Raw genomic sequence first — 72,089 nt, 5'->3', positions numbered from 1 at the left:
ATGCTTAAGATCATTCTTATTGATTATATTAATGGTAATGCTATTGATTATGCTAGATATCATTCTTCTATTATGATTAGTAATCATGCAAATAGTTATGCTATAGAATATTCTAATAATTATGCTATTGGCCATGGTAATAATGATACGGTTATTGGTTTAAGTCTGGATATTGCTTATGATATAAAATAGACTAATATCGAATAAATTTTAGATAATGATGTCGGTAATATTGATTATTTATGTCTGGCATAAGTTTAGAGTATGACTACGTTATTGATGGTGATTGTGGTGATATTGGTGATGATATGGAAAATGACATTGATAATGACATTTATGAAGAGATTGTTGAATATCCATACCGATTTGAGTCTAAATATATATATATATATATATATATATATATATATATATATATATATATATATATATTATACTATAATGAGATGAGTATTATGCTATGATATTATTGGGGTGTGAGATTGATAATAGCGATTTGGCTAAGGTTAAAAATAAGGAAATGGTCATAATGTGGTATGAAAGGATCCTAGGAATGGTGCCTAGTTGATAAATGATAATTAGTTGATAAATGATGCCTAGTTGATAAATGATGCTTATTTGATAAATGATGCCTAGTTGATAAATGGTAATTAGTTAAAAAATGATGACTAATGGATAGCCAATGGTTATAGAATGGCATGGCATGGAAGAATTATAGTTATATCATGAGAGTTGGTAAATGACGGCGGTGGTTATACTTTCTCGTTTGTACCTTTCAAGATTATGGGGCCTTATGATGGGTTATTTATTTTTTCACACTAATTAGCACATGGGGATCATTTCTATAGTCATGATTGCATATGTTGATGCCTAATGTTATGTGTTATTTTTTATTTACTTATTTATGTACAACGATGTTGGTGTTGATTCAAGTTCGTCTCTACCTTGACTTAGTTATGTTATCTTGCATTTTATCATACTTATATCATGATTTAGCTAAGTCGATCGATGATACCTACTGATTACTCATTGTTTTGGTATTTATACTACACTTCTATGCCTTTTTAGTGCAGATCTGAGTACTAGTTTTTGTCATTGATTGTGTTTTGTATTGATTTTTGGAGATAGGGTGAGCTTTTAGAGTCAGAGTCGCCCATTTCCTTTTATGCTACTTATGTCTAGTCTTTAGTTTCAAGGCAGAATGTATTGACTATTTTAGTACTTGGATTGTATTTATTGTTGCTCTTGTACTGGATCTACCAGGTCGTAGGATGGTATCTATATGTTGACTATCTTATAAACTATTTCTAGGCAGATCCCATTGACAGGAACCTAAAGTTTCAGCCATCTTTCACTTTGATACCTAAATTAGACGGTATTCATTTTTGGAACCTCAACTAACGTTCAACTATATCATTTGGGCACCTTTTGCACAGCTGGCATGGTGCATGTATTACACTTCCCTGAAGGCGCGTGAAAGATATTTTTGGCTGGTGTGGCATTCAAATTGACCCACGTGCAATGTATAAACTAACCCCAATCAATTTATATCTTCTTCTTCATTTTTATCCACCATTTGTACCAATTTTAAACTTATTTAATGGTGAAAATTATTAGGAGAGATTTAAAAATGAGATACACATTTAGGAATTTGTCTTCTCTCATACGAATCAGGTTTACAAATAATATTCAATTTAACTGGGTGAATAATAACTAAATTGAATCTAAAATAAATATTTAACTAGTCATATAATTTATAAAATGGATTTAACTAGTAATATAATTTATAAAATTGAATCTAAATTGAATAATAACTAGTCATATAATTTATAAAAATTCACTCATATAAATAAAATTAATATCTAAAAAATTTTAACCCAACTAATTAAAAAAAAAAAGAATTATAGTTACCCCACCCCCAAATCTATCTTCTCCAGCCCACCCCTACCCCCAAATCTATCTCTCCAGCTCACCCACCCACCCTCACCCCCCGCTCGCTTCCCACCCTCAATCGTCTTCTCTAATGCCCACTACCTTATCACCTCCTCTTCAAGATAGCTTATTTAGTCGAGCTTTGAATTTCAAATACCATGGAGAAACATCATATCCAGCCTAAAAGACCACGTTAGTGGAATAGAGTATTGACAAATAAAGACATCTTAGCTTCCTCTGTGACAAATAATAATAAGGATTGACAATCAAATGAAAATTCCACCCATGGTGCTCTCCAAATTTCAGTAGACAATCATGAAAAGTGAAAATAAGAAATAAAAAAATTGATTTAGTTGGATTTTATTTTAATCCACCGCATTACATCGAAAAATATTGAGGGGGGGCTGCTACAGCAGGGATTTAGGGCCAAGGGTTGGTGGGTAAGAGAAAGGGGGGGGGGGGAGAAGACAATTTAGGGGTGAGGGTGGCGGCAGATAATTTGGGGGTGGGTTGGTTGAGAAAGATGATATGGGGTAGGGTGGGGTGGTTGAGGAAGATGATATGATGAAGGGTGGGGTGGTTGAGGAATATGATATAGGGTAGGGGGTTATTAATATTTTTTTATTTAAATTAATTATATAAAAATTATTTTGATAAAAATGACAAAAATGTCCTCTTATAATTGGTCCCTTTATATGTCATATCGTGTGTAATACACACGCAACATATATATTTGTTGATGGTGAAAAAAGTTTTAAAGTGACATATCAAAATGCTAGTTGAGGTGCCAAAAAAGAATACTGTCTACTTTAGGTGCCAAAGTTGATCGCTGAAACTTTAGGTGCCTATCGATGGGTTTCACCCTATTTCTATTACCTTGCTTAGTCTTGTGTTGGATTTCCTAATTGAACCCTTTGGGGAATTTTCACCAAGTTAACCCATTGTGTTCAACTTCGGGTTACGGTTTGGCTTACCTACTGGCGGGATAGAGTAGGTGCCTTCGCGATTCCCAAATTGAGTCGTGATAGCTAGCCTCACAGTCTAACACTATTAGGATCGCAAAAATGAAGAATGTTAATAGTAGTATACTCACAACTTTAATCCATGGTAACACAAACAGCAGGATCATCTAACACTAGAATTGCAAATACTAAAGAAGGAAAACCTATAAGATGTACTTAGACCATGAGTACACACCAAAAAATAACCTACCATAAGTTATGTTGAAATAATTAAACAATAACATAACTAGGCCCACACAAGCTTAGAAGGTGCAAAACAAAAGACAAAACCTAATTGTCTCTACAACCACGATATATACAAATATCATACATAACCAAACTAGCCCTCATAAGCACAACAGGAACAAAACAAAATCTATCACAAAAAAAAAAATCAACACCTCTGTACGAGCAAAATAAGTCTATGATTGTAATTTTATACTCTAAAAAAATTGGATCAAAATCAGTCCACAAGGCCTTCTTACAAAATTTTTAAAATTGAACCCGCAATTTTGTTTCTTGTAAGACAAGGATCATATGCTCAAAATTTGAACATAAATAGATCCCAAATTGAAGCTCAACCAGTTTAGAAAGTCCAAGAAAACATAAATCCGAACTACAAATTTAATGGATATTTAAGATGAAAATTAATGAGGAAGCTAAGGGAAAATGATGAGTGAAAGTATATCCCCCACAATTGAACTAAATTAGTTGATTTCCCATACTTTTTAGCTTTGGTATCAACAACGGAGGTTTAGTTCAAGGAAATGAAGTTTAAAATCGGAGAAGACAAGCTTATAAATAATGCCACCAAAGACAGAAAAAGCCAACAAGGTCACAAAAGCAGCTACCACAAAAGCAGACAAGGGTCACAAAAGCCAACAAAGTTTGAAAAAGTGGATACTGCAAAAAGATAACAATGATCGTAAAAGTGATTACAGGAAAAGCCAACAATGGCAAAAAAAGAAGTGCACTAGGTGTTGGTTCCTGCACCAGAAAATTGTCTATGTCCAAAATACTCTGAATGCATCCTTAAGATACGTTATCCATTAAAAACAAACACACTCAATAGAATCGATCAAATTCCCATGGATATCGTTTAGATGAAATGTTGCCCCCTCACCCATTCTTTCTATTTGAGCCAAATTCCACCCAGTAGCCCAAAATGAGCTCGAATGCCTAGGATTTGAACTAAAGGTTTTCCTAGTCTAAAATGAATGTTTTTACTATAGAGATTTTTGTATAAGGCCGTTTACTAAAAGTTTTAGCCAGAGACAAATTCTCAACTTCAAAAGCTCCAAAAATAGGAAAATTGGCATCGAAGTCAAGTTAACTGCCCAGGAACCGAATCGTCGGTCCCAGCAAGTCATAAATAACTTGGGACAGATAAATGAAATATATAAACATAGAAAATACATAAAATAAAGGAAATGACCTGGAGGGTCATTACAACAAAGTATATATATATTTTTAATAATTATATATACATAATATATTATTTATATGAATTATTTTAAATATTTTATATATGTTTTCATCAATTTATTATAATTTAAATATTTTATAATAGATATATCTCATAATATTGTTTTATGTAATAATCTCTTGACTTGTTTTTTTTCTTTTTGAAAGAAATGTTGTCTCTTTTCTTCCCTTTTGAATGAATCATTTCACTTATTTTTATGTATAATTAGTAGCCGAACCAAACCGAACTCAAATCAATGGCCAACAAACTAATAAATATATATTATACTAGATGATTATTGCCCGTGCTTAGAACAGGACCAACATGATAAATTAATTTCAACAAAGTCTTGCTGACAATATTTTATGAAAAAAATCTATTGAACGCCCTACTCCGAATTTAGAGCATAAGGTATAACACTTTATGAATTTATTAAAACAATAAGAAATAGGATGAACATAACTACTACAACTAAAGTGCATGAAACATGGTTTAATTTGTAAGAGCCCTCTAAAAAATATATTTGATTCACAATGTGTACATTTCCATTCTACCTAGATTTCCAATTTGTTTTCTTTTGACGAAAGTAGAGAAACTAAATTGAAAATTAAGGTCATTGGTGTATTGCAACGTTAGACCTAGCTATTTGTCTTTTCTGTACACCTGCATAATTTGAATTTGGCCTTCCATTCAACCTCATCTTATCTTTTAGCATAACCAAATTCACTAATCAAGGAGAAGTGACTTTATTACTAAAAATTTATTTCAGTAGCTGCAAATCAATCTCTACGAAAAGGGTACTTTCCATGTTGTACATACCATGAGACAACAATGAAATCAAAATAAAAACAATATTTATTTACAATAAATATGGATAGAAGAGAGAATTAATTAACTTTTCACAGTATGTCACATATTAGCTTAAGTTAATGAAAAGGTACAAACAGAGCAATTTACTGGAGCTTTACTTTACTAGGATTAATAATCAATATTTGCCCAAGCCACAACTATGACCAAATTTCACTCATCTGATTGCGTAATTCCAGTTATAAAAAACTCAGAATTTCATAATTATATATAAGGTTTCATTTGAAATGAGTTCATAATCTGAAACACTCATATACTCTTTGGTATTCGCCTCATTCAGTGGCGGATTCATGATTTCCATTAAGGGGGTTCCTAAAGTAAAACTACATTGCATAGATTTTGAACTTGGAAGCTCTGGGTGAATTTGAACCCCCTAAACCACTAATCTAACATCTAATCTTGTGTTCATGAGATTCAGAATCTACATATATCAAATATACATACGATATGAGAAGATAAAAGAAAACAACTTCACCAATTTAAATATATGAATTATAATAGTAAATTATCAATCTACGACACAGATGGAGCATCAAAGTTGAAGAGTCCACACAACTTAAATTCTCAATTAGTAATCACTTAAAAAAAGCAAAGGAAAGGAAAAAACTCAATCAATATTTCCTTTTTCCTATAACTCATAAATTAGTCAAAGCAATACAACTGCAATAAGAGGAAGAGAACTCAATAGATCACTATTTTGAATAATAGTATGTATTTAATTTTAGAAAAATCAAGTAGAAGAAGATACAGGAAGTGCAAGTTATAAGAATTAAATAATTATCTAGTTATTCAAACGTGACACCATAATTAGATAGTTATTACAGAGAAAGTCATTGTGCCCAAAAAAACATAAGCACAATTTGTAAAAAGTGACAAATATGCACATAAAAAAATTAAAGGGAATTAACCACCAAAGAATCGGGAATAAAGCAAGACGTTGAGGTTCACAATAAATCAGTACAAAGTATTGCACAATGAACCTAATATTTTGATTTGCCTCTATGAGATTTATTATCTAGGTTTTTCACTCTCCCTGAGTTCCTCTTATAGATAATCAACCTTAAAACACTTTTCTTCTTTATTAGAATTTGTTTGTATGGACTTATAGTTTACTATTTATAACGTGAAATTTCTAACTTATGTCTTGTTGAGTTATTTTTTGGCTATTTTGACTTAAAAATAAGTTCTTAAAAGCTTTTTTCTTAAGTTCTTAAAAATTATTTTAACTTAAAAACACTTAAAATAAGCTAATTTAAATTGGTTATTAGAATCCTTTCATTTGTTGGGCTATATATTTGTATTTTCTCCAGAAAAACTGTTTCCTTATCGTAGTTATGTCACAAAGCTTCTATTATTGGGGTCTTCTTCCTTTGCAAGAACAAATACTTATCAAATAAAATAATTAAGAGGATTAAACTAAAATTGAGTATTTTTTTAAGAACAAAACTTTCCCAACACTTTGAGCTCCCAAATAATCTTGCTTCGAAAAAATTGATCATATAAAATTATAGAAATAAATTATGACCAAAATATATATACATATACATATACATATACATATACATATACATATACAGTATCTGAAGAATTTTTTGATGGCAGTTACCCAAAGAACAAAAAAATTCACATCAGCCATGAATTGGAGAGATTTAAGCAAAAAAATAAAAGAAAATCATTCCTGAAATTGAAACACCCGACATAAAAGATGAAGAGAACTGAATTTTATGAAACATCGCAGTGAAAGTTAGGCTAAAATTAAAATAAAATATTGATTTAAAATTAAAAAGACTTGAAACAATCCCTAATAGAAAAAAGATTTAGTAGAATTGAAGACTTGAAGGAGTGATGTTTCTCATTCTTGGAACATAACAGATGAATGAATTGATGAATTGATCCTTCCAAAATAATAAGGATGAGATGACACATGGACTGAGCTATGTGAAATTATATTTTTAGCCTTGGTCGTCCTCCTAGTTGCTTTTCTATATAGTAGAAGTAGTAAAAAATTATCAAAAAAATAATAATTTATTGAAAGAATTCTTAATTATATATTCATGTAGAGTAAAACATCTCGTACCCCCCTTAACTATAACCAAATTTACTACGACACACTCTAACTTCACGGGGGTCCTATTACCCCTGCCCCCCCCCCCCCAAACTAAGTTTTAGCGTATTTTTGTCAACCTTCTTAGTTGACGTGACACCTTTTGTTAATTTTTTTTACTAACATGGTACCTTTGGCATGGGCCCCATTCTATATAATAAAGATGCCACATCAGCATAAAAAGGTGATCAAAATATGCTAAAATTGAGTTTGGGGGGGGGGGGGGGGTAATGAGATCTATGTGCAGTTAGAGTGTATCATAACAACTTTGATCATAGTTCGAGGGGGAGAAGGGGTTGTGCTGGATGCTTATTTCATTTATGTATAATGTAACATTGAATTTTTAATGAATTAGAAAATATATCAAACTAAGTTTGATCATAGATGAAGAAGTATACTCCTACATGTACAAAATGATCTTATATTTTTCAAAATTTTATTTCATATTATTTTCAAGTAGTGCATTAAAGATGGAGGCCTTTCATATACAATTCAAGACTATTTTAACATTTTATTAAAAAAAAATAACTTGTAACAAAATTTATATTTTTTTGATCAAATAATTTCCAACCAAATGCAATAATTGAAATTTAAAACTTGTTAAAATGATATTAATTTGAAATAGTATAATCAACATTAAATTGTAGATTATCTTAAAAATTTTCTTTTGGGTTATATGTCTAAGGTAAGAAGTGAGAAGTGAGAAGTAGTGCATTTTAAAGTTGAAAGAAAAGATTGAATTAGAATTGAGGCCCACAAAAAGAGATAAATTTTGAATTATAAATTTATATTGTGAAATTACTATAATACCCTTGGTTGTCCTCCAACTCACTCTTCTATATAAATCTAGAAAGCATGGGCCCAACATAAAAAGTATATATGTTTACTTCAAATGATGAAACTAAAGAATAAAATTCAGGCAATTTCTTTACATGCATTGAAAAATGGTGGATGTTTCTAGAAATATTTTGGCGAAGAGAGGATTTTTTTTTAAGTGAGTTTAATGAATGCTGAAAAGATGATTTTACCCTTGGTCGTCCTTGAACTCATCTTTTTATATACAAAAATAATTTGATCTTTCATTCAACATCCATGATATTCAGCCACTACAACAACACAATATACAAGTATAGTCACACAAAGTAGGATCTGGGAGTATAGAGTGTGCGCAGACCTTACATCAACCTACGATATGAGATAGAGTTATTTTCGATCAATTCTGGCTCAAGACAAAATGGTCTGGAATGAAATTCAGCCATTAAAATAGAAAATTTGAAGAGAATTAAAATCAAATTTGGGCAAAAACATTTACACACTTAGGGGTCGTTTGATTGGAAAACAAGTAATGATGAAATTAGTTATGTTGGGATTAGTTATACTTGGATTAGTTATACTTGAATTAGTTGTCCTTGGATTAGTTATCCTGTTATTATTTTTTAGTGGTTGTTTGGTTTATGGTACTAAAAATAATATACGTTGTATTTTGTCTAAGAATAAATAGATTGTTTGCAAAATACTTTTCATTTTATTCAGCTTAATTATTTTATTTCATATTAAACCATATAAAAGAAAGAGAAAATGCTCTATTTCACCCTTGAACTATACCCAAAATGGTTGAGATACACCTCAACTTAAAGGGGGTCCTATTACCCCCCATGAACTAATTAAAAGTGTAATTTTGACACTATTAATGCTTATGTGGTACATACGTGGCACAACACACTAAAGGGTCCACGTAGGCACATGTGTGTCCCATGTATGTGCCATGTAGGCACTAAGGGTATCAAAATTATAATTTTAATTAGTTTAGGGGGGTAATAGGAGCCCTGTTAACTTGAGGTGTGTCTCAGCCATTTTGGGTATAGTTCAAGGGTGAAATAGGGTATTTTCTCTAAAAGGAATTGAATGTTACTATTTTTTTAATTAACTTTAGTAGTTTATTTTTCCTAAAAATACATGTTAAGAAATTTATGTTGATATTTCTTAAACATGTATGAAGTTTTAATATTTCATGTTAAATTACTTATTTTATCCTAAATTCTATAAAATGTTGTTAATCCCATTTTTGGTTAAAAATATTCATCATCAAAATATTTGAAAAAGAATTACTCTCATTTTTTTATTATTTAGTATCATTATTATTTGAAGAGTTAATGTAACGCCCCAAATCTGGTACCCGAAATACTACACGGTGCTCATGACCCTGAAGGACTACAAGCTAACCCATGATTGATATCTGTACCTGAACACTGCATAATATACGTATATAAATGCAGAAACATAAGTTGTAAGGCCATAAGGTTCAAATCTGAAACATAAAATATGATAAAACAATGATTAAAATAGGGTATAGAAATACCCAAAAGTGAAATAAACTGTCTGAATATACTATAGTCGGAAAACCTTTAAACTGTCTGAATAAGGAGTTGATGGGACATGTCCCCAACTAACTCCAACTACTGAAATGAACTAAGTACTGAAATAATAAAGTAATGATCATGTCCTCGGGGGATAAGGACTCACTGCTAACTCTGACTGCAGGATACTGGAATGCTACTTATGCTCTGGAGCTCGTGCTTCTAAACCTATGGCGTAAAGTAAAACACCATAGCGCAAATGCGTCAGTACAATTGAATGTACTGGTATGCATGTGAGGTAGGCTGAATACAAGGGTTCATATGCATGAACAATACTAAATAACTGAATAACATAAATGTGAGAATACATGCATGAATAAGTAACTGTAACTGAGACCATACTGACACAGGGTATTGAGTTTTAAGTACTGATTTACTTATATCTGGGTTTACTGATACTGATTCCTGAGTCTACTGAATACTGGGGAACTGATGGTATATTAATGATAAAGGAATGATTGTTTCTAACAGTTTTAATTATGAACAACTGGTCTGATTAACTGTATCTGACAGTCCTGAAACTGATTACTGGTAACATGAGTTACTGATAACTGACCTAACTGATATAATTGAGATAAGTGGTATACCTAATATAACTAATACTGAGATATTGTATCTGACAGTCTATGTTCTGATGGAACTACCTGAGTTTCATACTATTCTGAGTTGGTTGTATCTGACAGTCCTAAATTTTATAGAACAATTTGAGTTCTATTACTGAGACTGAATGACTATATCTAATAGTCCTGATTTTGTAACTGAAACTATGGAAGTAGTTATCTAACCGATATGCCCCAAATAATCGCAATATAGCTGAGTTGGAGTCCAATTTGTAACCCCAATTAGAAGGGTGTCAATACCGCGCCACTAGTAAGGACAATCTGTGAGTAACCCTCATATAACAGGTAACTCTAGTGAGAACGGTGGGAACCCTCATATTACAAGTTAATCCACCTCATCTACCCTCATATAACAGGCTATGATGTCTCAACCTACGTTGGCTACGTAGTTCAGGAACACAAGGATTACTTCTAAGAATCACACCCTCATATAACAAGTGAGTTCCCATCCTTAGGTTCGCTCGGTACTAATTTCTACCCCCAATCTGAATAGACACTGAACATAATTAACTAAACTGGACTAGACTGATTTCATAGAGTTTAATTGACTGATGGAATACTACTGAGATTTCTGAATTTACTGAGATTTCCTAAGTCACATGACTGGCTGAGTTCTATGGATCATGGCTTGACTGAGGATATCATGAAACATGCACTGGATCTAGGTACAAAGCTATATTTTATGGGTACTAGTACCCCCAGGGACTCGATAGAAGGAAATAGACAAAGCATGACTTTCTTGAATACATGGCCAACATCAACAATTCATACTATGACGGTAGGGGATATTTCATGAAGCACATGGTCATCATAATCTTGTATATAGCTTAGAATGCACATGATTATGTCTTAACTTCATCATTTTAATATCATGATTATATCATCACACAATTGCATTACACAACAACCCTCATGGAAATAATTTTTAAATAAAGGGAAACACATACATTCATAACTTGGGTCACAGTCTAACTATCAAGCATAATTTATATTCTCCTAGGCATTTTATCAAACACTTAGGTTGCATGATTTAAGGCTTAGGCATGAGCATGAATTTAATACAACCTTACTTCGCAATTCAACCCAATTTCATGATTTCAGTCTACATATTAGCGTAATTTCATAAAGACTTAATAAAGGTTCCATCTTGGAATTCATACAACAACAACACATGAACATAATTTAATTTATAGAATAAATATCACAATTCATAATTGAAAAACTTAACTCTTGGGCTTCATGGACTAAAAGAGTCCATGAATGAACACTATGCATACCTTAGATGGAAGATTCTTGATGATTCACAGAGAAATTTGCTTGACCTTGGATCCCCAATTGAAAACCCTAATGTGTTCTTAAGAGGATTTTGAGAGAAAAGGGTGTATTTTGGTGTAAATGAGGCTTAATCCCCTGTTTAAGCCTAATATAGGGTTGGGAAAATTACCCCTTTTCCCTTAATAACGCAGATATTTAATGACTAAGTAACTGGGCACTGACGCTATAAGTGACGCGGCGTGTTGAGGGCTGCGACGCTATACCCGATGCGGCACGCCGTGAACGCGTTGAGCGTTAGTTATTTTGGCTCTGGTAGTCTGCACAACTGGTGACCAATGCGATTGGTGACGCGGCGTGCCAAGATCCCATTGGTCCATTATTTTGGACTTCCAATCTTAATCTAAATAAGTTTTCCAGAAAATCCAAAACTTTTTTGAGAATACCTATTGACCTTCCTAATCATGAATCAATGAAAAATAAGAACCATTAATAGACATTAAGGTGGAGAAATAAATTTGCCAACTTTTGAAGGCCAAAATTAAGATAAGTCTTGAATGTAGCTAAAATTTTCTAAGTCTAGGACCCCCTTGACATGCTTAAAGAAATGTATTGAGGTTTAGAATTTTATAGGGTCTTACAATATCTCTACCTTGAGAACATTCATTCTCGAATGAGACTGACTGAGAGAGAAGAAATGATAGAATGGAACACATACTGAGCATGAATGATTGGAACATGATTTTTTGGCTGACATGACTGATAACTGAATATATTATACTGAGCATGCTTATCTAATACATGTGTAACTGATTTGTGAATGCATGACTGAGTGTTCACATAAGCTAGGTTTTCTTATGATGAGAATGCATACCTGCTATAAAAATACGTAACTGACATGATGCATGACTGATTATGCAGTGGTACTTAGTACCAAGTTTATAACGGAATTCTGAGCATGAAACTGAATACCAAGTTGGTAGTGAAACTGAACATGTAAACTGGGTAAGCTTAAGGAAAGTTTTTATCTTGGACTGAGTCTGAATTAGCAGAGAGAAGGTAAGGATACTGGGTATGCATGTCTGCTTCTGCTTCCCAAGTAGCTCCCTCAATGGACAAATTCCGCCAAAGAACTTTGACTAGAGGGACTTCTTTGTTCCTTAGTCTGTGAATCTGGTAGTCTAGGATTTCGACTGTGATTTTTCTCATGAGAGAGACTATTCTGAATATCTATGCTCTAAATAGGGACTATAACTATTGGGTCACTTATACATTTCTTGAGCAAAGAGATATGGAAAACTGGATAAACTAAGGCTAGATCTTAAGACAACTCATGCTTATGAGCTATCTTGCTGTAACGATTGAGAATTTTTAAAGGGACCGACATATAAGGGACTGAGATTTCCCTTCTTGTCGAACAGCTTCACTTCCTTCAGGGGAGAGATCTTGTGATACACATAGTCACCAATATTAAATATGCATAAATAGGAATATGAGAACATAACTGAGTATGTAATGGATGACATAAACTGAGTCTGGAACGTGAGGCATGAACTAAATACTATGAACTGAATATCATGAACTGAATTGAGCCTCTAAATACATGGCTCATGGCTGAGATTGGAACTTGAGGGTTAACTTATGAGTATCCCTACTCCAAACTGGATTCATTGCGTGAAGAGAGAATGGGATGCTCATGTTATGAAAGTTCGGGGGATTATAGTGTATCTCCCCCTTGGGACACTATGTCCCTCAAAGAATACTGACTTGGATGAGCTGTTAGGGAAGCTGAAGCGATGCACAAAAAACCTATGAACTAAGTCTTAACTGGAGAACTGGGATCTGAAACTAAAATATGATACATAAACTGAGCTGAGCTTGCGTCTATCTAGTTGGTTCACCTTAGAATAATTATATCCATGAGACTTTAGATAGTACGTCTAGATGGAAGGGACAGGAACCCAAACCATGTGAACTTGTCTGTCTGACTACTAAACTGAATTACTGGTTTTACAGACTAACTCATGCTGAAAGATTATAGTCGACTGGAGCCTTTTCTCTAACACTCTTTATTTAGAGTTCTAGTGGCTTTAGGTTGCAAAGAAATCTCGACCTTATCTAAATACGATAGTTGAATGAGAAAATCATTACATGGCTAAAGTTCGGTAAGATGAGTTGAGGCCTACGAACACCATTTAAGATGAAATAACTAAGCCTCTCACACTGCAACTAAGATTACCTAAAAGATTCACATGGGTGCTGAACATGAGTGCATAAATGTACTACTCATCTAATTAACTAGATAACTGATAGCTGAATACTGGGCGTGTAAGACTGAACTGTACTTGGCCTGAATAGCTAGACTAAGACTATAGAGTATTATACATAGATGTTAATGGTTGACTTGGTCCATGAGGTAACTGAGCATGAATTTCGTGAAAGCTATATTAATTGTGGATATAAGCCAAGTGTACGACATGATTTGGAAAATATTTCATAGACTGAGGTACTGAAATACTAATAACTGAGTATCTGACAACTGTAGGCTATAGTCAAGCAAGCTTGGAACTGAACTGAGTTTCTGATCTGATTACTGAACTGAAGCTAAAACTAGGATTCATACTAGAACTAAATGCCAGGTTCTGATAACTGAACATTGATAACTGTGGTTTAGACTGATACTGAATTACTTAATTTTGAGACTGAACACTGATTTCTGAGTACTGAAAGCTAAAACTATAACTGAGATGGCAACTGAGTTTTGATAGTTACGCAATGAAGACTGACATAAGTCGAGGATCTAAAAGTGTACTCTCACTCGATACTTTTCCAACTTCTAATTATAACTTCTTGCTAACCCTTTACTTGTACACTTAACATGACATTCAAGCCTATCTTCATTACTACACCCTTGGGTAACATAAGCATTCAACAATCTTCTCTTAACATAAAATATTTACTATCTTCCTTCTAAGCAACTACTCATCACTATACTGTTTTCACAAAGAGAGCTTACTGAAGGGTTAAATCAGGAGGACCTGAAGTATGAATAGATACTAACTGAAATTGACACATGGTTGAGGCCTGAGGAATAAAATATCAATGGCTTAGATTTACCCAAAAGGTCTTAACTGAGGATATAGTGGATACATGACATATCCTAGATTTAACTAATTAGTAGAAGTGTATCATAAGTCATGGAATTTGAGTATACTGTAAAGCGTGACATATGTACATGAGTCATGAGCTATATAATCGGAGTTTGGAGTTTTCTGTATTCATGGGTCATGACTTGGATTGCTAGGGGGAGTAAAACCAAACTCCTTATGCTGGGAAGTATAATCGTACATAATTTCATGGAAAATATATGAATATAAGATAGGTTTATGGAATGGAGATGTAAAACATGTGAAGGCATCATGCTGACTGAAGTACAAAACTTTACACTAAGATAAGGATGGGTCAAAAATTGTCTTTCCCTTACTTTTTTCCTATACATGCCAGCACTACTGCTAGAATCTGAAGGCCTGACTCTTTCTGAGCTTTCATAACCGAACAGTGCCTGTATATCTGTCGGGCTATGATAGACTGACCCACTTGGGTGGAGACTAAGAAAGGTCCTGTTAACACTTGATCTGACCTCAATATTGACAGTGATCGCTTTAGAATGACTTTCCTAATTTTTTCGGGTCTGAAAAACATGGAATCTGTTTGGGCATTGCCTACTGATGGAGCTGGAGAAGGCACCCTGCTGATTTAGGCAACCGGACTGAGCAGAAGAATGATTATACTGTCTTCAAGGACCAGGCCTAGGACAGTATCGGACTTTCTGACCTGACTCACCATATCTGAAACACACATCGATGTCGGCTCTACATATCCCCTTATGATACTTACCACAAGTCTGACAAAAGGGATGGATTTGGGCACTACTAATACTACCCTGAGGTTTAGGACCGGCGTCCTATCTCTGAATTTAGGGACTGGAGTACTGCCAAGAAAGGAAGTGGAACTGAAAACTTTGGGCAGAACTGAAAGCGGTTACCACCCTCTGACTTAGGCTGGTTGAAATTGAGGCTACCTATTCTAGATCTCTTATTTTCTCTATTTCTTTCTTTCTTACTACGCTTTCCCACCTCCATCTGTTGGGCGCAAATCATGTGCCTGGGTGGGACAATGGTCTACTAATTTCTCTGAGATACTACTGAATAGGATATAGTAAGAGAGTCAATTCTGAATTATCCCTGAAAGACATGCTCATCCAAGGAATCTGCTTGGACGGGTGAAAGTACCGACTGGTCCTCAATCCTTCTTTCATTAGTCCTTTTGGGAGACATGTTATGTATTGAAAGGAAGGAGCAAATTAGATTGAGAATTCAACTTGAGCTAATGCTCACTCGCACGACATGAATACTGAAAGAAGGGAAACTGTACCCAAAACATATCATAGCCCCCTGCACATAAGTATGGTGCACAGCACACCCATGTACAAGACTCTACTAGACGCGGTTTTTTAGACTTCCTAGGACACTATTGAACCTTAGGCTCTGATACCAAGTTTGTAATGCCCCGAATCTGGTACCCAAAATTCTACATGGTGCTTATGACCCCAAAGGACCACAAGCTAATCCATGACTAATATCTGTACCTGAACACTGCATAATATATGTATATAAATGCGGAAACATAAGCTGTAAGGCCATAAGGTTCAAATATAAAACATAGAATCTGATAAAACAATGTTTAAAATAAGGTATAGAAATACCCAAAATTGAAATAAACTATCTAAATATAGTATAGTTTGAAAGCCTCTAAACTGTCTGAATAAGGAGTTGATGGGACATGTCCCCAACTAATTCCAACTATTGAAATGAACTAAGTACTGGAATGATAACGTAATAATCATGTCCTCAGAGGATGAGGACTCACTGCTAACTCTGACTGCTGGATACTGGAATGCTACTTATGCTCTAAAGCTCGTGCTTCTGAACCTATGGAGTAAAGTAAAACACCATAGCGCAAATGTATTAGTACGATTGAATGTACTGGTATGCATATGAGGTAGGCTGAAAGCAAGGGTTCATATGCATAAACAATACTAAATGACTATATAACATGAACGTGAGAATACATGCATGAACAAGTAACTGTAACTGAGACCATACTGAAACTGGGTACTGAGTTTTGAGTACTAATTTATTAACATCTGGGTTTACTGATACTGATAACTGAGTCTATTGAATACTGGGGAACTGATGATATATTACTGATAGAGGAATGATTATTCCTAACAGTTTTGATTATGAAGAACTAGTCTGATTTACTATATCTGATAGTCCTAAAATTGATTACTAGTAACATGAGTTACTGATAACTGGCATAACTAATGAAACTGAGATAAATCGTATAACTGATATAACTGATACTGAGCGACTGTATCTGATAGTCTATGTTCTAATGAAACTATCTGAGTTTCATACTGTTCTGAGTTGACTGTATCTGACAGTCCTGAATTTTGTAGAACTATCTAAGTTTTATTACTGAAACTGAATGGTTGTATCTAACAGTTCTGATTCTAGAAGTGAAACTATTAGAAGTAGTTATCTAACCGACATGCCCCAAAAAATTACAATATAACTGAGATGGGGTCCAATCTGTAACCCTAATAGACAGGGTATCAATACCGCATCATTGGTAAGGAGAATCTGTGAGTAACCCTCATATAACAGGTAACTCTAGTAAGAACGATGGGAACCCTTATATTACAAGTTAATCTACCTCATCTACCCTCATATAACAGGCTATGATGTCTCAACCTACGCTGACTACATAGTCTTGGAATACAAAGATTGCTTCTAAGAATCACACCCTCATATAACAGGTGAGTTCCTATATTTAGGTTCGCTCGTGCTAATTCCTACCCCCATCTGAATACCCACTAACATAATTAACTGAACTGGACTAGACTGATTTCATGGAGTTCCATTGACTGACGGAATACTACTGAGATTTCTGAATTTACTAAGATTTCCTGAGTCACAAGACTGACTGAGTTCTATGGATCATGGCTTGACTAATGATATCGTGAAACATAACACTGGCTCTAGGTACACATCTATATTTTTCGGGTACAAATACCCCCAGGACTCGATAGAAGGAAATTGACAAAGCATGACTTTCTTGAATACATGGCCAACATCAATAATTCATACTACGACAGTAGGGGATATTTTATGAAGCACATGGTTATCATAATCTTGTATATAGCTTATAATGCATATGATCATGTCTTAGCTTTATTATTTTAATATCATGATTATATCATCACGCAATTGCATTACATAAAAATCCTCATGGAAATCATTTTAAACATAGGGGAACACATACATTCATAACTTGGGTCACAGTCTAACTATCAAGCATAATTTCTATTCTCCTAGGCATTTTATCAAACACTAAAGTTGCATGATTTAAGGCTTAGGCATGAGCATGAATTTAATACAACCTTACTTCGTAATTCAACCTAATTTCATGATTTCAGTCCATATATTAGCATAATTTCATAAAGATATAATAAAGGTTCCATCTTGGAATTCATACAACAACAACACATGAACATAATTCAATTTATAGAATGAATATCACAATTCAGAATTTAAAACTTGATTCTTGGGCTTCATAGACGAAAGGAGTCCATGAATGAACACTATGCATACCTTAGATGAAAGATTCTTGATGATTCATATAGAAATTTGCTTGAACTTGGATCCCCAATTGAAAACCCTAATGTGTTCTTGAGAAGATTTTGAGAGAAAAGGGTGTATTTTGGTGTAAATAAGGCTTAATCCTGTGTTTAAGCCTTATATAAGGTTGGGAAAATTATCTTTTTGCCCCTAAAAATGCGGACTTTTAATGACTAAATAATTGGGCACCGACGCTATGAGTGATGCGACGTGTCGAGGGCTGCGATGCTATACCCAATGCGGCGTTTCGTAAATGCATTGAGCCTCAGTTGTTTGGCTCTGGCAGTCTGCACAACTGGTGACCAACGCGATTGGCGACGCAGCGCGCCAAGATCACATTGATCCACTGTTTTGGACTTCCAATCTTGATCTAAATGAGTTTTCTAAAAAATTCAAAACTTGTCCAAGAACACCTATTGACCTTCCTGATCATGAATCAATAAAAAATATGGACCATTAAAGGACATTAAGGTGGCGAAATAAAATTGCCGACTTTTGACGGCCAAAATTAAGCTAAGTCTGGAATGTAGCTAAAATTTTCTAAGTCTAGAACCCCCTTGACACGCTTAAAGGACTGTATTAAGCTTTAGAATTTTACGGGGTCTTACAGTTAAATTCTATTTTTTAAAAAAAATTATTTTTTCAAATATTTTTAGTTATATATAAAAATAAATTTTAATTTAATAACTAAGCATGTACTAAGTTAGAAAGAGAATGTCAAGATACTTTAATTACTTGTTCATGATAAATTTGTTTGGGAAATAAAATTTTGAAGTAAAATTAATAAATATTTCTATAAAATAGAAAGACAATAAACCCTTGGATCAATTTTGAATTTGATTGTACAAATAGTTTTTATGGTGTCACTATCCTTATTCATGGCTCGTCACTTTTGTAGCATAGTAAGTTCAAATAATTTTTCAAATTTATCACAATGAATGAAAATTTGTAGAGTAATTAAAATTTAAATTACAGATAAAATTGACAAAAAAAAATAATGTGAAGACTACCAAAATGCCAAATTCTCTCTTGTATATAGTAATGATTGTGTGGCACTAAAAGAAAGTTAAAGATTTTTTTGTTTTGGAAATTGGTGGATGTTTCTAGAAATATTTGGGAGAAGAGAGGATATTTTTGAAGTTGGTTTAATGAATGCTTAAAAGATGATTTTACCCTTGGTCGTCCTTGAATTAATCTTTCTTGGAATAGTAGGGGTCAATTTGAGAAAAACTAATGTCTTAATATTTCAAGGGACTCATAAGAAAATTAACTAATAGAGAAGATTACACAATATAATAACCTAGATAAAAATATAATGTGTTATAATGTATGCATTAAGATGTATAGCGGTATACAAATAACATATTTGTAAGGTATTTTTATTTTATATTAAGAAGCTTGAAAAAAAGAATGAAGAAAGAGATATTTTCAAGTTAAAGACATTTTGCCCTTGATAATGAGTATAATTACAAGTTTGCCCTTGGTCTTCCTCAACTTTCCTTTATACATAGTAGAAACTAGATGATGTATCACGTGCTATTCACAGGCCCAATATTTTTCTCTAATAAAATTTCATGATTTATTGTCAATTAAACATCTTATAAACCTTTCAAAATGAAAAAAAATATAAATATGTTTTTTGTGTTATGACAAAAAAGAGACAGATTTTTATATGTTATTTTTATTATGTTTATTTATTTTTGAGATCTTAGTAATATCTCAAAATTCTCAATCACTTTGTAATAATACTTATCAAATTTGACACTTTACATGATAATTCATAGTGTATTAAGTTTTTTAACTTGATTTATAGTATTATTATACAGGTTTTAAACTTTTTATTTTATATTTTAAACGGTTGTACACTACCAAATTTTAAAATTGATCAAATTGTCCTAAAAATATTATTTGTAACATGATTTATTATTAAATTCAAATATATAACTATACTCCTTTAGTATTTTCAGTTGTTTTAAACAATTTAGTTCCTTTGTAATAGAAATTATTTATCTTTCATACTTTTATATTGTTTTGTTTCTTTGTTTTTGAAAGAATTCTTAATTATATATTCATATATTTTGAATTATATAACATTGAATTTTTAGTGGATCAGAAATAGTATCAAACTAAGTTTGATCATAGATGAAGTAGTATAATCCTACATAATGATACTTCTCATGCTAACATATATGAAATGACTATATGCTTTTAAAAATCTTCTTTCAAATTATTTTCAAGTAGTGCATTAAAGAGGGAGGTCTTTTCACATGCAATTTGAGAGTATTTTAACATTTTATTACCATAAAAGTATTTGGAACAAAAGTTTATAATCGTTTTGATTGAATAATTGCCAACCAAATGTAGTAATTGAAATTCAAAACTTGTTAAAATGATTTTAATTTGAAATATTATAATAAACATTAAATTGTTCATTCCATCAGTCTGTCACTTTTCATTTGAATTTTGAAAACACTTTTGTTTACACATGTTTTCATTTGTTTATTAGATAGTTAAGTTAATCATATAAAATATTTTATTTTCTTAATTATACATATTAACCTCAAATTTATCAGGATATTTCATTTAGATTCTCAAATTATAAGTTTTATCTGATTAACTTAACTATCTAATGGATGATGAGAACACGCACAATTTTTTTAATTAATTGTTTGATTGAAAAAAGACTTATAATTTGAGAATCTAAATGAAATACCCTGATAAATTTAAGGGCTTAATTATGTATTAATTTTAAAATTTAAAGGACATTTAATATCTTATACAATTTTTAATTTAAGATCATAAAATTTCATTTTATATTTCATGTTTAATCTAGTTAAAATGCTAAATTAAAATTGAGGAATTTTTTTCTGGTGAAGATTCTTAGGGATCATTTGATAGGAGGTTTAGGGCGGGATATCTCATGGATACGTGATAAATTTATATTATCAATCAAACATGATATAAATCTAATATCAAATTTAGTCTTGGTATAACCTATGTGATTTTATCAATCATTAGGTTATTTTATACCACCTTACATATGATATAATCGTTTAGAAATTAAGATTGTAATTTCAAAATAATTTAGTCTACATACTAAATAACCCCTTAATCTACTTTAATTGAAAGTAGCAAAACAAAATAAAAAGAGAATAAAATGAAATTGAATGTTAAGGGTAGGTATTTTAATAAATATGGTTGCAAGGAGGAGGGCCCATATTTTCACAATTGTGCAGGGATTTTGATGGTGATGTGATGTGAGTAGTAAATGACACATCAGTAATTATATAAAAGTAAGCTGGGTTTTTTATCATTTGGTTATTCTTGATGCATAATGTGCATCCATTTTAATCTGAAACTTTTGATTTTGGATGAAATTGTCCTTGGTCGTCCTCCTAGTGGCTTTTCTATATAGTAGAAACTAGATTATGTATCCCGTGCTATGCATGGGCCCAACATTTTTTTTTGTTTAATAATATTTTATGTAAACCATTTTAAAATTAAAAAATATATAAATATGCTTTTTGTATTATGACAAAAATGAGACAGATTTTCATATATTATTTTTCTTTTTCATTATGTATGTTTATTTTTAATTTTTTTGAGATCTTAGTAATATCTTTGAATTCTTAATCACTTTATAATAATACTTATAAAATTTGACACTTGACATGATAATTTACAGTATATTAATTTTTTAACCCTATTTATATTATTATTATTATATAAATTTTAAAATTTTATTTTATTTTTAAAAATTTTTTAGACCACTATATTTAAAAATTGATCAAATTTTCTTTAAAATATTATTTGTAACATAATTTCTTATTAAATTTAAAATATATAGCTATAATTTTTAGTATTTTCATTTGTTTTAAAAATCTTCGTTCCTATATATATAATAGAAATTATTTATCATTCATACGTTTCTCTAATTTCGTTTCTTTGTTTATTGAAAGAATTCTTAATTATACATTCATGTATTTTGAATTTATGTAACATTGAATTTTTAGTGAATCAGAAAAAAACATGTTTGATCATAGATATAGTATACTCCTACATAATGATATTTCTCATGCTACATATATGAAATGACTATATGATTTTTAAAAATTTTTTTCAAATTATTTTCATGTAGTGTATTAAAGAGGGAGGTCTTTTCATATAGAATTTGAGAGTATTTTAACATTTTATTACCAAAAAATAACTCAAAACAAACATTTATAATCCCTTTGATTGAATAATTGTCAATTAAATGCAACAATTGAAATTCAAAACTTGTTAAAATGATTTTAATTTGAAATAGTATAATAAACATTAAATTGTAAACTATTTTGAGAATTTTCTTTTGGGTTATATAGTTAAGGTGGGAAGTGAGAAATAATGCATTTTAAAAAGGAGAGATAAGATTGAATGGAAAATGGGACCCACAAAAAGAGATGAATTTTGGATGATGAATTTGTATGTATTTTGAATTTATGTAACATTGAATATTTAGTGAATCAGAAAAAACATCAAACTAAATTTGATCACAAGTGTAGCATACTTCTACATAATGATATTTCTCATGCTATATGAAATGACTATATGCTTTTCAAAATTTTCTTTCAATTTATTTTCAAGTAGTGTATTAAAGCAGGAGGTCTTTTCACATACAATTTGAGAGTATTTTAACATTTTATTGCCAAAAAAATAACTTGAAACAAACATTTATAATCCCTTTGATTGAATAATTGTCAATTAAATGCAACAATTGAAATTCAAAACTTGTTAAAATGATTGTAATTTGAAATAGTATAATAAACATTAAATTGTAGACTATTTTGAGAATTTTGTTTTGGATTATATAGTTAAGGTGGAAAGTGAGAAATAATGCATTTTAAAGAATAGAGATAAGATTGAATGAAAAATGGGACCCACAAAAAGAGATGAATTTTGGATGATGAATTTCTATGTATTTTGAATTTATGTAACATTGAATATTTAGTGAATCTGAAAAAGCATCAAACTAAATTTGATCATAAATGTAGTATACTTCTACATAATGATTCTTCTCATGCTATACGAAATGACTATATGCTTTTCAAAATTTTCTTTTGAATTATTTTCAAGTAGTGTATTAAAGTGGGAGGTCATTTCATATATAATTTGAGAATATTTTAATATTTTATTATCAAAAATCAACTCGAAATAAAATTTTATAACCTTTTTGATTGAATAATTGCCAACGAAATGCAACAATTAAAATTCAAAACTTGTTAAAATGATGTTACTTTAAACTAATATAATAAATAATAAATTATAGATTATTTTGAGAATTTTCTTTTGGGCTATACAGCTAAGGTGAGAAGTGAGAATTGTGCATTTTAAAGAAGAGAGAAAAGATTGAATAGAAAATGGGGCCCACAAAAAGTGATGGGCTTTGAATGATAAATTTGTATTGTCAAATGATTATAATGTCCTTGGTCATTCCATAACTCACTCTTCTATATAAAAATAAAATAAATGCATAATAAATAATAACTAAATATATAATTTAATTTGATTTTAATAATATAAAAATTAATTATAATGATTTAATTTTGATTTTGATCAATAATCAATCCAAACTGATCCGTAAACACCCACAACTCGTCTCGCTTTCTTACCAATACTTTTACTATTCATTTTTCTATGGGGAAAGGAGAAAAATAACACCTAAAATTAAAATAATTTCACAAAACTAGCACCTAAATCTAAAAACCCAGTAAATAGCCATTAAGGGATGAGTATATCACAATTCGACCCTTCCGTTTTATATACAGGGCCTATTTTTTAGTGTTAATGGGTCCATATTTTTTTGCCTTCTTTTTTCTGTTCTTTGTTTGCTTTGAGATAGTGAGAGGAAACTGACAATTCTTTCCACTCTATGGATTGGAGGAAATTATTGTCATCCAAGATTTTGACTTTTCAGTACTCAACTTACTGACAATTAAATTTCAATTAAAGTACTCCAACTTCGTAATTTTGAGAAAATATTACGAGTCCATCTATCATATTTATATATAATAATTATAGAGTTTCTATACATATACATATTCTATATACTAATAATTATAGCATTTTTATACACATTTTTACAATTTTTAACTACAATTATATTTGGATACATATTTTATACGACTTTATATAGTTTTTATATGCATTCTAAAAAATGTATCAATCTAATATAAAAGAGTATCAATTGAGTATATAGACACTGCAAGTATATCAATGTAGTATAAAAGTGCATTAATGTTGTATAAAAAAAATATTAATTGGGTGTAGGGACTGCATGTGCTTGCATAAAATTTTCTTTCTCTTTTTTAAAAAGTGTATCAATATAGTATAAAAGTGTATCAATATGGTATAAAAGTGTATCAATTGAGTATAGAGACTGCATATGCCCAATTGAGCCAATGGCTAAAAAGTGGTATTACTTTAGCCGACTGGCGAAGCATGTCCACCTTTTCAAATGTGGACTATATTTTTTTTAAAATAGCCCTCGCATGTCCTTTCCCCCTTTTTTTTATCCCTTCTAGGACCTCCCAACCCTTTTTACTTCCTTATTAACTCAATCTCATAATTTCAAAATTAGAGGCCGAGGCTACTCACCCTCCGAACAGCCCATGATGTCCGCTATTTCCTTTTTTAATTTACAACAGAATTTAAAAATAATTTCGTACATCATTACACTCTCTTCTCACATTTGATTATTAATGAAGGCCATTAACATATAGGCCTAAATTCGGTCTCATCCGAGCTAACTGCGGCCTATTTGTTAAACTTAATAACTTCAATGCACATCAACTTCAATAGTTCGTTATTCATGCCAAACTAACTTTTAGAACTCAGTTAAAATCTGAATCAAAATATTGACTTTAGAACCGGTTCAATGCTTTAATAAATGAAGTTGCCGTTGCAAATTTAAATGCTCACCAGCAACATCAAGCCACTAAATCACTTAACATAATTCTTCTTTTGTGTCATTTCTACTTGTCATATTTCTTTTTTTGTGTGTCCCAATACATATACTTTAACCAACATTCTAAGATATACTTCTTTCGTCCCAAATTACCCTATCCAAATTGAGATGACACATTGATTAAAAAAAAAAAATTAATAACATGACTAGTTTACCATAGTTCCCCTATTAAATGATGTTTACATTTTAATTTGAAGAAAATGTAATTAATGCAAAGGGTAAAACATGGAAAAATTTTTTTGTCTCTTCTTGATTAATGAAAAATAAAAAATAAAATGAGAAATCAAATTAGAAAATTTAGAATGGAGGGAGTAGCTGTTTCTTCACATTGATATATGAGAATAATTACAACCTTTATTACTTTTTTCATAAAGTTTTTGAATACCTCAGTTTTTGATTTATGAATTATGTGTTTGTGTGGTACCGCGTGTCTCGAGCCGGGGGTCTATCGGAAACAGGCTTTCTACTTCTTCAGAGGTAGAGGTATGGACTGCGTACATCCTACCCCCCCAGACCCCACCAAGTGGGAATACACTGAGTTTGTTGTTGTTGTTGTTGTAATTGAATTTAACTTGAATTAATCAAAGTGAAGGAAACCAGAAAGGAGTAACATTTTTGGCAAGGAATTTGACATGAAAATTGAATGTATGTATCAACTATTGCTCTTAGGTTTATTCTATATTTAGAACTCTTAGTTTGCTGCCGTTTATTCTTGAATCCCCCACTCTTAGCTAGCTCTAGGTTTCATTCTCCCTGTACTTGTCTAAATTATATTGTGTGATCTTTTTGTCCACAATTCTCAAAAGATTGTTGTGTATTGAATAAAAATATATTTCCTCTAGTTTATACTAATCAACTTGTTGAGATTTTTTTTTTCATAGTAAATGAATTTTGTAAATTTCAAGAGAATTATTGAGACATCATATTTACCTTTCATTCAAATAACGTTCATAATCACTTTACATTTTTTAGATGGATAATTTGGGAAAAATAAAAAGATGAAAGGACAAAAATAACACCTAAAACTAAAATAATTCTACAAAACTAGCACCTAAATTTAAAAACCAACTAAATAGCCACTAAGGGATGGGCGCACGTGAGATTTTCATATTCCACATATTCCCCTCAATTCCAAAGTGCTATCATCCAACCCGACGAATCCAACTACACTTCCAGTAGCAATTATTGAAGCACAAACGGCGTGTAGAGCAATTATTATTGAAAAAAAAAAAAAAGGAAAATAGAGCAGACGTTTTGATTTGTACTTACTAGTTACTACCATTATATATAAAGAACGTTTGTAAGTTGACGCGCTTCGAATTTTATTAGTTGTTATGATAAAAATTACGTAATTCCTTCTCAATTTTTTTCCAGATTATTTTGCATTCACCAACATTATTAAAATAACATACTATTTGTTTTGTTTAGTTTTACTTATTTATACTATAAAATACAATACTATATACTTTTAATATAATACAATTGTTAAAGATATATATTTATATATAATAATGATACGGTTTTTATATATATACATATTTTATATAATAATTATAGAATTTTTATACTCATTTTATATAATTTTTAACTACAATTATTATTTAGATACATATTTTATACGATTTTATCTAGTTTCTACATGCATTCTAAAAATTTATCAATCTAATATAAGAGAGTATCAATTGAGTATTTGGACACTGCAAGTGTATCAATGTAGTATAAAAGTGTATTTATGTGGTATAAAAAAGTATCAATTGGGTATAGGGACTGCAGGTGTTTGTATAGAATTTTCCTTCTCTTTTTTTAAAAAGTGTATGAATATAGTATAAAAGTGTATCAATTTGGATAAAAGTATATCAATTGAGTATAGAGACTGCATCTGACCAATTGAGTCAAATGACTAAAAAAAAGGAATTAGTTTAACCGACTGGACAATCCATGTCCACCTTTTCAAATGTAAGCCATTTTTCAAAAAAAAAAAGGACAACCCATGTCCTTTTCCCTAATAAAAAAAAGGAACTTCCTCCGTTCCATATTAGCTGGTCATCCTACAAAAAATAATTGTCCAATATTAGTAGGTTACCTTAAAGAATCAAGAAAGTTGTTCACACTTGTTTTTAAAGTATCCAAGTAGGTTTTTAAAAGATGAACTAGTAAAATTACATTTTTATTGATGATGTCGGTGAATAAGTAAAATTACTTTTTCTATTTATGATTTTTTTAATCATCATGTAAAATGGAACTTGCCCAATTAATATGGGCGGAGGAATTAGTAGTGAAAAACAACTGCTGATTTATTCCCTTGAATTATTTTCCTAAAGGATGTGTGTTGCCCCAATAATTCATTTAATATATTATGGACTAGAAGATATAGGTAATAACTTGAGAAGAAAGCCGGTAATATTTCTATTCTAAAATGGGATATTCTGTAAATTTGCATAGGTAAAAATACTTCGAGTGATGAAATCTAATTGGTTTTAAAAAAATTTCTTGTGGAAATTAATGACCAAAACAGAATGCTCGCCAAATATTTTTATACTAGAAAAATATAATAAAAAATAGACTTCAATGAAAATTTCAAAGAAAACAAAAATGAAAACTTCAAAGAAAATCAGATATGTTTTCTTTTGTAGATTTTCTTTCTTTCGCGAATAAAAAGAAAGTTATTTATAAACACAACTATTTTTATTTTATTTTCAACTTTCTCAAATAAGAACCTATCAAAAATAAAATACTAATTTATAAGTCCAAAATTAAGATTAAACTTTAAAAAACGTTTAAAGTAGTTTAAAACTCAGATATAGTAAAAAATTCAGTGCTGACCAAACAAAATTTGATCCATCTAGTTTGACACTATCACAGTGATTCTTTCAGAGAAGAGAGAAATAATTCTATAATTAATGATGGTTAATACATCGCAGTAGTATAAATTAAGACCTTTCCATGCACAAGGTTATAAAGACCAGAGAGTTGAAGAAAAAAAATGATCATTTCAAATTGTAGGGGTAAATTGTAGGGATACCTATGGATTTATTTTTATTTGTACGTGGATATTTCTTAACTTCTCTAAATATTTTTATTTTATTCATGTTCATATCTTGGGGGTGATTAAATGGTATTTGATTAAATGTTTTACTGTAGTATTCTTTAGTTTTTTCTCTTAGTCTTTGTAATTCTTTTATATTATTTTTGAGGTATTCTAAATATTCTATATCTTTTGTTCTAAAATATTCGATTAAATTTTCTTTCATAAGCATTTCTTCTAATCTTATTTCTTCCATATCTTGTCTCCAATATTTTAAATACTCATAGTTTATCATTTTATTCTAAAGTAGTTGCTTGTTTACTAAGTTTCGTATAATATTCTATTCTAATTGTACTATAATTTATATCTGAATTAAGGTTATTAATGCTATTAATTATCTCTCTTTCTTCTTCTCTTAATGAGTTTTTTTATGTTATATAAACTATTATCTGTACTTTTTTCTAAATTTTCTAAGATTTTTTTATCCATATTAATTTTTCTTTTAGATTTTTCATTATTTTTTTGAGTCGATTTCTATAATTAATTTCTTTATATAGGTCACTTTAGTTTTCTCTAATTTTTCTAATATATTCTAACATTTTAGTTTGAATAATATCCATCTGGGTAATTATCTAGGTATAGTTGTTCTATCCAATTTATAATTTCAATTTCATAGTCTAATATTTTTTATAATATTATTCTCTTAATATCTACAATTTCTATATTTCTAAGTATATACAAGACTAACATTTTAAGATTATCTGTCATTTAAAATTGGTTAAATACTTTATTATAATATTTTTTAGTTATTTTTTTAATCTTATTAATTCCTCTATATTTTCCTTAAGAAATTGTATATATTTTATATCTTTAGTTCTCATATATTCTTCTAAATTTATTTTCATTAGTTTTTCTATTAATTGTATATTTTTCATATCCATTTTTCAAAATTCTAAATATATGTAATTTATCATAGTTGATGTGTGTGTTTGGTATGTAAGTATTTATAAGAGTAGTTAGATAGCTGTGGTATATAATTAATTCTACTCATAAAATATCTATGAAATATTTTTTCCAATATGATTTTTTTTATATCTACTATTTCTATATCCTTAAGTACATATAAAACAAGTATTTTAAATTTATCTACCATTTCGTCAGATAAATAAGTATTCATTTTTCATATGATGCTTTTTCAAAATATTCCCTTCAATCATATACATAACAAAATATAATTTAGATTACTATATACTAGATTATTCTTAAATAATATATTTTTCGGTCACTATTAGCATGGTAATCTAGATACTTTTCCTTTAAACAACACCTCTACTCTGGCTACTCCCCTATCACGGCTTTCTTGCCTCACCGGTTTCACCTTTAGGATGACATAGTTCTTAAAAATTTTTCTCCTTTTCCACTTTGCTAATAAACTTCTTAACATGTTATTTTTCGAATAATTCTACTGTAAAGCAACTAACATGAACTTATTTTATCATATCATGATCGTTAGGAATTTATGAATTTAGCTCCCAAGAGGCAAGATGAAAAATGAACAAAATGGGCCAAAAAGAGCGAAAAAACTATTTTTATAGCAAAATAATCTGCTATGCACCACATTTTTCATCCTTTTAAGTCCAACCCGAACTTCAACATGGTGTCCAGAATTTGTTCGGAGTATAATATATGTAAACAAACTATGCAACCACACTAAATTTGATGCTTTGGATGCATTGGTAAAGTCGTATTTTGAAAAAAATATTCTTTTCACAAAGTTAACCCCCGAAACTCGAAATTACAATTTTCCAAATCGAGGGTCGAAATGAGATTTAAAAGCCGTAAAATCACACCAAATATGTTACCACCCTAAAATTGAAGTTTTAGATCTGCTGGTGAAGTCAGATTTTCCATTTGAGATCATTTTGATCAAATGGGGGTCCACACCCATATATCTAATTTTCCAACTTTCCAATCAATAGGTCGAAATGAGCTCGGGTGCACTGGAACCCGAACCAAAGGTCTATATAGCCTAAAATTGATATTTTGGAGCTGTTGGCATAGTCCGTTCATCCATCTGTTGCATGGGTCAAATGATATACACATATGTATAAAATAAGTCTCTCAAACCATCAAAAACCACAATATCGCATATATGGTACCAAAATGCATCTAAAACCATGCCAATCACGCCCATACCCCAGAAATACCATAATACAACTACGAAGAAGGGTAAAATAGTTAAATAATATAAAATCACAAATTTAATATATTTCATCAAATTTTTAGATCATTGCATCATCTATCACTAAAAATCTAGTTCATCCTCAAACTAAGGCAAAAAAATACCTAAATCAATGAAGATTTGGGGATATGTACTACACATACAAGACTCGACCTCCCAAGTAGCCTCATCTACAGGTTGATGTTGCACTGGACCTTAACCACATTACTCTAGAGCACAACCCGCCTAACATCCCTAGAAAATATGGAGACCAGATCATCAATAAAAGATAACTGCATTTCTAACTGAATTGACTCCCAACGATAACAAGAGACTCATTAGGAATGTAACGGCAAAGCATAGAAACATGAAAAACTGAATGAAACTGATATATTAGAGGGCAAAGCCAACTCATAGTCCATATCATCAATAATCCAAATAATCTCGAATGGACCAATAAACATGGGGCTAAGGTTGCCCCACTCCCCAAACCTCATCACACCCTTCATAGGCGAAACTCGAAGAAAAATACGATCACTAACACCAAATCTTAAGGCACGAAGTCTACGATCAACATAACACTTCTGCCTACTTTGAGCCGCTCTAAGTCTATCCTGAATGACCCAAACTCTATCCAAAGACTCACAAAGAAATTCTATACCTTGAGATATTACCTCTAAAACATTGAACCAACCCACTGGGGAGCGACAACGCCTACCATATAATGCCTCAAAAGAAGCCATATCAATACTGAAATGATAACTGCTATTATATGCAAACTCTACTAAAGCCAAATACTTCTCCTACAGGCCACCAAAATCCATCACCTATGCGCGTCATATATTCTCCAAAACCTAGATAGTCCGCTCTGACTGGCCATCAGTATGGGGGTTAAATGCCGTGCTAAGATCAACCCGAGTACCCAACTCATCCTGAAAAGTCATCCAAAAGTGAAATATGAACATAGAATCTCAATCTGAAATAATGGACACCATCAGACCATGAAGTCTCACAATCTCACGAATGTAGATAAGGGCCAACCTCTCAGCACTGAATGAGACCTGAACTAAAATAAAATAAGCTGACAAGGTCAATCAATCCCTGATGACCCAAACACTGTCAAAACTATGATATGTATGAGGTAAAATAGTCACAAATCCATAGTGATGCATTACCACTTTCGCTCGGGAATAGGTAACCTCTGAAGCAAACCACCAGGTTTCATAAGCTTGGCTTTCACCCACTGACAACATAGGCAACGAGCCGTAAAATTTTTATATCTCACCTCATACCATCCACTAGTAATTCTGCCTTAAATCATGATACATCTTAGTCACACTTGGATAGATAGAATATCTGGAATAATGGTCCTCCTCCAAGATCAACCTAATCCAACACCATAAAATTGATGAACTCGAATCCGCTCTATCAAAGAAGATCTAGCCTCCATAAATGCAAAAACACTCTTAGGTGTTAAAATATCAAGTCTAACCATCTGGTTAGCTAAAGACTGAACCTCTAAGTCCAAAAGTCTCTTCTGGGTTAAAAGATGCGCTAAGCTACCCATGCTAGTCGACTTTCGGCTCAAGGTATCCGTAACCATATTAGCCTTGCTCGAATGATAGAGAATAGTCAAGTCATAATCCTTAAGCAACTCAAGCCAAAGACGTTACCTCATATTAAGATCTCGTTGAGTAAAGTACTGAAGGCTACGATGATTTGAAAAGATCTCACAACAGACTCTATAAAAGTAGTGCCTCCACAAATTCAAGGCAATTACAACTGCGCACAACTCCAAATCATGGGTAGGATAATTCCTCTCATGAGGCTTCAACTGACGAGACACATAAGCAATCACCTTGTCCTCCTACATTAACGTATCATATAACCTAATACTTAAAGCATCACAAAAGATGGTAAAACCCATACCCTCTTTTGGCAAAGTCAAGATAGGAGATAAAGTCAACAAATCCTTGAGCTTTGAAAGCTCACCTCACAAGTATCGGACGACTGAAAAGAAATCTTTTTTAGGGAAAACTTGGCCAATGAAGCTGCAATGGATCAAAAACTCTCAGCAAAACGCTGATAATAACCTTCCAAGCCAATAAAACTCCAAATCTTGGTGGGTAAAGTAGGTCTAGCCTAATCACGAACCGTTACAACCTTGGCTAGATCAACCATAGTACCATCCTTAGTCACCATATGACCCAAGAAAAAACAAAATCCAACCAAAACTCGCACTTAGAGAACTTAGCATACAACTTCTCATCCCTCAATCTCTGAAGCACAATTCGCAAATGCTCCTCATGCTCAATCTCACTCTTGGAATACACCAAGATATTAATTATAAATATAATAACAAAAGAGTCAAGATACTATCAAAACACCCGATTTATAAACTTCATGAACGTGGCAGGGGTATTGGTCCACCCGAAGGATATGATCAAGAACTCATAATGACCATATCGAGTCCAAATAATTATCTTTTGAATATCTGAAGATCTAATCCTCAACTGGTGATAACCAAACCTCAAATCATTCTTCAAAAATACCAGCACCCTGAAGCTGATTGAATAATTCATCGATGTGAGGAAGAGGATACTTATTCTTAATCGTCACCTTATTCAAATGCCAATAATCAATAAACATCCACATAGACCCATCCCTTTTATTCATAAACAAGACAGGCGCACCCAAAGGTGAAACACTAGGTCGGATAAATCCTTTATCCAATAACTCCCGCAACTGATCCTTTAATTTTTTTAACTTTATTGGGGCATCTTATAAAGAGGAACAAAAATGGGCTTGGTTGCCGGCTCAACATCAATAGAAAAATCAATATCTTGATCCGTAGGCATACCAGGCAAGTTCTTAGGAAACACGTCTACAAACTCACAAAAAATATGAACAAAATCCAAGGAAGAAAGCGAAATAACAATGGTGTCATGATTGGGATCCAAGTAAGATAAACATACCCTCTTAATCAATTTATGAGCTTGAACATAAGATATAATCTTCTTAGGACCCAAATGAAGTGCAACCTTCCAAGCTATCCTTGGCACACCCGATGAAGCTAAAGTCATAGTCATAGGAAAATAATCTAAGACAACATGATAAGAAGTCAACTAATCTATTCCCAAAGTAACATCAAAATCGACCATATCTAATTCAAGCAAATCTACCAAAATCTCATGATCGATAAAGGTCAGAACACGAGATTGGTACGCTCGGTCCACCATTAAAAAATCACCTACCAAGGTAGATACACGAATAGGCATAGAAAACGCCCACTAAGAGAATCAAAACTCAAAGAAAAATATATAGACACATAGGAGAAAGTTGATTCGAGATCAAATAATAAAGATGCAGGTCTAAAATAAATGGGGATGATACCGATAATCACAACATCAAAAGCCTCTACCTCAGGTCTGGTTGGTATAGCATAACACTGACAACGACCACCAAATGCCTGGGTGGACCCATGACAACTACCATAGGCTCCACTTTTTTTATCTTTCATACCTCTGTTAGAACCCCTACCTCTCAAAACTGAAATAAGAGTAGCCCAAATCACCCAACGGGTATAGTCCTTGGCCATATGGCCAATCTTATCACATATATAGCAACCTCTATTACCAGTCTCAATAGTAGAAGGTACAACTGGTCCTGAACGACCACCCTAAACTGCCGAACTAGAAGATCCACCACCTAAACTTTGTAAAGCCACCACTGTCCTACCATGGTATCCACTAGTACCCCTTAAATCTCTACCTCAAGAGGTTTGAATCTTGAATTCACCAAAACATCATGCTTCCTGGTGCCTCTCTAATATGTACTAAGAATACCCTCTGTCATCTTAGCATAATCCACTATACTCTAGAAAGAAACCCCAAACACAACCATCTGAGATGTAGCCAACTAAAGAAAAATATCCAAAACCTTTATGCACTTTCAAATCTTCATAGACTTAGGGGAAATGCTATCATAGGAATATCTGGACAGGGCATAGAAGCATGTCTTATACTCAACAACTATCATAGAGCCCTGCTCTAAATTATCATACTCGTATTGCATTCGATCCCTCAAACTGTAAGGCATGAATCTCTCCAAAAAGGCATCAGCAATCTGATCCCATGACAACAAAATGAGGGAAATTTCTTAAAGATTTCCTATAGTCTCTCATAGATAAATACGAACGTCTACGTATCGATCCGCGAGACTCTATTCGATATTTTTTTCTTACACTGTTAAGACCAATGAAACCTGGCTACTCTAATAGCAATTTGCCATAACTAAAAAATGAGGGTCATGATGACACTTATCGCGGTGTACCTTGAAAAGTAAGTCTATCACCCAAATTGATACAAGAAGGAAAAAAGAAAGGACAGAAATGCTCAAGGTAAGGCTTCTAGAATAAAGTTGAATCATACAAGTAAACATAACAATATGGAAAGAACTTATCCAAAATACCAATCATTCCTAAAACTAGGGGTCAATAGTGTAAGAACTACTAATACAATCCAGTAGTCAAATACATCAGAAAAATACCCACAAAAGATAGTATTTGTCTTCGAATATTAATAAAGACATAACTACTCTAGACTAATAGAGTTGAACTCTGGACGCATGAATGTCCAACTACTACCTTAGAAGATCTAACAATCTCCCAAGTCAAGCAAGCTGAGGTATACTCGAGCTAGGAACTGCACCAAAGTGGTGTAGTAGGCATGAGTATGATCTACTTGTACTCAGTAGGTATCATATGCCAATCAAGAAAAGTAGTAAATAAAGTATACAAAATATACACTAAGGGCATGTCACCTACAATCAGAAAATATCCCATAATGATGGCCCACACCACTTGCACTAACAGTTCTAATATATCATGTATATTGCAACATCACAACCAGATAGAATACAAATATACATCATATCATATATAAGTAGAACAAGGGGGAACATACATATACAAGATCATCAAATAGAAGTAAAATAAGATAAGACAATTAATAAATGGAGAGTCAGTATGGCAATATAACATAATATAAACACAATAAAGTAAGTAAAATTTATATGATGATGATGATGATGCACGAGGTCATCACAAATCCTCCAAAATCATTGCACAATCCCCGTATCCACCTACGGAGTCAAGCCTTCCAATGCAAGACCCATAAGGGGTTTGTCAACCTGTATACAATCCACATATTTCATATCTCCTTTCCAACACGTCCCTCAAAAAGGGTTCTATAAGATTCTATAATATCTCCTCCCTAGAACATCCCTCAGAAAGGGTTTTAAAAAGGTGTTGCCAATGTTATTCAGGTGTTACCACGGTGGTACCAATGTTTCATGAATGAGTATGATATGAGATGTAATGCTCACAACCAATCACAATGAGAATTTCCATAATCAACAACTTGATATATTTTCACAACGTACCACAATGATACATTTTCACAACCAACTACTATGATACATTTTCACAACCATGTGAGCCAATATCCACTCATTATTTTTGTTTCATCCATGAATTTTCACATGTCTCATATACCAACAAGTATGAATGTATTATAATACACCAATGGTTTCACATGATATATTCAACAACATAATATAATTATTCATATGTATTCAAGGTTATCAACATCACATAGGACCCCACACAGTCACACACATCATATAATATCTCAATTTTGATAATTACATCACATATATGCCATCTCATAGGAAAAACACATAGATAGCTATTTTTTATGATTAGTTCCCTCTCTTAACATGCCTTTTGTAACATTATTTACTACCTAGCCCAGTTTGAAAGAGTGAAGCCATAATCTACCTCAAAAGCCAAAATCGATCCGCTACACTTCGAACCCACAATCTTAATTTTCACAAATAATATCGAACTCCATTAAAAAAATTAAATATGAAATGTATGCATCAAAATAAAATCAACAACACCCATATTGACTACTTTTGGTTTGAGGTCAAAATAGACTCCTGAAATAGATTTTTGAAAAAGAAAGGCAAAATCAAAACTTTACTTTAAAAATATGTTACCCATATTTTTAGAAAACCTAAATCTAAAAACCCAAGTTAAATTGAATCAAAAACAAGGTTCAAATAAAAAAAAACCAATTTTGAGCTTTATCGGGTAAAATCTTTGAAATTCGGGTTAATTAAAGAATCGAGGTTGTTTTGAAGGTTATATTAATGAAAAACTAGTATTATAAGATAAAAATATTATTCAAGAGTAAATTCTTACCTTAAATCCGTAATAAAATCAAGAAATAGATGTTAATCTAGCTTTCGAAACTCCCACAAACTTTACTTTTAACCCCCCACACTATTTTTGTGTTTGACTCCAAAGAGGTAAGATGAAAAATGAACAAATTGGGCCAAAAAGAGGAAATAAGCTATTTTTATATATAAAAAAAAACTGCTATGTACCAGATTTTTCATCCTTTTAAGTCCAACCTGAACTTCAACGGAGTGTTCGAAATTTATTTGGAGGTCAATATCTGCAAAATAACTATGCAACCATAGTAAATTCGATGCTCCATACATGTTAGAAAAGTTACATTTTTGAAAACAATATTATTTTCATAAAGTTGATCCCCGAAACATGAAATTATAATTTTCCAAACCGAGGGTCGAAATGAGATTTAAAAGACGTCAAATTACACTAAATATGCTACCACTTTAACATCGATATTCTATATCTGCTAAAGAAGTCAAATTTTCCAACCAAGGTTATTTCAATCAAATGTGGGTCCCACACCTATATATCTAATTTTCCAACTTTTCGATCAATAGGTCTAAATAAGCTCGGGTGCATCGGGACCCAAAATAAAGGTCTACCTAACCTAAGATACATATTTTGAGCTACTAGTGCAATCTGTTCAGCCATCTTTTGCACGGATCAAAAGATATCCACATAAGTCTAAAATAAGGCTCTCGAAGTCATCAAAAATCACAATATCACATCAAAAACTATGCCAATCATGCCCACACCTCAAAAATACCATAATATAACTACCGAGAGGGGATAAAATAGTCAAATCACACAAAATCATAAATTTCACATATTTCATCATATTTTTAGATCGTTATATTTGAGCACGCAGAAAGAAGCGTTTGTGAAGAGGAATAATGCATCGTACGCTTTATACGACTTTTCCTGGGAATTTTTGGTACTTATTATCTACCATCTTATCAATTTATTATAGAATCTTACCTATTTATGTACTAATACATAGACCTTGTAGATTTATTTATGCTTCTATTAATTGCAGGTTTGGATATATGAGGCCTTTCCTCATCTGTGAAGGTACGCCAAAAAATTGTTGGATTCTCCTTTGCCAATTTCTTATCTACTTAGATGACACACATCAAAGTGAGACAACATAATGGAAGGTGGCCTATTTAAGTACAAAGGAAACATCACAAAGGTAAAATTATACGTATTATAATATAATATTATTATTATATTAGTAAATTTCATGTCATTTATATTTATTTTTAATAGATTGTGCACCCGTACCTTATCCATACTATCCATGAGATAGATCAGAGATACATGAAAACATTTAAGCCATACACGGACGAAGTCAAAGATTCATCCATCGATGCCTTGAAGGCACAGTTAAAAGGCGTGACTGTCATCACTTCATCAGTGAAGGTCATAGACGAAGACGAAGATTTAGGTGGTCACAATTATGTTCTAAGTCCAGCACGTGTTTGTGATTATGCTAGTTCAAGTGGACTCAAAATAACACCAGACACTTCTAATGATGATGACCTGCGTGAGCGTGTCACTTTGCTCGAGAAAACTATTCTGGATATTATTTCTTTTGTTAGAGATGAGAGGCTGAGGAGAGTTGAGAAGAATAAGAAAAAGCAACAAGATAAAGGTAAACTAATTTATTTTTTGTTATTCCAGTTTAATTTTCTTGCATAATTTTTATAATCCTTTCAAAATAATGCAGTGCACCTCGACAGTCCCCCTCGTAGCTGACATTAAGTAAACCTCAAAGAACTTGCAGTCATAGTGACTAACATTGTTGGAGAAGATGAAAAAGTTAAGAAGACAAGAAAGAAGAAGAAACAGAAGAGAAGACGACGACAGATAAACATGATAATAAAGAAGAATAAGACAAAAAATATGAGGAGATGACAACTGAAGAAGAAGTAGAAAATGAGGAGAAAATAAAAGAAGAAGGTGAAAAGAAATCAGGAAAAAAGAAAAAAAATGAGAAGGCAGTTGACGAAGAACCAGTTGCTGAACAGGAGGTTGAAAATATTGAAGAAGAGAAGAAATCATCATTAGAAGAATAGAAATAAAATATGAATAAAGAAGTAGAAGAAGAGAAGAAAAAAGATGAAGAAAATGAAGTGGACGTGATGGGTATTGTTAAGGAACTCAATGATGACAACATGTAGCTTGGTGGTTTGGAACAAACAATTTTCTTAATGATTTGTTGTTTTTAAGGATTTTTTTTTTATGGATAATTGAATTAATAAATTTGGCATCTCAATGATGATATTTACTGATGAAATAATGTTCATTTATTCCATTGTCTTATTAGATTAAACAGTTGATTGCATCATGTTCAATTACTGTCATAGTTTATAATGGTCGATGATAAACGCTATAGATGTGATTCTCTATTAATTATAGATTACACCCACGGTTGATTTAAGAAACCATACATCTATTTATTCAGTTTCCTACATCCCTATTACACCTTTCCAGAAAGCCAACACCAATAACATAACATATAATAAGTTTTTTAAGCCATTCTTTTTTTCTTTGGCCAAAATCAACCTATACTTTAGTTGATCCCTCTCCATTTCGATTTCTTTTACTGATCCTTTCAAGTAATCCATTCACTCTTCGGATTTTTTTAACAGTGTCATGATTAGATCTCTATTTTTTTTCCAGATTCCTGAAGCCTTTGTAGTATTTAAAACTTGGAAGCTCCTTGAAATTTTTTTGTCGATGGGATGCTCGTCGGTGAGTCTTCCATAAGCCACTTAAAAAAACAGCATCCGTCAATATCCTTGACCAAAAAAATAAGTTATTACATGAATTTGCTTACTTAAATAAAAAATATAGATAAATCACATATTCATAAATGCCACCTTTCCAACTGCACAGTTAAAGAATTTCCGACCTGAATTCAAATCGGTGTGTGACATCCTCAAAACAGCTAGATTACCACAACAACATATGTAGGACACTTTTGCATTTGAGGTTTGGGATCCTTGAGACATTGTAGTTGTTTAAATATGAACAAAAAACAAAGCCAAAAAATGAGAGTGTAAAAATAAAAATAGCCTTCCTTTTATGCAAAAAAGAGGTGAGATATTACCGTTGGATGTGATTTGATATGTACTTTATTACCATTGGAAAAATATGATATTTAAATTTTATTACGCTGGACCTCTTTCATAGACCTTAAATATAATTGATGCCTTCTCATGCGTTGTGTAGACGATGAAACGTATAGAATATCCAGTCAATGCTAAGGTATATACGGGTTGGTGTAACAGTCAAAAAATATTAGTACATAGTAAAAAATATAAATAGTTAAATGAATGAAATTGATTAGAGGGCCATCGATTGTGTCCAGTGTAAATCATAGACTACAAGCCTTATCAATAATATACCACACTGGTTTATTGACCTTAGTAGCATATGTGAAAAAAAAAAATTTATAAGATTATAAATAATTAAATTTTATGCAATTAAATGAGCTTAAATAAGTCATGTAATCGTATGAGAGTCCACGTAAATTGTAGAAGGTGATCAAAGATGTGTAAGGATGGGTAGTGGTTGTACAACCAACACCCTCAGGGTAATATTTACCCAAAGCACAAGTATGTTGTGGGGAATTCATTTGTTCAACCACAACTCATCCCCTCACATCTTTGATCAGCACTTTTAATTTACGTGGACTCTCATACAATCACATAACTTGTTTAAGCTCATTTAATTGCATAAAATCTAATTATATATTATTTTATTAATTAAATAACCCTTTTCAAAATATACGCTAGTCATGGTCTATAAATAACTATCATAGTGTATTTATTTAATTGTGGAAGTAGTTCACAATTTATGCTAGACTATATCGGGCCGAGTAAATATCTAAGCATAGTCTAGCATAAACGATGGACTGCTTCATTAACAAAATAAACTAGACTAGGATGCATATTTATAGACCATAACTAGTACATATTTTGAATAGGTAGAGCCAACATTAAGATCGTCGATCATGTACGAAAAAGCCGGCAGGCCAGAATACCCATGCTCTGGTGTCCCTCAAACTATTTGCTTGGCCATCACACCCCTATCCAATATTTTCAATAGGTTGGTCTACTGCTAAAGTTCTTAAAAATGATCATCCGAATCTCACTAGTTTTCGAACCCTTTCCTTTATGATACATGTTCACACAGAGCGATGCAATAACTTTAGCCATGATTTTCTTATGGCTGTGCATAGTGTATTCGACACCGCAAGTGTGATCACCGATGTATTTATAGATGATAAATCTATCTATGCATTCATACTTTCTCGCCCCCAACATCCACGCGCAACTAGGACTATCATATTTCACCTTAAAGAATTTTCCACAACTCTTCAACATAGCATAATCAAAAGATTTTTTCATTGATGCTATTTCGAAAAATAATTTCAGCTCTTTTTTGCTGCTAAATTTTTTATTTACGTGAAAATTAGTTCCATTGGAGAAGGTGCGATTGGTTTTTGATCCTAATCCTCACTCTTCTCTCTCTTCTTTAAAGAAATTAGGATATTTTGATTGTATTAAATGATCTTCCGTATCTATTGGATGAACATCCAAACTCTCATCTTTAAATTAATCATGTTCGTCAATTGTTGGGTGTGGCGGTAGGATTGTCAGAGACCCCGGGATGATATTTATCCTCAGTAATGGCCTAGAGCCATCGACAACAATATTCAACATGTATAAGGACACATGCCGATCATTCTTTATAAATGTGGGATGTATTTTACCCTGCCCATTCATTAAATAGCTAATCGCAACGTTCTTTGGCTTGTAATTTAATTCTCTTATCTTAATAATGCTTCAAAACATGTCATCTTACGAAGCATTGCAACATAGCAAGTTGGGCACTGCCTCCTTGCTAGATGATTTCCACTTCCAATATTTGGGACCCTCCTCCAACACACCTATATAATCACCACCCGCGATAATTACTTCAGCTATTGCCATTATAAACCATACTAATTGATAATAGATTAAGGTATCGGTCTATAACTGGTCAATGACTGGTATGAAAACCTTCGTACAAAAACACGAATGAATGAATTTTGGATATAATCGTTGTCCTCCTATCTCTGCGATGGAGAAATATGTGTGTAGGGCTTCTAAACTATTGAAATATATCTAATAACAAGGTATTGTGTGGATTTGGAAAGCTTTTCAAGCTAGTAAAATGGTGAAAAAAATATTTTTTGCAATTTTTTTTTAAAAAAATGGAATAACAATGGAGGCAATGACCAAGAATGGATATTTTCAGTTGTGATGAACAAGATTATGTCAGAAAAGTGTCAGAAAAGTCTCCAAAATCGGAAAATATAGGTGAAAAATGGGAGATCCTTTTGGTGACTTTTTGGATATTTTTTTAAATTAAAATAGGAAAATAGGAAAAATGGTGGAAAATATTAAATATTAATTGGATGAGGTGGGGGACTAAAGTGTATAATTTAAAACTTGTGTGCTAGGGTTTTATGTTAAAAGTGATGATGTCATCCTAGTGACTAAATACTTAATTTTTGAAGACTTATGTCTAAATACTTAAATAAGTTTTAAAAGTGTCTATTTGGCAAACTAGCCCAAGAAAGTGACATCTTGGATCAAACTTTCAAATAGACAATAAAAATTATGTGTATTTTGATAAGCCTCTTTTCTCTCCTCCCCATGAACACTAAACCATAGGTATTTAATAACAGATTTGGCCAAATGCCAGTCACCTCTGGTGATTGGGTTGCCATTATTTTATAGTAAATAGTTTCCTCCTCTGCAATGAGAAGGGAGAACATCATTTTAATAAAACACCATGCATAATAATCTATGCCAACACTGTTAAACCTAAGGAGATAGGTGAAACTAAAGAACCAATTTTTTTGAAAATAGTGGAAATAGTAGATAGGGTTCCTAGAGTTAAATGGACAGAGGCTGAGGTGGAATGCATGAATATTGAAGAGAATCTATAATATGAAATTGTTGATAAATATTCCTGTGGATGGACAAATATGGACGTACTAAGGAATACTATTCCACCGCAATATGGTATTAAAGGGAATTATAATATTGAGCTATTTCAAAATTGGCACATCTAGACACATCTTTCCTTAATCGAGCTTTCTATGTTACTTGTAACAAGGGACACTCATATTTGATGAGGACTTCAATCATCAGAACCCGTTTTATGATTCATGATAACATCTACTATATTCCACTAGTAGGTATGCTAAATCATAGCTTGGAGCTATAAGCAATGGGCTAATTTTGTGGAAAAAGACTTAAAGTCAGAAATTTGTAAGTAAAGACTTACAATAATAATAAGGCACTAATAATAGTCTAAAAGATAGATAAAACATCAATAGCCATCCCATGACCTAGTAGTGTATCAGTACAGGAGCTACTAAACAAAGGAATATAAGTATTCAAATATTCAAATACAAATCCTTCTCGAATAGTGGAAGGCTATATATAAACAATTGAAGGAAAGATGGAAACTCTAACTCCAATAGCTCACCCAATCTCCAAACTCAACTCAGCACGATCTCGACGTCAACGACAACTATTAGTACTCAAATCTGCACCAAAAAGGTACAAAAGTGTAGTATGAATACCAAAGCCACATGTACTCAGTAGGCATATTTGGTCTGCTGAGCTGAAGCATAATATAGTACAATAATATAAAGATAAGTAGCTAAGTCAAGGTAAAGGGGCAAACCTGGAACAATGCTTCAAATATTGTGCATAAATAAATAAATACGAAATACTAACGTAAAGATCACACAAATATAACTACTAAATTGGCCGCCATAATCTAATAAGTGTGGAAAGCTAAATAACCCATTGCGGGCCCCCATAAGCCCACAGGGTGCAATCAAGAAAGTAAATAACTGGAATTCCATAAATTTATTAAATATCAAGCAATAATCATGATTTCATCCATGTCATAACATCTCATAAACACTGCTCAAATTCCGGACACAAAACAAAACTCATATCATCAACATCATCATCATTTGCCAGACTTGAATCAGAACTCATATAATCAAATGTTGGGCTTGAACTGAAACTTATATAATCAAATGTTAGACTTAACTTGAAACTCGTATCAACTACCAATCATCAAAATAGCATAAATACCATGTAACCACCATCCTCAATCTACCAAATATACAATATAAAGGATACAATAAATCTATGAAGGTTATAGAGATCAAATCATAATATTGGTCTACGGTGGACCGAAGGAACCCACTTCTAATCCTCGTAATTCATTCTAAAGTAAATCCTACCCCAGACTAGGTTAAGGTATTTCAATCCACCTTTAAATATTAAATAGGTCATAATCCCTCACATAGCTAATTCTACCTAAACATAAACAACTAAGTCAGTTACGCCTAATTTACGGTTACTTAATGGGCTAAAAGTCCCAAATTACACTAAATATACCTTCAAGACATAATTACTAACCCATATATAACATATAATCATAAAAATTCTATGATTAAGCACTAGTTACAAAAAGGGTAAATCTTGCCTACCTGGACGTCGGAGAAAAGCCCAAAAAATCTTCTAAATCGATAATTTTCCTTTCTGAGAAGCCTCTGCAAAGTGCCACACTATCAAAATCATAATCTACTCAAAATAAATAACAATGATACACATATTGTACTATCGTGCCTCAGGTCCAATATTAGGTTAAAATTCCATTTGGAGCTCACTGGTGAAATCACACCTTCAAAATCGTCAATGCATCCAGCTATGCTCAAGGAATATTTATCCTCAAGAATGGGTAAATTTTAAGCTCAAATAGTTATACAATAAACCCACCAATATTTTTGAATTTTTGGAAAAAATAAAGGATTAAATCACAAAATTGATGAAGTTTTACCTAGAATTTAGAGAAGAAACATGTAATTTAAGTTCACAAACTCTCCAAAATCACTCACTAATGATTCTCCTAAGTTTTCACACTATATAGGGTTCTAATATATTAGAAATGAGTGAAAAATGGGAGAAAATGGGTTAAGTAAGGTATTTATAGGGTTCCCTGGTGTCCAGGTTTCGCGTAAGAGGACTCTGGGTCGCTTAAGCAGAGGTCACTATAGTGACCAAGTTTTACTTTAGTGACACTTGCTAACCCTACACATGTTGATTAAGCGACCTTTGTCCAGTTAAGAGGCCATCGTTTAAGTACTAAAGGCATTGATTAAGCGATACCTGATGGGCAAGCCAGGTAAGGTGACTGAATGAACGCTTAAATAATCCAATGGGTGCTTAAGTGAATACACCAGCACTAGCTGAGACTTGGAATTATTTTGAGTCTCTGCCAATCCCTCGGGATTCATCTAGAATCTTGTATATGCAAAAAAACTATGCTACCCTATCAAAATTGTCATTTCGGATTGAATGACACAGTTGAAATTTCCATTTGAGGTTATTTTGATGAATATTCCACGTCCAAATGCCATTTTTCTTAACTTCCAGCCAATAGCACAGAATGATTTCAGAAGCCTCAGGAATCAAACCAAGGGTCCTCCTAGCTTAAAATCAACCTTTCAAAGCTATTGGAACTATTAGAATATAAATACGAGGTCACTTGACTATAGTTTTTGCTCGATATCAAATTTTATCCAATGAGGACTTCAAAATAAAGAATTGGCTCTAAAAACCAAACGAACTGCCCAGTAACTAAACTGTCAGCTCTAGTAAGTCATAAATGATTTGAGGTAGCTATAGGGAAGCTCTAAATGGTGAAAATAAGCGGAAATACAAAAATGACCTAGAGGGTCATTACAATATGCACTACTGAAAGAACTGTCATCTGCATAAGTAAAGGGTTAGGATGTACCTGGAGTCTCCAAGAGGTGAGGATACTGGGTTTACATCTCTATCTTGATATCCCAAGTAGTCTCCATTACCGAGCGGTGCCTCCACTGAACCATATACTAGAATCTCTCTAGTTCATAGCCTCTTGACATCACCGACTAAAATGAGTACTGACTCTTCCATGAAGGTCAACCGCTCATCCTATTGAATCAAATCCCATATGCACGCAGAGATATATCTGGAATGTATCGCCGCAGCATAGAAACATGAAAGACCGAATAGGCAATAGAAAAATTTGGGGGTAAGGCTAAATTATATGCTACCTTTCTAACTGTACAAAGGGTCTCAAAAGGTCCAATATATCTAGGGTAAGCTTGGTTTTCCTCCCAAACCTCAACACACCCTTCATGGGAAATACATGGAGGAATACCCGATCACCAACTCCAAATATCAAGGCATAAAGTCTACGATGTGCATAAGCTTCTACCTACTCTGAGCCATCCTGAACCTATCCTGAACCACCCAGACTCTATGTAATATCTCCCGAAGCAAGTCGGTACCACGGGGTCTTACCTTAGAGCTCTCAAACCATCTAATCGGGGAATGGCATTGCCTATCATATAAAGCCTCAAATGGTACCATCTTAATACTCGAGTGGTTATAATTATTATATGCAAACTCCACCAAATTTAAATGTTGCTCCCATTGACCCTCAAAATGCATAACACAGGCTTGGAGTATATCCTCGGGAACCTGAATAGTTCTCTTTGATTTTTCATGAGTATGAGGGTGGAAGATTGTGCTAAGATCTACCTAAGTACTCAACTCCTCCTGAAAGGATCTCCAAAAACTCGAAGTAAACCCTGAACCACATTATGAAATGATAGATATAGGCATAAAATACAAACAGACTATATCAAGAACATACATACATACTAACCTCTCATCACTAAAGGACATTTGAGTAGGAATAAAATGTGTTGATTTGGTCAACTGATCTACAATAACCCAAATAAGATCAAAATCACAAGAGTTATGAGGTAAACCACTAATGAAGTCAATGGTGATACACTCCCATTTCTACTCAGGAATGGGCAACCTCTGAATCAAGACACCAGGTCTCTAATGACCGGCCTTCACCTGTTGACAATATAGACAACGAACTACAAAGTTTGCCAAATCATTCTTTATTGCACTCCACCATCATTACTACCTCAAATCTTTATACATCTTAGTTGTACCTAGGAGAATAAAATACCTTGAGAGTTATGAGCTTTACACAGAATCAACTGAATTAATTCTCCATCCCTTGGTACACAAATATGACCATTAAATCTAAAAATACCCTCAGAATCAATAGTAGCCCTCTTGGACTCACTATTCAACACCTGATCATGGATGATTCAAAGTCTTATATCCCCAAATTAATGACTCCAAATCTGATCAAATAGAGTAGAGCTCATCTTAACACTAGCCAAAATTCTCCTGGGGTCTAAACTTTTAAGTCACGCTATCAAGTTGGCTAAGGACCCAATGTCCAATGCCAATAACCTCTAATAAATTATGATAGAAGCCAAGCCACCCATACTTACTACCTTTCAGCTCAAGGAGTTCACTACAATATTTGCCATGCCGGATGATGTAAAATAGAGATATCATTATCCTTAAGCAACTCCATCCATCTACACTACTTAGAATTAAGACCTCTTTAGGTCATAAGATACTGAAGACTGTGGTGATCCATGACAATCTCTTAGTGTACGCCATAAAGATAATGTCTCTAAATCTTAAGCGTAAAAACTAATGCTGCCAATGCTAAATCATGAGTGAGTTAGACTTCAACTGTCTTGATGCATAAGTAATAACTTGACCCTAGTGCATTAGCATACAACCCAAACTAACACTGAAAGCATCATAATATAAAGTAAATCCCTTACTCAACAAGAAGAGCCAATAGAGGAGTTGAAGTAAGAAATCCCTTGAGCTTTTAAAAGCTTGACTTACATTCCTCATACCACCGAAAAGAAACCTCCTTCAAAGTCAATTTAGTCATCAATACTACAATAGTAGTGAATACCTCAATGAATCACCTCTAGTAATTGGCTGTACCAATGAAGCTATGAACCTCAGATGGAGATGTAGGCCTGGACCAAGAATGAATAGCTTCAATATTGGCTGGTTCCACCGTAATCCCATCCTTAGGTTCCATATTCCCTAGAAATGTCATCGACTCAAGCCAAAACTCATATTTAAAGAATTTGGCGAAAAGCCTATGATCTCTCAATGTCTGGAGCACAATTTTTAAAATTGCATATGCTCTTTTCTACTCCTTGAAAATATAAGTATGCCATCAATGAACACATTTATGAAGGAGTCCAAATAAAGCCTGAACATATGGCTCATCAAGTCAATAAATGCGGTTGGGGCACTGGTGTAAGGGGTCCTAAAGGTTATTTTGGGATATCCTCATCCCAAATCATCAACTGATGTTAACAGACCTCAAGTCAATCTTAGATAACACCACTACTCCATAAAGTTGATCAACGCTATCAGTTCTTTACTGTCACCTTATTAAGCTGCCTATAGTCAATATACATACGTGAGGAACCTTTTTTTTTACAAGAAAGATAGGCGCACTAAAAATAGACACACTTAGTCTAATGAAACCCTTACAAAAAAGATCCCAAAGCTAAGAATTTAGCTCTTTAAGCTCATTATAAGCCAAATGGTAAGGTTCCATAGAAATAGGTTTGGCGCTCAACTCAAGATTAATAACAAATTCAATATCATGCTCTGGAGGAACACAAATAGATTAATAGAAAAAAATTACGTTACTCACAAACTATAGGAGTAGAGTCAAGTGTCGGACTCTCTATACTAACATCATGAATATAAGCGAGATAACACTTGCAACCCCTAAAAATAAGTCTCCTAGCCCAAATATAATAATAATATCTATCCCCTAGAAGCTAATAGATCATTGCCATACAATTAGGGGTTACATCGAGTATGGCTAAGGTAACTGCCTTGGCAAAATAATACAAGACTACATGGTAGTGGGATAACCAGTCCATGCCCAGAATCATATTGAAATCCACCATGTCTAGTAAAATAAGATCAACTTGGGTATTAAACTCTCGAATAGTCACAATTCATGATCTATTAACTTGATACACTACTAAAGAATCACCCATGGGGGTAGATATACTTAAAGGCATAAATAAAGAATTCCAATATAACTCTAACCGTAGGCCATAATAGGTAGACACAAAAGAATAAGTGGATACCAAATCAAATAAAAAAAATCGATTGACAGCACACTAAGATCGTACTTGTGATAACAATATCTAAAGACAGCCTTGGGTCTAGCAAGTATGACATACAACTAAAAACACTTGCTACCATGTTGGGCTCCTCACCAATCTCCTCTCCTACCAGCCTGAGAACCTTCATGAGAACCTTAAGAACCACCCCGACGACCATGCATACCACCTTTAGTTGGGGGATGGACTTCTCTAAAAGGTGTAAAACTCTAAGACGAAGGAACTATAGCTCTATGATAGACACACTCTTGCTAGAAATAGCAAAGCCCCAAAACTATTACATGCCCCAGGAACTGTATTGAAACTAAAAGATCCATATAAACCATATAACCAGCATGCCTAGAATAACTACAATAAAAACCCCTTAATAGTTGAGTACTACTCTGGCTAGGATGATCACTGTAACTAGATTAGCCTCTATTAGTGATCTAAAAAGTAACATAAATAGGTCAACTAGATTGAATAACCCTGATGTTGATATGGCTAATATAGAAGGTACCTAATCTGATAACCACTGCCTCTAAATTGTGAGCCACTACAACTTACTTTAAAACTACCCTAATATCCTGGCCTCTTATTGCTACCCATTGGATCTCGCAATTTATATCCTCCATAACCTGAGCATGATAAAAAACCTCAGCAAAAAGACCTAACTTTAGCAACCAAACTCTATGTAAACATGTAAAGAAGGAGTCTCAATGCCTGAACAAAGTAATGAGCCCTTACATACTTAGTAGTCAGAATAGAAGTAGCATTTCTTTCCAACTCATAAAAATGAGCCTCATACTCCACAACAGTCATGAAGACCTGCTCCAATCTCTAGAACTAATCCTCAAATGATCTCTATAGCTATAAGGCATATATTTCATTATAAAGACCATGGAGAATTGAGCCCATGTCGTAGGTGGAAATCTAGCTGGCATGAAATCAAGATGACTTCTCCACCAATATTGTGCCACTAGATACAATTGAAAAATAGTGTAATACATACCATGAGTCTTAACTATGCCTAAATTACAATGCATATCCTAACAAGAAATTAGGAACTCATAAGTATCCTCGCCCGATACATCAAAAAACCTAGACAGAGCCAACCTCAAGAATATACCAAGGATCTTCTGTTCTTCATTAGACATAACAGGATGAGTAACCATTGGCTATGCAAGTACTGGCTGATTAACTACTATTTTAGGTGGGACCTCAACTCCAGAGGCCCCAACTACAGGTTGTGCCCCTCCTTAGTACCAATCTAATCTGTTGATTATGTACCATCAGATGGTGCACCACCAACCAATCCTAAAAGCTGAACTAATGCATCCCTGAGTAGTAAAGAAGAAATAAACTTTAGTGGATCCTCGGCTAGTCCCTATCCCACCACTGACTGGGAAAAGGAATATCCAACTCGTGAAAAGAATAGGGTCTGGGAAGGCTCCCTATCCAGGCTCCCTATCCTGGTCACTGATGAGTGGTGAATTTACCACTCATTTGCACTCAACATTCATGCATACTACTATGATTTGAATGCCTAAGTGAGACATATTTTTGGTTAAATGCACTAATTCCTATATTTTGCAAGTACAAAAATTCTAAGAAGAAAAGAAATAAGATTGAGCTAAAAAAGATCAAAAGAGGAATATAAGTGCAGAGCTTGACAAGCTAAAGCAGGAGCAGGATCTGGTCCGCAGTCTTAGCCTGTGATCACGGTCACTAAATTTAGTCAACCAAATGGTGTTCGCGATCCATCCTCCACGATCGAAGTGGGTGCGATCGAGATCAAGCCTCTGCGATCGCGTGAGAGTGGAAAATAACCCAGGGACAAAAATATCATTTGGTCAACGACCCAAAATCCCATTTAAGTCTTAAAACCCTTTCATTCAAGGAATCAACCATCATTTTACAACCCTACCTCCTATATTTGGAATAGGGTTTTTGTAATTTCTTGGAGCTTGGAGCAAAAATTGTACTAATCTTGAGCTAAGAAGACATTAGAGTGACTTTTAAGTGTAGATTTGGCATCACCCATTAAAGATTTATTGGATTCAAAAGTGTAGTTTGCCCTCTCTTTATTTTCTTATGGATAGCTTTGATGGAAATATTGGTTTATTTGTATTTATTGTCATTATGATTTACTAGATATACCTCTTGGGATTATGCTAGAATAGGATGCAATTGTGTGTGGGTTGTGATATATTTGTGTATATTTTAGTTTGTTGATGATGGGTTCTATTATGGCTTGATTAAATTGGTTGGGATTTTTTGGTAAAAGTCCCTAATGCCCAAATGGGTTTGATGGATGAAAATCCCAAGCTCTTAAAAGATCAAACCAGCCTTGAAAGAGGAGTTTTGGGTGAACTTTAGGAACCCACCTCATCCTCAAAAGAGGGATTGATGTAGCCCAAAACTACACCTCTAATAGAAGTATAATCCAGTCAATTACAAATATAGTAACCCAACAAGGTTAGGGTCGACCCCATAGGGAAGACGTGAAGTGTTACTAGCCTTGATGTAATCTACGAGCCATATAGGAAAGTAAATATGGGGCATTTTGTTATTAATAATAAATGGTAACCAACTCTTAAGTATTGTTTAGTTGAAATTAATATAAGATGAACTCTACGAATGTGTTCCCCTTGGCTTCTCAACTACGTAAATTTCTTATGTTCAATATAATTATTCTATTGTTCTGCATGCAAAGCCTACAAGTTAGGCATTATCCAGAAGATAAATCACCCATTGACTTAGTTATCATCTCAGAGTGTCGCCTTCTTTCCCCTTGTTACGGCCCCAGTCATACTTGGTTATTGTACAACTGCCTTAATTCTCTCTACCCAATCACAAGCTTCTTGGTTATCTAATGGATGCAAATAAAGGCTATCTCAAGTGTCTGCAACTACTCGAGGCTAATACAAAGGAGAACTAAGATACATACAGAAACCCTAGAAGAATTGAATCTCCTACGTCCTTTACATAGCTAATCCACTAGGGTTCCCATAACCATAGTTGTGGATATTAGCCTCTTACATCTGTGCAAGATATCATTATTATCAATTAAGAATACATAAAATCAATTACACAAGAAGAAGATGAATTGACTCCAAAGTCTTTAATTGAACAAAACCTTAAAGTCTCAAGAAATAATGTAGTAATAAGTAATTACATGAAATTTAATGTCACAACGCGTAACCTTATAAAAGATAAACCCTATGGTATTTGTAGTATCTCAAAATAAAATAAAAATTCTATTAAAAATGAGAAAGGTAAAGTGAAGTCGCTAGTTGGTACAACTCGATCGTCACTCGTATCCTCAGTTTATGAGTCGTACCCTGCCTTTTCATAACTAGTCCAGTGTCTAATCTCCCATGGCTTCAACTCTCAGTTCAGTGTATGACTCCATCTTATGAGATAACTACGTATACGACTCGTGTCCTTAATCTATATCTACCTGGGACTTCAGTCTTTTCAGATCTTGAACACTGGTTGGGATACGCATCCCTATATAAGTCGTACTCAGACTTCCAACTCTTATCCTTCTGATACTTTAATTCCTCGATAGTTGCTTGGATTTTGTAATGCTTATGACTTCAGTATATGACTCGTACCCTAGATTACAATTGGGATACTTGAGTTGTATCTTCCTCATACTTGATTTCTCGATTTGGATTTTGTTTTTTTTTCCCATACGATTTAGCTTACGAGTTGTATCAAATGGTTATGAGTCCAAGGCTAACTCGTATACTGATCATAGTTGGTCTTTTTCAGGTCTTTTTCTTCTTTTTTCATTCAAATACTGTTATAAACCCATTTTACCTACAATTCACACCAAAGTGCATCATATCTAACAAAATACCCTAAGTCCATGCATAGTTCATGGTTTTAAACATCAAAAGTGTCGTGTTTCCATGCCATATCAACACCCTCAACTTAAACTTTTGCATGTCCTTAGGCAAACAAAACCAAATACTATATTCTACCCCTGAGGTGATGCTTAAAATAGGAAGATCTCAAACAACCCATGGAAGTGATTTTGAATTAAATTTCAATTTTGTTGTTCCTCTCTTAGTTTTAAAATTTTCAACTCAAACTTACATATAAAAATTTAGCACATGTAAAAACATGAAGGTATACCGATGATGGCATTACATTATTAATAGATACTAGGGCATAGACCTATTTTACATCCGTCAAACAATCTAGCAAATTATCCACATAACCTATGTGCACTCAAAGTCAAAGAAATCCATTTACTCTTCAGCTTTATAGAATCATCTATTTCTGGGATACGATGAACAACTCTCTCTCTCTTATAAAGCAGTATCACTGGTGTCTATGGAATTCCATAGGCTTGACCTTATTCTCATTTCCTAAGTTGTCAGACAGTCGTGGTAAGATCACTATAGGACTTTATTAGGCTTGTAACGTAGGTTAGGGGCCAGTAGGATCTTTTGCGATTCTATTAGTGACTAAGCCCCCTGGACACTACGATTTTCTTATGATCCACAATTTTTTTCCACTTTTTTATTTATTTCCTTTCCTGTATCTCCTTTTTCTTTTAAGCATATGCCAACTTGGGTTAGGATTTTCTTTTTTAGTGCTTATTTTTCTCATACTTTTTCTTTTTATCTACTTTGCACTTTTCTTATCTTGCTCTTCATCAAACCTGCCCATGATTCAACTATTTTTCTTGTATCCCCTTTTTTAATACACATTTTTCTCTCACACCCCCTATAGAGCCATACTCAACTTAGACTATTTGCCTGAGTTGAGGTGCATAGTATCTACCGGATGACTAGGTTCATTATAAGCTAAACAAGAAGGTGATTGGTGTAACGAGAAAAAAATTATATATTAAAGCTCAAATAGTTGGATCAAAGGGATTTTCTTATTTTCTAAATGAATTTTATTCTCAAGTAGACTCATACAAGAAGGGCCTATGATCACATCCTACCTAACCATCCTAAACATCGATAAAAGAAACCAGGCAAGTTCTGGTTTCCAACACAACAAGGAACTCAGTAATCCTTACACACACTTGTATAGGGCTACGTTACTTAGTGCTAGTTATCCAACTCTGCACTTGTTTTGTCCCTGCCTGCACTATCCCTAATCCTAATGCCACTACATATACTCAACAATCTCAGCAATATATATAACACATGAAATTTCCAAAACAAAATTTTATGAAGTGGCTCAATATTTTTAAATCTTTAGCACAGTTAACACTATTTTTCAAAAAATCAGTTCAAAACACCTCAACAGTCTATAGTGTTTCATCAATCACAAAAAGAAATCAAAATTAGAATCAAAATCTTTATGTACAATACAAATTTTTCAGAATACATAAAAATCATAGTTAAAATAAAAAATATCTGCTGTCATAGGCGCGCTGATCTACTCTCTATCTCAGCTGCCTGAATCAAACCTATAAGTTATAACAGACTTTCAGTTTTAGCTACATCTGAAAAATTTTAAACAACTCCTAAATTTTTGGTAACCCACCGCCAACTTAAGAACATTACATGGCCCCTCAGTGAGAATAAATATTAAAAGAGTAGGGATAAAAATCATACCTAGGCTCTCAAGGTGTCGGAGCATCAACATCAGTGTGTGGGCCCTGAGGTAGGGTCCCACTATCCTCAGGAACTATCCCAAATGGGACTGGATCATCAACAGGTGGAGGCACACTATTTACCCCCTCAACATCAAAAACTAAATCTCTTGATCTACTTGATCTGCTAGCCATCTCGTGGTGCTGACCATCCTGGCTGCCATTACGTCTAGACTTCTTAGCAGCTCTTGCCTCTTTCTTCTTTTGTTTGTCTTGTTTCTTATTTCTCTTTTCTTTTTTTTCTTCCTCAATTTACTTAGCTAGCTCATCCACTGGGACTGCCTAAATATTCGACATCTCAACTATGGGAATCACAGTTTTTTGACTGGCTCAACAACCATTAGGCTCTCGAATAATTTGGTAACCATTTTCTTTATCTTAACAACCTAGTATTGGACATCAGCAACATTGGGCACCTTCCCACTACCTAGATGTCAAGTGATCCTCAACTTAAATACATCAAGGAACTTTCGCAGTGAGTGTAGCCAACTGAGTCACTACCTTTATCCATACAGCCTGAGAAATCATCATCATATTAGGTGGTATCCCTCATTTCCTAGGCAGCACATACTAAACTGGCAGTGGGGCATTAGACATACCCGCTGTATCTAATGATACAGTCTCAGTCCTTGTACCTGTCTCAGTGGCTTCAGAAGTATAAGCAACATTTGTTGGATTATCTTCTGGGAAGGCTCCCATCATAGCATCTGCTGCCTGCCTCATAGGTCTAGCCAGTGGGTTGGCTGCATCATTAATAAGCCCGATATCAAATGTTCGAGGGCTTGTATCATGTTATTAACACCTAGGATCTCCAATACCCCTACAGCTAAACATATCTGTGTGATCATACAGGAGTATGCTACCAATACATTCTGCTCTGCAATAACCCTTTCTCTTAATTCTCGGGCTAAAAACTCCCCAATAGAAAAATAATACCCGAGTGTAAAACCTGTTATTATCGTAACCCAAAATGGGCTCAATATATTATCTCTTGTAGTTGGACATAGCCTGTGACAGGCTATGGTTCACCAAGCCTTACCCTTAAAGTTGAGGGTACTCTTTTTTATCTGCTGGGACTCTGCTATACCACCTACAACCCAAGTGTTATGCTCGCCATGCACAGTGATTTGCTTCATAATCTACCAAAATATTACCATCTTATCATCAGTATCTAATGTTCGGTTGGTGATCTTTCTCATTTTGGCCATTCTGTAATCTATTTCTATTGTGTAGGCTGGTGCCTAATATGTTAGGCCATATAAAAATCTGCCAATAGTTTGAGGTGATAAATCTACCTGAACTCCATGAATCATCAAGGAAGTAACAGGTTCACCTTCCTTCCACAACATGCCCTGTGTATACTGCCTCATCAACTCGCCTTGATATGCGGAATAGAACCCATAGACATGGACCTCACTAGATTATCCTGGCTCTTTCGTCATCCATTAAAACCATAAGTTCTGAATCGTTCAGCGAATTCCCACAGTTTGGCCATGCCCATAATTGTCATTCGTCTCTCCTCGTATAAGACCCTCTTAATTTTTCCACTTGATAGATGAGACAACCCCGTGTCAAATATCATTTGTATGTCGGGGTAATCCCATCATTCTACAATAGGAATCAAAGCAGGGGATAGTATGAGTGGGGTATCCTTTCTGGCTATCAGGATGGCCTCTACCTTGGGACCTCTACCCTTATATGAACTCTCCTCAGCTGAGCTGGATTCAGCTTCCTCATCATCAACCTCAACTTTATTATCCTCAGGCTGTGGTGTGTGCGGTAGGGAGACAGTTGTATTTTTTGTCCCCGATCCATAGGTGGTGTAGTATCAAAATATTGGGGAGCTGCTTTTTTCCCTTTAACTTTAGATGCTGCTTTTTGTTTTTGTGTAGCTTTCTTGGATGTGGTCTCGGTATATTCTTCCCCGCTGCTTTCAGTCTTGGTTACGGATACGTTGGTTTCTTCACTTTCTACTGGCTTTTGTTTATTTTCTTTCTTTGCCGCAGTTTTGGATAAAGACGTAGTATTTGGAGGCATTTTTCCTGCAAATATGCTAAAGTTAGTAACTAATAAAAGAAAAGAAAAGAAAAATTCAAAATTACAGTTCAACGTGCCTTGTTCCAGTTGGGTACGAGTGGTGGGTACCGGTCATACCCACTAGGTATGACTCGTATACCTGAGTCATTACATAGATAGTGCATGATCATTATTTACTGGACAACATACGACTCCTCCTCACTAATAGTACCGACTGGTTACGACTTATGACCAATATTTGTAAGTTAGTCAGACACTTTTTTCCAATTTATTTTCTTCCATGGTGGGTACGATATATATGTAAGAGTTGTAAAGATTGGATACGACTCGTAAGGCTTAGTCAAATCCATTCCAGAACTTTAAATTTATCAGATTTTCATGTTGTCAGTAGGTACGAGTCTTATTATGATGCTTGTAATGGTGGGGTACGAGTTGTAAAGAGTCCTGTATCCACTACAACATAGAATTCCAACTTTCATAGTTTGACTCCGATGAAATTCCCAATCTAACCACTACTTTATTTAGCTATATCCAGTATTTTCAACTTGTAAACACCCAAAAAACCATTTCTAAACCCTAGTTCATCCCCTTTTCCAAGTTTCAACACAAATATCAAAATTATGCTATCAACCTACCCAATATATGCATAAATTTTACTTAACCCATAAATACCATAGAATATATTACTCTATTTACTTTATAATGCCTAAAAAATAAGTTGAAAATTTACTTGGTCAGTATAGAATGGAGGATTTTGTCTTTCAATCATAGGGGCCTTAAATTCGAGTTAAAATTTGCACCAAGTGACTGATTCAAAGTTGTTGGTACTTAGTTTTTGTTGGAAACAACTTGATTTTGTAGATGTAAGTTCAAAATTTTATGTGAAAAATTTTGATTCTCGGGTGGCCTATCGTGTCTAATTTTCCTTTTTAAATTATAGGTCTAGGCCGGGTAAAACCCGACATCTGACCTAGTAAGACAGGTTATGAGTGGTGTATATGACTCGTACCTAGGCTTACTATAAGACCTCGCAAAATCCTAAGCTCAACTCTGTCTTTTAAGCTTTCTAAGGGGTCTTAGACTTAGAAAATTTTAGCTAAGTATTCAAACTTAGTGTCATTTTGGCCTTCATAAGTTGGAAACTCTATTTCACAACATCTATGACCTTAAAATGTTAATCTTTAGGTTAATTCATGACTAGGAATGTCAGTAGGTGTTCCCAGATGAGTTTCATATTTTCTGGACCTCATTTGACATATGTCTAGGAATCCAAAATAGTGTATCAATGCGATCTTGATGAGGCACATCATCCATAACATCGATCAATATTTTACTTGGATACCAGTGGCAATTTTCGGTGAACCAATGCGGACTCGACGCGGTGCATTGGCTATTGCATCGATGCCAACAATGCGGCGGATTGGTCTGTGCATCGACAATTCAATTTTCAATCATTAAAAAGCCGCGTCCTCAAGGGTAATAGGGTTTTTTCCCACATTTATCAGCCCCAAAACACGAGATTAAGCCCCTTTAAAGGAAAAATTCATTCAGTATTCTCAAATTTCTCAAGAACAGAAACCCTAGGGGGATCAATTTCAAATTGACAACTCAAGAAAACACCACCAATCTTTCAGAATTCCGGCACTAAGGTATGTCAAGTGTTCATCCAAGGTTTCCCTCCACCCTTGGACTCTTTTAAACATCAAGTAGCTTGATTTCATGCTTTCCATGATTTGGATTCAAGTGTATTCATGATTACAATGTTGATAGGATTTCTATTCCATGATTAAGTGCAAGATTTATGTAAAAACTACTAATATATATGTAGTATCATGCGAATTCATGTTAAAGCCTTGAAATTGTGATGCTCATATGTTGATTAGTACTATGTGAATATACAATGCCTTCCAAGTGTTTGATGAGTTGTTCATGAGAATTAAATCATGATAGCATGTATTCAAGTTCATGTTGTGCAAATGTTTGGTAGAATGTCCCAATGAATGAATGATGATCAAGTAGTTATTTATCATGTTAAAGATTGTGCCATTTCTTATAATTTATTCTATCGAGTCCTAGGGGTATTTAATACCCAAAAATTTAGCCGATTACCTAGAGCCATGGTCAGTCTCGGGATAGTATCAGTATCAGGATAGTATCAGTCATGTCACGATTAGTAGTACTCTCAGTCAATTACAAAACTCAAGAAAAACTCTGTAGACTCAGTATTAGTCCAGTCTAGTTCAGTATTCAGTTCAGACCTCAGTAAATTCATTCATCTAATAGAATTCAGTAGTATTCCGTCAGTTAATGAGACTCATTAAACTCAGTTTAGTTTGGTTTGACAGAATAATCAGTAACAGTTCAGTCAAGCTTAGTATGAACTAGGAATCAGTTCAGTGTCTATTTAGTTGGGAGGAGGGTTCAGCACCGAGTGAACCCAAGGATGGGGACTCACCTACCAGTAAAGGGTGTGATCCTTAGAAATAGTCCTTGTGTTCCAGAACTAAGTAGCCACCATTGGTTGAGATATCAACCTACCAATTAAGGGTCGATGAGGTGATCTACCTGCCATTTGAGGGTACCACCATTCTTATTCAGAGTACCTTCTAGATGAGGGTGACTCAAAGCCAGTGTTAGTAACTCATGGCACGGTACTAGTACCCTCCCAATTAGGGTCATAGGTTGAACCCAATCAGTTCAGCTTTGGGGCATATCGGTTAGATGATACCTCCCACAGTCTCAGTTTCAGTATTAAGTACAAAACTCAGTCCAGTTCTATATGATCATGACTTTATGTTATCAGTAATCAACTAACAGAATTCAGTAATTTGGTTTAACTCAGATACATGATATATTATTTATATTGCATACTCAATATTTATAGTAGTTTCAGTTTTGCATATACTCTCATTTGGTTACTTTATGATATTCAATCAGTTGTCATTCACGCATATGAACCCATGTATATTGGCCTAACCTCATTTAGCATACCAGTACATTCCAATTACTGACCGTATACTCATTTTCTTGCACCATGATGTCTTATATCATAGGTTCAGATGCTCGGATTCCCAATTGTCCTTAGACTTTCTAGTGCATCAACAACAACAACCATGGTGAGTCCTCTTCCTTCGAGGATGAGTTATCTTATATTCAGTTATCTCAGTAGTTCAGTTATTTAGTCAGTCAGAGTTAGTTGGGGGCTTATCCTATTAACTCCACAGTCAGAAAGTTTATAGGCTTTAGACTAGTACAGATAGATGGTCAATCTTTTAGTTGTTTCATCAGCATGTTTCTAGATATTTTACACCATGATTCAATTTTAATTTCAGTTATTAAAACCTTATGGCATTTCAGTTGAAATTCTTCATATGTTGTTTATCAGTTTTATTCAATGCTCATAGGAGGTACCAGCTCATGGGTTAGCTTATGGTATCACAGGACCGTAAGCACCGTGTGGAGTCCAGGGTGTACTCCCGGAGCATTACAGAATCCCTTGAAACCCTAGTTTGTTCTTGACATAGAAGCTTGAGAGGAGAAAGTAGTTTATGACTTGATGATTTTATGTTAGAAAGGTCAAAAAAAGGGTTTTAAGTCATGGAAAATAGTGGTAAGAGCAAAATAGAACAATGCCCTTAATGAAAATGGGCAGGAAATATCATGCCCAGTCGCTGCGGGTCAGGTAATGACTCGTGGTTACTAGTTATGAGTAGTCACCAAGACTCATAGCCTGAGGCCCTAAACCCCAACCCTTTACCGTTATGGTCACGAGTCACACCATATGAATCATGTCCAGACCTTATGACTTATGAGGGCCATATCGTGACCCCCAACAGAAACACTGGACAACCTTGATGGTTAGAATACAAGTGGCACTATATGATTTATATAGAGTGACTACGACTCGTCACCTGTGTCCTACTCCGGATAGTAATGTTAAAATCACAAACTTTCCAGAGGCCAAAAACTTAGGGTATTACATTACAGCCCTTAGGATCATTAATCCCCGAATGAGGATTTAGGACACCCTTTATCACAAAAACAAGAAAGAATGCGCATATACCCCAATGACAAATTCGAAAGGCCACAACAAAGATAATGAAAATCATACCTCAAGCCTACAACCCAAGGAACAAGATAGGTATTTCATCTTCATATCCTCTTCAGCTTCCCAAGTAGCTTCTCCCACCCTTTGACTCCCTAAAAAAACCTTCACTAAGGCCACATCCTTAGTCCTCAACCTAGGAACTTGCCAGTCCAAGATCTCAATGGGGACTTCCTTATAAGATATAGAATCCGAAATACCGATATTCTCCAAATGTATAATTAATGAAGGATTAGCCACACACTTCTTCAGCATCAACACATGGAAGACCAGATGAATAGAACCCAAACTCAAAGGCAAATTGAACTCATAAGCAACATTCCTAAATCTTCTAAAAATATGATACGGACCAGCATTACGAGGACTGAGATTCCTTTTATCCCCGAACCCCATCACTTCTTTCATAGGAGAGACTTTTAAGAACTCTCAATCACCTACTTAAAACTCCAACTCCCCTCACATCACATCTGGATAAGACTTTTAGCAACTTTGAGCAGTCTTAAGTCTTTGTCTAATCACCTTCACCTTTTCCATGGCTTGGTGAGCCAAATCAGGACCAAACAGCCTATCCTCACCAACCTTGAACCACATAATAGGATACCTATACCTCTTACCTGATAGATCTACGAAAGGAGCCATCTGAACCCTCGAATGGTAACTATTATTATACATGCAAACTCAATAAGAGGAAAGTGATCATCCTAAATACGTCCAAAATTAATCATACAAGACCTTAGCATATATTCTAAACTCTTAATAGTCTGCTTTTCTTGTCCATCCATTTAAGCGCAGAAAGTGGTGCTAAGTTTCACCTTAGTCCCCAAACCTCTCTGAAACAAATGCCAAATATGAGAAGTAAATTGCGTATGTAAGTTTGAAATAATGGACACTGTCACACCATGCAACTTGATGATATAATAAATAAATAATTTAGCATAATCCTCTCCAGAGTAGTTAGTCCTCACAGGCAAGAAGTGAGTACACTTAGTCATCCTATCTGCAAAGATCTAAATTGAATCCTACTAATTTTGAGACCACTAAAAATCTATAATTAAATCTATGTTGATTATCTCCCACTTCCACATAGGCAACTCTATCTCTTAAGATACCCACCAGGCCTCAAGTGTTCAAACTTTAATTATTGGCAGACCATACACTTGGCCATAAAATTTGCCACATCCTTCCTCATATTGCTCCACTAATATATATACTTCAAGTCATGGTACATCTTTGTCGAACCCGGATGAACTATATACCTAGAATCAGGAGTCTCAGCGAAAATCCTTTCTCGCAGCCTATCAACATAAAAAATGCACACCCAACCTTGGCTCCTCAAGATACCATCTCCCCCAATCTCAAATATCATAACCTTTTGTTGACCCATATCTTCCTTAATCTACATAAGTATTGGATCCAAAGCCTGCGTCTCCTTCACATCTGCGCCAAGAGATGATTTGACCACATCTTGAACAATAACCCCTCTATCCATAGAATCCAAAAAACAAACTCCCAAACTTGTCAACCAGTGAATATCCTTCACTAATTCTAACTTCTCCCCATCCATATGAGATAAGCTCTCCTTGGACACTCTGCGATGAGCATCAGAAACCATATTAGCTTTTCTTGGATGATGGTAAAGACTTATGCCATAATTCTTGAGTAGATTAACCCACCACCTCTGCCTGAGATTCAACTTTTTCTGAGTGAAAACATACTGTAAGCTCTTATAGTATGAATTGATATCTACATGCGCCCCATACAAATAATGATGCCGGATCTTCAATGAATAAAACACAACTGCTAACTCTGAATCATGAGTCAGATAATTCCTTTTATGAACCTTAAGCTATCTAGAATCATAGGCCACCACCTTTCCATGCTGCATCAACATAAAACCTAGTCCCACACAGTATGCATCATAATATATAAAAAAACCCTTAATATCATTGGGCAAGGTCAAAACTATCACCGAAGTTAACATATCCTTCAACTTCTCAAAACTACCTTCACAAGTATCAGACCATAAGAACTTTACCTTTTTTTGATTTAACTTCATCAATAGAGCATCAATAGAAGAGAAACTCTCCAGAAATCTCCTATAATACCCATCCAATCCTAAGAAATCCTAATGCCAGTTGGAGTCGTGGGTCTAAGCCATTTCTTAACCTCCTTAACTTTTAATTGATCCATCTTAATCCCTTTACTAGAAATAATATGCCCAAGAAAAGTCACAGCATTCAACAAAAATTCATACTTAGAAAATTTGACATATAACCTTTGATCCTTAAGAGTCTAAAACACGATAAGGTGGTCACTGACATGATCCTACCCACTCTTAGAATACACAAAGATATCATTAATAAACATTATCACAAACAGATCCAAAAACTATCTAAACACCTTGTTCATAAGATCCATAAATATAGCTGAAGCATTAGTCAACCCAAATGAAATAACAAGGAACTCATAATGACCATATAGTGTTCAAAAAGCAGTCATGGGAATATTAATTTCTCAAATCTTCAACTGATGATAACCAAAATGAAGGTCAATCTTAGAGAAGCATCTAGCCCCCTGAAGCTAGTTAAAGAGATCATCAATCCTAGGAATAGGGTACTTATTCTTTACTATGAAATTATTCAACTACCAATAATCTATACACATATGAATCAACCCATATTTCTTACGCATGGAAAACATTAGTGCATCCAATTGAGAAACACTAGGATGAATGATGCCCTTATCAAGGAGATCCTTTAATTGCTCCTTTAGCACTTTTAATTTAGCTAGAGATATTCCATAAGAAGGAATAAAGATAGGATAGGTATCAAGTAGAAGATCAATCCCAAAGTATATTTCTCTATCTAGAGAAATGACAAGAAGATAATCCAAAAATACTTTAAGAAACTCATTGACAATAGAGATAAATTGTAAAGAGGGTCCCTTAGAACTAGAATACTTAACCCAAACTTGGTGTGAAACACCCTGGATTTTTTTGTCCCATTAAAATTTCTCGAGCCTTGAGCTCACTTCCTTGGTTACAACTGGATCCCCAGAGTCGTAAGATGTCCTGCCGACTCATTGGGATGAGTTGTAACTAAATTAGTAAGTTGAAGGCTTGATTCTTCTCAGAGTATGAGTGGCTCGCTATGAGTCGTAAGGTTTTGTTATGAGCCATCAGGTAAAATCTTAGGGTGTCTAGCGTATACCATAATTTGGTTTTGATGTTGACTATGACTAGACTCTATAAGTCGTAGGGTGTAGTTATGAATTGGTTGGTCAAGTCATAAGGTCAATAGTGTATGAGGTCCTGGTTACTATCTTGGTTATGACTTATAGAGATGAGTCATAAGGTGTGGTAACGGATATGGAGTGGAAACACGACACCATGAATTTATGCATAAACTTAGGGTATTTTTTTTAGATATGGTGTACTTTGGTGTGAATTGTAGGTAAAATAGGTTAATGAAAGATTTTAATAAAAATAGGAGAAAAACACTTGAAAAAACCAACTCTGATTAGTATACGAGTCTTCCCTAGAGTCATAACCATTTGATGTGACTCATATGCTGAATCATATGAGGAACAAAACCAAATGCCAAATCGAGAAACCAAGTATGAGAAAGATACAACTCAAGTATCCCAGTCATAAGCTAGGGTAAAGTTGTATACTGAAATCATGAGCATTACAGAATCTAATCTACTACCTAGGAATTAAAGTATCAAAAGGATACGAGTCAAAATTCTGAGTACTATACATATAGGGATGTCGTATCCCAACTAGTGTCCAAGATCTTAAAAAGACTAAAGTCCCAAGTGGATACGAATCAAGGACATGAGTAATATACTGTAATGCCTCAATTTTCTAAATTGGAATACTATACGATGCTTATGACCCTAAGGGACCACAAGCAAACCCATGACTTATATCTATACCTGTGCACTGCATAATATACATATAATACATGGAAAACCTAAACATGTAGGCCATAAGGTTCAACTGAAGAGATATAGTAAAATCCATGGGGTAATGAATACCCAAAACAACTAAATATAAAACTGAACACTGAATCTGATAGCTAAATTTGACTAAATTGGAAAGCCTCTAAGTACTGTCTAAATAAGGAGTTGAAGGAACATGTCTCCAACTAACTCCGAAAAACTAAGCTGAAGTAATAAATGAATAAATCAAATCATATTATCCTCGAATAGATGAGGAATCACTGCAACACTGTAACTGGAAAACTACTGCTTGTCTAAAACTCGTGGCTCTGGACCTATGGTGTAATATGAAAAGAAAGAACTATACTGCATATGCGTCAGTACAACTGGAGTACTGAGTATACAAGTGAGGTATGCTAATGCAAAGGGTTTGCATGTATGAATAATGCTAACTGATATAAATGTGAGGATACAAACTTACATACATAGTAACTGAGATAATTAGTACGTGGTAGCTAAATCTGCACGCTAATACATGACTGGAGCTATAGTTCTGATAATATGAACGACTGTGTCTGATAGTCCTAAATCTGGTAAAACTCTCTGAGTCCCATGCTATAACTGAATTTGACTGTATCTAATAGTCCTGGTATACTGATATCTAAAGAACTGTCTGAGTTCATTTACTGAGCTTGATACTGAAACTGCAGGAGGTAGTTATTTGACCGACATGCCCCATGTATACCATTACAGCTAAGCTGGGGTCCAATCTCTATCCTGACTGGAGGGGTGTCAATACCACACCACTGGTAAGGATAGTTGTGACCCTTATCTGGCAGGTACTCAAAGTAAGAACGATGGGACCCTAAACTGACAGATTAAGCCACCTCATAAACCCTAATCTGACAGGTTAAGATGTCTCAACCTACGCTAGCTACGTAGTTCTGGAACACAAAGATGACTGCTAAAAATCACACCCTGAACTGGCAGGTGAGTTCCCATCCTTGGGTTCACTCGGTGCTAACTTCTAATCCTATCTGAAGGGAATAAACATGATTCAACTAGATATACATGGACTGAATAACTAAAATCTATTGACTGATGGAGTAGAACTATTAGCTGAGAGTTAACTGAGATCATAAGATTTTTGATGTTTCCTGAGTCACATGACTGGCTGAGTTCTATAGAGTATAGCTTGACCGAGATTTATTGTGGAACATGATATGGCTCTAGGCACACAAATACATTTTTCAAGTACAAATACCCCCATGACTTGATAGAAGGAAACTGGCACACAAGACATGACTTGATCACAATATTAGAGTCCACAATTCACAATATTATAAGTAGGGGATAATATACTTCATGTATTTATTCACATCTCAACATGGTAGGGAGAGCATGGATACATTTCGTGTATATAATTCATATTTCCATTATCACACATGATTCATGCCACAACAACAACAACACATAAATAGCATGGAAATTCATATGGAAGTGTATAGCTAATATGGACTTGTCATTTAGATAGCATGGAATCATGTAATTATGGGTTTCTAGCATCCTAGGCATTTTATCAAACACCTTGCATACATTATTTAAAGAATAGGTGAATTTTATACTTGCATCACATCAAACCACCTAAAGTTCATGTTTTTCAACTAACAACCACATATATTTCATGAAAACATCTTTAGATGTCATTTTGAAACTTAAACGATAATCATCAATATGTACTTGCTTATATCACCACAAAAAGTTTACAAAAAGATATTTAAAAACATGGTTATTGAGCTCTATTAATGGATTGGATCCATATATGAACACTACGCATACATTAGATTAAAAATTCGTGGAATCTACGATTGAATTTGCTTGAAGCTTGAAACCCCATTGGAAACCCTAGACTTGTTCTTGACTGTTCTTGAGTGAATTTTGATAAAATTAATGTGAAGGTCTGCTTTGGTGCTTCAATCCCCTGGTTAAAGAGTATATGTAGGGTTTTGGGAAGTTACCATATTGCCCTTGAGGAGTTTAAAATGAAAACTAAAAACTACACAAAATTTATCCCGATTTAGGGCCCCGGCGCGACCGGAGCTTGGTAAAATGCCAATTATTTTGACCTGGAAGCTTGACACAAAGAGGGGATACTGCGGAGGATTTATGGAAATTGACGAGTTCCATTTTGGCCTCTGGCGTAACGCGCCATGCACAGAAATGGCATTCGTCTTACAACAGAAACTTAAAATAGCCATAACTTGTTCACTGGGTGTCCGTTTTAGGTAAATTTGGTATCAACGGAAAGATTATTAAATTATCTATCCATTAGTAGGTGATTGGATAAAAAATTCATAGCATAATGAGAGATATACTCATTTGAAGTTGATGATAACAATATCCTTCTCAAGAATTCAATCGGTAAGGAATATTTTGATTCGCACAATAGCTAGGACATACTTGAGACCTTAATTCACATCAACCTTGATCATGAAACTACCAAGGAACCATGATGTACTATGCATAAGCTTGAAACATGGAGCTAATAGTGAGTTGGATTTTTCAAGGTATTACAGTATCTCCCCCTTGGGAACATTCATCCTCAAATGAGACTTAACTAAGGGGGAAGAATAAGACAAGCCAAACATGAACTGAACATGAAGGACTGAAACATGATCTCATGACTGACATGCTAAACATACTGAACTCATACATATTTGACGCATAGATAACTGGTACATGGATGCGTAACTGAGCAATCTGATAAACTGAGCTTCTTAAGATGAGAATGCATATCTAATGTATGACCTTATTATTGAACTGATACATAAATACATGACTGAGTATGCAATGTTAATAGATACCAAGTTTAAACTGAGGACATGAACATAAAACTAAATAAGCTTAAGGAGAACTGTTACCTTGAGCTTGATATGAATTTGCACAGAAGAGGTGAGGATACTAGGTACGCATATCTATTTCTATTTCCCAAGAAGCTCTCTTATGAGACTGATTTCACCAAAGAACCTTAACTAGTGGGACTTCTTTATTCCTCAATTGACGAGTCTGATAGTCTAAGATTTCGACTGGAATCTCTTCATAAGAGAGGCTGTTCTGAATGTCAATGCTCTGAATAGGGACTACAATTGCTGGGTCACTATGCTGTTCTTGAGTAAAGAGACATTGAAGACTGGATGAACTGAGGCTAGATCTGAAGGTAATTCTAGCTCATAAGCTACCTTGTCGAAGCGACTGAGAATCCTAAAAGGACCGATATATCGGGGACTGAGTTTTCCTTTCTTGCCAAACCTCTTCACTCACTTTATGGGAGAGATCCTAAGATAGACATAGTCGTTGACCTCAAACTCAAGATCCTTCCTATGAACATCTGCATAAGACTTCTATCGGCTCTGAGTAGCTCAGAGTCTCTCTCTGATCAACTGAACTTTCTCTAAGGCATCAAATACTAAGTCAGGACCTATGCCTGAGGCTTCACTCACTTCAAACCAACCGATCGGAGATCTACATATCCTACCATAGAGAGCTTCGAATGGAGCCATCTGAATACTGGAATGATAGCTATTGTTTTATGCAAACTCAATCAAGGCCAAGTGGTCATCCTAACTTCCCTTGAAATCAATTGCATACGCCCTTAGCATATCTTCAAGTGTCTGAATAATCCTTTCTTCTTGACTATCTGTCTGAGGATGAAATGCTATACCGAGATGAACTTAGGTATCGAGACCCTTTTAGAATGCTTTCCAGAAGTGAGAGGTAAACTGGGTACCTCTGTCTGAGATGATAGATGAGGGAATAGCATGTAATCTAACCAACTCCCTGATCTAGAGTTTGGCGTAATCCTCGGCTGAATAGGAGGTATGAACTGGAAGGAAATGGGCTGACTTGGTTATTCTATATATAATTACCCTAACTAAATCATGCTGATGACGAGTTCTAGGCAAACCCTTCACGAAGTCCATGTTCACTTCTTCCCATTTCCAAGTAGGAATGGTGAACTCCTGCATGGAACCACTAGGTTTCTGATGCTCTATCTTAACCTACTGATATGTAGAGCACTTAGCCACAAACTTTGCAACATCACTCTTTATCTCCCTCCACAAATAGATCTCCCGTAAATCATGGTACATCTTAGTAGCCCCTAGGTGAATGGAGTATCGCGCACCATGCGCTTCTGCAAGAATTCATTTCTTAAGTCATCTACACCTAGAACGTACAAATGACCCTGATAACAAAGAACACCATCTCCCCCTTGGGAGAAAACCTGAACTTTCTGATTCTAAACTGACTCTTTTAGCTTGACCAGGCTAGGATCCATGTCTTGCTTTTCTTTCACCTCGAAAACTAGAGATGACTCTGAACTACTCTTAACACATACACCACCCTCTAAAGACTCAACTAAGCAAATGCCTAGTCTGGAAAGCTGATGGATTTCCTAAGCTATTTTTTTCTTGCTATCCTTAACATGAGAAATACTTCCCATGAAGAGTCTACTGAGAGCATCGGCCATAACGTTGGCCTTGCTTGGATGATAAAGGACACTCATGTCATAGTCCTTCAATAGCTCTAACCACTTTCTCTGATGAAGATTGAGATATTTTTGAGAAAAGACATACTGGAGACTCTTATGATCTATGAAGACATCTACATAAACTTCGTAAAGATAATGCCTCCAAATCTTCAAGGAAAAAACTACGGCTGCTAACTCAAGATCATGAGAAGGATAATTCTTCTTATGGGGCTTTAATTGTCTGGAGGCGTAGGCTATGACCTTACCATGCTGCATGAGGACACAACCTAAACCCACTCTGGATGCATCACAATATACTACGAACCCATCTGAACCATCTGGAAGAGCTAGAACTGGAGCTGTAGTGAGTCGAGTCTTCAATTCTTGAAAGCTCTTCTCGCATGAATCTGACCACTGAAACTTGACCTTTTTCTGAGTCAATCTGGACATAGGAGATGCAATAGAGGAAAATTCGTCGACAAACCATCAGTAATAACTAGCCAAACCTAAGAAACTCCTGATATCTGTTAGAGATACGGGTCTGGGCTAGTTTCTTAATTCTTTAGTTTTCTGAGAATCTACTCTAATGCCCTCACCAAAAATAATATGGCCAAGGAATGCTACTGATCTTAGCTAAAACTCACACTTATTGAACTAGGCGAATAACTGATGATTTTTGAGGGTCTGAAGAACAATTCTAAGATGGTCTGAATGATCATGCTCAGTGCGAGAATAGACCAAAATATCATCTATAAAGACTATGACGAACACGTCTAAGTACTTCTTGAACACATGGTTCATCAAGTCCATGAAAGCTGTAGGGGCATTGGTTAGACCAAAGGACATGACTAAAAATTCAAAGTGACCATATCAAGTACAGAATGCTATCTTTGAGATGTCATATTCTGTAACTCTGAGCTGATGATTGCCTGATCCGAGGTCTATCTTAGAGAAATAACTTGCACCCTAAAGTTGATCGAACAGATCGTCTATTCTAGAAAGTGGATACCTATTCTTGACCGTAACTTTGTTGAGCTGACAATAATCAATACACATCCAGAGAGAACTATCTTTCTTGTGTATGAATAAGACTGGCGCACCCCATGGGGATACACTGGGCTTGATGAATCCCTTATCTAAGAAATCCTTCAATTGATCTTTTAGTTTCTTAAGTTCTGCTGGTGCCATTCTATATAGAATGATAGAGGTAGGCTAAGTATCTAGGAGAAGGTCTATGCCGAAGTCTATTTCCCTTTTGGGAGGAATGCCTGGAAGATCTTTGGGAAAGACATCTGAATATTCACTTACCACTGGGACTGATTCGAGACTAGGAGATTCAGAACTGGAATCTTTAACATGCATGAGATGATAGACACACCTCTTAAAAATTATTTTCCTTGCCTGGAGGTAAGAAACAAGCTGACCCCTGAACGCTAAAATACTACCCTTCCACTCTAAGGCGGGATCATTCAGAAACTAAAACTGAACTATCCTATTCCTGCAGTCGACTGTGGCATAGCAGAAATGAAGCTAATCCATGCCGAGAATGACATCAAAGTCCGTTACCTCTAACTCAACTAAATCTGTTGACATGGATTCCTGAAATATCATAATTGTGTAGTTCCTGTATACCCGCCAGGCTATGATGGTGTTGCCCACTGGGGTAGAGATTGAAAAGGGCTCTGCTAAAATCTTAAGGCTGATTCCAAAATTGCCTGCTATGTATGGTGTAACAAAAAACAGGGATGGACCTGGGTGTAGCAAAGCATAAACATGAACATGGCAAATTTGTAACGTACCAGTAATGACATCAGGAGAATTTCCCTGATCCTATCAGGTCTGAAGAGCATAGAGTCTATTTGGGCGTTGCCCACTAGTAGCACTGGAAGTGGCACCCTGCTGGTTCAGGCGATTGGACTGAGCTGCAAAAATAATTTACTGACCCTGAAGATCTGATTACGGACACTCTCTAATCCTATCGCCTGGATTGCCACAACTAAAATAGACATTACTACCAGATCTGTAAATACCCTTATGGTTTTTACCATAAGCTTGACAAAGGTGATTTGTTCGGGCACTACTAAAACTAACCTGAGATTTAAAGCCTGACGCTTTGTCTCTGCTGCCATCTCTGAATTTCGGGCACTACTAAAACTAACCTGAGATTTAAAGCTTGACGCTTTGTCTCTGCTGCCATCTCTGAATTTCGGCTCTGGGGTACTAGTGGAGGAAGAAGCTGGAGCTACTGAATTAGGATGAAACTGCAAATGGTTCCCTCCCTCTAATTTGGGCTGAGCAAAACTAAAACTACCTAATTTTGCTCTCTTGTTCTGCCTCTCTCTAGTCCTAACCTTCTGCTCCTCTATTTACTGAGCATGGGTCATGAGTCTATTTAAGGTCATATCACTGTTCATCATCGCATATCTACACTCATTCACCATGCTATCATTTATCCCTGACATGAACTTGCTCATCTTAGCTCTATTGTCTGAAACCACATAAGGGGCATACCTGGCTAGCTGAGTAAATCTGAGAGAATACTCCCTAACCATCATATTTCCCTGCCTGAGGTTGATGAACTCAAGAGCTTTGTCTTTCCTCAGCTCTTGGGGAAAGAATCTGTCTAAGAAAGCCGTGACAAATTCCTCCCACCCAATGGGACCTGCGCTATCTACCTTTCACTGTTTGTACCACGTGTGAGCCACATCTTGCAACTGATATGCGACAACTCAGCACTCTAAACAGAATTAACACCC

This window comes from Capsicum annuum, chromosome 7, assembly GCF_002878395.1.
Source record: "Capsicum annuum cultivar UCD-10X-F1 chromosome 7, UCD10Xv1.1, whole genome shotgun sequence".
Lineage (NCBI taxonomy): Eukaryota > Viridiplantae > Streptophyta > Magnoliopsida > Solanales > Solanaceae > Capsicum > Capsicum annuum.
The sequence above is the reverse complement of the archived record's forward strand: the minus strand, read 5'-3'. Positions refer to the sequence as shown.